This window comes from Pezoporus occidentalis, unplaced genomic scaffold (assembly GCF_034315485.1).
Source record: "Pezoporus occidentalis ecotype Australia unplaced genomic scaffold, CSIRO_AGI_Poc_V1 ctg373, whole genome shotgun sequence".
NCBI classification, from domain to species: domain Eukaryota; kingdom Metazoa; phylum Chordata; class Aves; order Psittaciformes; family Psittacidae; genus Pezoporus; species Pezoporus occidentalis.
The window spans coordinates 209,554-277,405 of NW_026915695.1; the positions used below are offsets into that span (position 1 = coordinate 209,554).

The window sequence follows — 67,852 nt, forward strand, 5'->3', positions numbered from 1 at the left end:
CAACCTCCAGAACCAATGAACTTCCATTCGTGTAAGCAAGTGGTGCTCCATAGATCCCAGACTCACATAAAGCTTTTTGCCAACAGATTATCATGTTGCTGGTTACTCAACCCATTATTTATAGAGTCCTTCATCCGATGGCTGTTCCATCTCCATCTCTATACTAACAAAACACATCACTGAGTAGCATGGGATGATCCTGAACCTTCTTGTCCTTCAAGCCACCACCCATCAGATGCACTTTACCAAAGCATTTATGTATTGCAAGCATGAAAGTAAGCGAAGATCCATTCCTTTTGGCAGAAATAGACTTACCCTTCTTGGTCTGGCAATGTGCACAGGGCAAAGCTGAGCGAATGAAGCACTGAGAGATCCATCAACTTTTATACCCTTTCTAGTTTTCCCAGGCGGGAAGTGAGGCATGTAAAGGAATGGTGATAGCTTTATTTACCAAACAAAGTGTCCTCCTTCAGCCCACTTGTCCTGACTCATGGAATCAGATCAATGCTTCTCTAGTGCATCACTTCCTAGGCTACCTGCAGTTTTGCTGCAGGTATCATGTGAGCTCCGCTCCCGTGGTTGACGCTCTTGGTAGGATCGTGGGACTCCAGCTAAGAGATGCTGCTGGGGTAGTGGTGAACAGCATAAGGGGCTGTGGTTATTGTGTGTAGAGACTATGGAGATGCCACAGGGTACGAAGAAGGCTGCACTGGGTAGGAGTGCTGATGCTGGGGCAGCAAAGGGATCTCACATGCCTGGACTTTCCCACTACACCAATGAAGTGTTGACCTGAGTTTTGTTTGAGTGCACCACTATGGACAATACAGAGGTCAAGCAGTCTTTATAGTGCCTCTGGGACCTCAGGTGATGCCTGCTTTAGAAAGGAGTTGAAATGCTGCAGGTAGAGGGTAAAGATACATTGTTCACCCTCTATATCAGTATCTTGATGGGTATTAACCAAAAGGATGAATTCATCCCAGTTTGGGAGATAGCTTGGTGTTTCTGAGGAAGCAGCAAGATCTAAGGATGCTCTGTGCTTCTGCTGTCATCCTGAGAGCCTCTGAAATGTGGCCGATGGCTTCAATGGTCCTGGGTGAACTCTGGGTGCAGGGATGTTCAACAGCATTGCTCCCGCCTCCTTGAAGTGGGACCCCAAGCTTTCTGTTAGCACTGTGCAGGCAGCGGTGGTGTTTGTACAGTTCCCAGTTACTGGTATTTTAGCACCCTATGACTTTCCATAAGGAAATCCCGGGAATTCACCTGTTCCAGTGACAGCACTGGCTGAAGGAGCTCATCTGGACACCTGCATCCCTGGAGTACCCAAGGATGAGAGGAGAGAGGGTAAAGGAACATATTAAATGTTAAGCTTTTTTACCTGCTATAGGTGTGGGTCACTTCTGTTTCTTCTGGGACACTTCCAGGCATCTGTCATCTGCCTCACGTAGAACAGTTCAGGCAGAGAAGGTTTATTTTCCTTTCCCTGATAATTGCCAGAATAAACCACATCAAAGAAATCACTTCCCATAGGGAAACACCCTCTGAAGACTCATACCTGGAGCTGCGTTTTATTCCTGTGGGAATGAGGACATCCCTAGTTACTCCAGGCTTAGCATCTTAGCCCTTGGAAGGGGCTTTCTGAAGCCCTGTCCCTGCTGCTGGCTCAACCACAGGTTCAGAGCTGGAATAAGGGTTGGAGACACCCCTCATTTCTCCTCCACTGCTACTTGGTGCAGCTGTGAGCACCAAGAGCTCCTGCACCATGCACATGCAAGGGCTTCAGCTTCACACACATGATAGTACCTTGCAATCCTTTGTACTGGAGTTTTTGCATTTTTTTCTCTCCTAACTCATTTAAAACTCCTTCGGCATTGCATGATGAGAGGCCCCTTGGAGCACTGTGTTCAGTTCTGGTGTCCTCAGCATAAGAAGGACATGGAGCTGTTGGAGCAAGACCGGAGGAAACCGTGGGGATAATCAGGGGCTGTCTCCTGTATGGATCCAGGTGGAGAACACTGGGGCTGTTCAGTCTGGAGAAGAGAAGCTGAGACCTCAAAGCAGCTTCCAGTGTCTAAAGGGGGCCCTAGGGAGAGGTACTCTCTTCATCAGACACTGTACTGACAGGACAGGGGGTGATGGGTTCAAACTGAAACAGAGGGAATTCAGGATAGATTTGAAGAAGAAGTTCTTTACTGTGAGAGTGGTGAGGTGCTGGCACAGGTTGTCCAAAGGAGTGGTAAATGCTCCACCTCTGGCATTGTTCAAGGCCAGGTGGACAGAGCTTTGGATGACATGGTTTAGTGTGAGATGTCCCTGCCCATGGCAGGCGGTTGGAACTGGTTGATCTCAAGGTCTTTTCCAACCCAGGCCATTTTATGATTCTATGACATTTTGATGAGGTAGGGAGACTATTTAACTTTGTGGTACCTTATCGCATGGGCACAAGTCATGATGACCTGAGAATATTTAGTGAATCCAGCATCTCTTCTACAGGTGGGTTTCAATGCACTTGTGCTCTGTAGCTTTATTACAACAGCATCGACTCAGAATAAAGGCATAATAATGTCAATAACAAAAGTGTAAAGCAAAATCCAACCAGTCAGACACCAAAGCTCTCTAGAACTGCAAGTTTTATTGTTTTGTGCAAGCACTAGAAGATTGAGGCAGAGAACAGCCATCTGAAACCACCCTGGTTGGAGGTTATTGAGACATGACACCAAAAGTTCTGGTCAGATGGAAACTGCACAGGAAAATCCCAAAAAAGAGGAGAAAGGAATAATGCAAATCTTCTTTAATTTAATAGAGAAAGAAATGTCAGGCACATTTGTATCTTGGGTTTTCTGGGTCCAAGAGTCCCTTCTGCAGACACTACTTGTGTTTAGTCTGCGGTGGCCAGGAGATCGGCTGGGTCTGTTGTTGGATGGACATACCTCCAGAACTGGATGAACCACCTCCACCGCTACCTCCTCCTGAGCTACCTCCCCCAATGATGCAGATGGATCCTTGACCCTGGTGGCCTGAACCACCACCACCACCACCACCTCCTCCTCCGATGCTGCCACCTCCAATGCATATTGGGCCTTGGCCCTGGTGGCTGGAACCACCACCTCCTCCTCCTCCACCTCCACCAATACAGATGGGACCCTGACTTTGGTGACCTGAACCACCACCACCACCACCTCCTCCTCCTATACTGCCACCTCCAATGCAGATGGGACCTTGGCTTTGGTGTCCTGAGCCGCCACCTCCTCCTCCACCACCCCCAATGCAGATGGGACCTTGGCTTTGTTGGCTGGAACCACCACCTCCTCCTCCTCCACCTCCAATGCAGATGGGACCTTGGCTTTGGTGGCCAGAACCACCACCTCCACCACCACCACCTCCACCAATACAGATGGGACCTTCACTTTGGTGGCTGGAGCCACCTCCTCCTCCACTACCTCCACCAATGATGCAGATGGAACCTTGGCCCTGATGGCCAGAACCACCTCCTCCACCACCACCACCACCACCACTGCTTCCTCCACTAATACAGATAGGACCCTGACTTTGGTGACCTGAACCACCACCTCCACCACCACCACCTCCACCAATACAGATGGGGCCTTGGCTTTGGTGGCTGGAACCACCTCCTCCTCCACCGCCACCTCCGCCAATGATGCAGATGGGACCTTGGCCCTGATGGCTAGACCCACCTCCTCCACCACCACCACCACCACTGCTTCCTCCACCAATACAAATGGGGCCTTGGCTTTGGTGACCTGAACCACCACCTCCACCGCCACCACCTCCACCAATGCAGATGGGGCCTTGGCTTTGGTGGCTGGAACCACCTCCTCCTCCAGTACCACCTCCTCCAGTGATGCAGATGGGACCTTGGCCCTGGTGGCTGGAACCACCTCCGCCACCACCACTGCTTCCTCCACCAATACAGATGGGACCTTGGCTTTGATGACCTGAACTGCCACCTCCTCCTCCTCCCCCTCCTATGCTGCCACCTCCAATGCAGATGGGCACATGACTCTGGTGGCTGGAACCACCACCTCCTCCTCCTCCTCCTCCACCTCCACTAATACAGATGGGACCTTGACTCTGGTGGCCTGACCCACCACCGCCTCCTCCACCACCACCTCCTCCTCCTCCAATAATGCAGATGTGTCCTTGTTCCTGGTGGCCTGAACTACCACCACCTCCTCCACCTCCGCTGCCACCACCGATGGATCCTTGGCTCTGGTGGCCTGAACCTCCTCCTCCTCCGAAGGGGGATGACGATATGTGGGTCTGGTAAATAGCACCACCACCTCCACCGTAGCCACTGCTGCCTCCTCCATGGCAAGATGATCCTTGGCTCTGGTATCCTTGAGATCCTCCTCCACCACCGCTGTGGCATGAACCTCCTCCTCCACCACTGCCATGGCATGAACCTCCTCCACCACCACCGCCATGGCATCCACCAGACTCAGAGATCCCTTGTCCGTCACCCTTCTGTTGATGGGAACCCATTGTCACCAGTGTCTGGGAGTCCTGCCAAAGAAAGAAAAACCAAGGCTTAGCAAATGCAGGGAGAGAAAAACTTGTGTTACTGAGCTTCCCCATTCTCTTCCAATGGCAGGTCAATATATGAAGATGTCTTCTGCTTCCTTTTTGCTCCCCACCCTTTGCTTCCATATCCCTTGATCAGGTCTTCTACCAGACCTCCTCTATCCATATCTAAATGGCCTTTTCTTTCTAGAGCAGATGCAACCACAATCATTCCTTAATAATCCCTTCTTGCAGCAAGTTGTGGCAATGCCACTACGAGCGGTACATAAGGCTGTGGTACACCAGAATTACCCTTATCCAAATGTGGTTTGGGAAGTTTGAAAGGGCAATAATGCTCATGGAATTAATATTCCGTGGCATACAAGAAACAAAGAACATGGCTCATCATTTGCATAACAGTAACTTCATTGCACTTTGAAATTCTTTAATCTTGGTTTCAAGAGAGCACTTGGTTTCATTTCTTCTTAAAAATGACAAGAGGAACATCCAGTGAAAAAGATACCAGCGATATAAACCCCAGAAGTAGCTGCAGAAAGCTGCAGAATGCCCTAGGTCACCACTTGCAAGGGCTTGATTGGTGCCTGTACCCCAGGTTGAGACCTACAAGGATGCTGTGAAGTCTGAGCACTTCTTTGGCACTTAACCCCCACCATGTCCTTGTCTGCTCTATTCAGCAAGTCAGGTGCCCAAACATGCCAGAGGAAAAAATGGTTCCTCCAAGAATAAAGGTGGTCAAAAGAGAGCCTTTTCCAGTTTAGATAAAGGGCTGGAAAATGAGGACAGACTCCTACTTGGTATTTCAGTTCCTTTGTTTGTCACTCTTTGCTGAGTACTTGCAAAAATTCCTTTTTCTTGGGATTTATATTCCAAGAGTATTTAGGAGCTGCCTGTATACAGTGGTACCACATGGCATTGGGCCCAGAGAAATAAAGGGGCTCCAAAGACCATGTTTTCTATGTCTCAGCTTCCCTTTCCTATGTCATCGCATAATTGCACAGACTGAATCATTAGGAAATAAAAGGACCATAAATAAGGAGGAATTTTGGGGTTAGGAGACCCCAAAGCCTATTTACTCCCACCTTTTCCAGGTTAGCATTCCAAAGCTAGTCAGCCAAGACAGTTTTCATCAGCAGCATCAAACAACTTACCGTGTCCCACGGCACGAACGGGTGGAAAGAAGTCAAATGGAGTGAGGAAACCTGGTGTGCAGGAACTTTTATATAGTATCTAGTCCTCCTCTTGGAAAGAAACAATGATTGATTTATTTACTAGCCAAACCCAACCACAACTACCCACTTCCTTGGCACAATCTTGGGCTTGTCATTTCTGATGGATATCTCCCTTCCACCACCTCTTTTGTTTTCAGCTGTATTAAAGTCACTGGATGGCCCCACCTACTCCTAGTAAAGAGAAGAAACGGGGAAAAGCAACATGCTCAAGGAGTTTCAGAAGAAACAAGTGATTTAATTTCACATCCCCCTTACAGAGGGGTCCAACATTCCAGAAAGGAAACATGGGGTTGGGGGGGGAGGAACTTTTGTCTTTATAATTAGATAATTTATCTCTCATTCTAGAAAATGTTTCTGAACACCCAGACGTGGCTGTGGCATATTATTATCTTGTGTTGTAACTGGCAGGTTAGTAGGAGTGTATTATATGTTTCTAATGACACCCACATTATTGCCAGGGGCTGTAGGGACACACATTGGACTCTGCTCCGATGAGTTTAAGCTCCCTGAAAGACAACACATACCTATACAGACAGAAGCTGAAGTGATGCAAATCTGGGAGGCTCCAGGTCATTTAGAGCCTTGTAGGATCTGACCTACAGAGAAATGTAGGAAATAAACCTTAAAGGCCAGAGTGGTCTTCATGGAGATGTGCCGTGGTGTAAGAGCAGCTGGGATGGGACTTTGAGCTTTCCATTTTTGACCACAGTGGCCTGCAGAGACCTCAGCACAAGAGCAGAGGGACCGTTTGTCCTCCCTGACAGTTAGGGCAGTGAGCAAGGGCATGGCCACCACATTCCCACTTCATGGGTATCATCCATCCACACTGTGCAGGCTGGGAGAGCTGTCTTTGCCCTTGGGGGTGTGAACTGGCCTAACTTCAGCAGCATTTCCCAGTGGTTTTGCTTAGATTGTGCCTACTATGGCCAGTGTACTTGGCCCGTTTACATACTTTTGGCACTAAAGAAAGGCCAAAAGCTATTTTCTTGCTATGTTCACTGGTAGTTACACACGTAACAGCTATGAGAGATGCTTGGATGCTCTGGGCATTGACCGCATTGCCATAAGCAGAGTGAACATGACATGATGGAAAAGGAGAAGTTTGAGGAAAAATCAGGACAATACTGGGAGTTTTATATCCAGTGGACAGATAAATATACAACAGACTCTCTTTAAACCTCTCAGGAGCATGTAAGAATAGGCCCCTCTTGCTGAAAGAGTATAACAGATACGCAGGCTGCACGCAGTGTTTTGATAGATTCACTCAATGGGTTAAGAGATAAAAAGGGTTATCTTTGCCATTCTCCTCTTGAAGCACCTCATCCCTTAACTGTAAGGGTAGTAGTGGAATTGAGAGATAGCATGGTTTGTGTTGGAAGGGGCCTGAAGATCATCCAGTTCCAATCCCCTGCCATGGGCAGGGACACCTTCCACTAGACCAGGTTGCTCCAAGCCTCATCCAACCTGGCCTTGAACATTGCCAGGGATGGGGCAGCCACTGAAGTGGCAGTACTGGAAGGATATTCCACTCAAATATAGCTGATTGTGGCAACAGTAGCTGGTGTTATTATTGCTTCGTGGCAGAGTAGGCTGTGCCACTGGTAGTCTGCTAAGTGCCACCTTCCCTGCTTTGCCAGTGTGCATTTCCTGCCCTGGAGCATGAAACCTGCTCAGCCTTATTTCACCTTTGAGCTTCTGCCTCTCAGATGAAGCTCTGTCGGAAGTGTCACCATGGGAAGAAGGAGGCATCACCAGTAGTGGTGTAGGACAAGAGACCCTCCCCCAGGTGCTCTGTTGAAGGTTCTCAACTGAAAGGGATTTCATGGGACAGCTTCAGGGCCTTTAAGAGCCCCCAAAAAATATTTCTGTTAGAAAAACCTTTGGAAGTCTATCAGCCAGCCTGAGGTTCCACAGACTTGTAAGAACATGTGATTTCCAAAGCCACATTCTGGGTAGAAGAATACCCATATCACTAGCATGTTTTCTTTTATGCTTTATCCCAGCAAGCAGACAGTAGCTCTATGATGTATAAAGCAATGAAATTGGTCAGCAGGCTGCAACCTTGCCCAGGAACCAAGTGACTGACACAAATTATCCCCCTATAATTACTGATTTTTATGAAAGTCTTGCCCAAACACTGTTCAGCCAAAAGAAGCCCGGGAGATGCCATGCCTTAGTATTTGGTATCCCTGTGTCACTCCCAAGTGATCCTGCACAAGGTACTCATACACATCTGGCTGCTTGAGTATATATGGATGAGTAGCCAAGTGGGTAGAGCCAAATAAAGTTAAATATAATAAGCATAGGAAGGTCTGGTGCAGTATTTCCTACAATAGGGCTGCTATTTTACATCTAGAAACACTCAGATGGGACCATGAAACTTAATGTGATGGAGACACAATCACAGCTAATGTCAAAACCCCTCTGTGATATGCCTGGACCAGGAACGTAAGTAGGGCAGGGAAGGCAGATGTCAAGGGATTCACTGTTTGTCTGAAAACCAAATGAAGGGCTGTGATTGCAGCATATACTTAGCATATCTAGAACAGCTTGTTTATCTCTGCTATTAAGATCAAGGGCACTCAGGATGCAGTAGTAAGAGGTTTAACATGTTCTGGCACATAAAAGATGAGTCCTGGGATTTTAGGTACGTGTGCTCAGGAGTGGGGCATAACAAAACCTGATTTGGTTGTTCTAGATGAGGTTTGTTAGCTTGGCTGGGTCAGATTTACACAGAGGTGCTGGCACAGGATGCTCCTTTGTAAAGGCCTCATTGCAAACAGCAAAACAATAGTGTTTGCAATCTGTGAAGAAGCAGCAAGAAAATCAGATTTTGAAACCATATTCCTGCATTTCAACAGCAAAGTGAAATGCTCACATTAATTGGAATTAGCTTTACATCCAGTCTCAGTCCTGGCTGAGCTAACTAAGGTCTTTCATCTGTTAAGTATAAGGAGTGTTTTACTTCCAACCAACTGCTCCTGAAGATCCCTTTCCCTAGGAATGTAAATGGGAGTTTCTGTACTGAAGAGTGGAAATCAGAGCAAGCACAATTATGTCCTGATTTTATGCACAGGGAGGAGAGATTTGGGAAAGGCTCAAACCCCAGAATTTAAACCAGAGCTTTCGAATCTCAGCCTAATGCCCCATCCCCAGATAAATCCCTCCTTAATGAAGGGAAATCACATTGCAGAGGCAAAGCTCCCCAGCATTTGGGGGGCAGAGCTGTTTTTAAGCAATTTAGTGCAGGTGTCCCCAAAGAACACTGTGTGCAGTGAGTATTTTGATTCACTCTGAACACAGGCTGTAGCTACCAAAGCTCTATCAGTAGGGTGGAGTATAATTGCCACAGAGGCATACGTGTTCTCGTGATGCCTTTGCTTGACACCTCCTGATTATATCGTCTGTGTGGGTTATGAGAGAGGCGTGATCCTCACATCCGTCCTGAATGCAAGAAGGCCATGCTCCTGCTGGATGACAGGTAGCAGATGGGCTGGATGTTGCTGTGACCAAGGCATGCTGGAGACCTACCCAGTTTCTGAAGCCTTCAGATTACTTTCTGTTTAATTCTCTGTGCTTTTTGCACATTGCAGGCTGGTGGGTAAGGGTAAGGAGGGAAATGTATGTAGCTGGTGGGATGGAGGATTGTCTTCTGTTCCTTCCTGTAATTTGTCTCTCCCTACAACTTCAATTTCTCTCTCAGTAGATTAGCAGGGCAAAGCATTCAATAAAATGGCCTAATGCACAAAATGTGATGTCCAGCGTCCACACATGACATACATTGAGGCACTGAGGGACACTTGTGTCACTGAGGTGCACTCAGGGCTGGACACACCCTGGGCAACTCTCAGGGCTATGCGAGCATGATGTCTCCCTCATGCTCCCATCTGCTCTGAGCCTTTAGGGACTGGGCTCAGTGGTCCTCGAGAGGGGCAGTGGTTCATGAAGATTATTCAAGACAGCTTTACCTCTTCAGCAGCTCATTGCCACCAAAGCAAGATCTACCCACTCTCCCTCAACAGGAAGCCAGATGACTTGGTGATGCAAGACTTGCTGCTGAGTACGAGACACCCAGATAGCAGATACAGCGAGTATCGTTGATGGCTCACGGCCTTTGGTGGTGGCCATGGCTGATGCCATGCTCTGCTAATGGTGGTGACCCCTGCTCTCGGGTGGTGCAGTCAGCAGCCTCGTCCTGAGGACATGGATCCACCCTCAATGACCAGAAGTTGCTCTTCTCCTTCCACAGTATCACTTCCTTTTCAGACCTGTTTCCTCACTCCCCATCCCTTCAGACAAGGAACAGCCTGGCTCTCTACCCATTTAATCCCTGGTGTCAGATGGGTGCAGGAAGTGGAAAGAAAGGATCATTTTTAATCTGGAAGAGTTTCTGCCTCCACCCCTTGGGTTCTGCTTCTATTTTGGGGATCAAAGCTTTTAATCCTTTCCTCCTCCCAGTGCCAGCTCTTCCCAGAGTCTGTCCTCTGAGAAGTTGCCCTTTTGCCCTTATTACCACACGTAACCACCTATGAACTTGACTAGAGCTCTTTCTATGAGTATTCCTCCAAATTTCAACACCTGGCATGACTTGCGTCTCTCTGCCAAGGAATGTGGGCACAGTGATGATGTTTGTGTACCCCAAGAAGAACAACTTTCCCCAACAATTAACATATGATGGCTTTGGCAGTTGACCAGCCAGTTGTCCGGCTGTGGCTGCCTTTCCTGGTTTCACTTTCATCTGGTTGCTGCATACATGAAAGCCACAGGCACACCCTGATTTCAGTGTTCTTCTTTCCCCCATCTTGGTTCTTCATTCTTCCAAACCTCATTGGGAAATTATCTGTGCTACAATGGGAATTTGGGAGATGCAAAATAGGATGACTTAGGCCTGGTCTCCCAGTAGCTGCAACACTTCTTTGTGATGACTAAAAGCAAAGCTCATGCTAACACAAGTCTGGCTTTAAATCACAGGGTATCACAGGGGCTACATCAAAGCACAGCTCTTGAGATCAAAATGCTTCCAACTGCTCTGTTTTATACCTGACTATATTATATACACCTGACACTGCACCTGGAGGCTGCTGGGTACCAAAAAGCTCATCATCTGAGATGTTTTTTAGCTCTCTAGGTTATGTGTACGTATGTAGAAAAGTAGTATACTTTGCTTCATATCTCTGTAAAACTTCAACTACAGGACAAATGCTTTACCAAGTAAAAAAGGGAAGATCGTTTTTTGGTAATTTCACTTTTGCCAACCAGTGTTTGCTTAATATTGTAAGAAACAGCAGAATGGGCAAAGAGAAATGATTCCTTTTCTATAACTGAAACATCTAACATCTCTGAAAAAGTGGAAGAACATTCTGAAAGAAATTTATTCCTGGTTCTTTACTGCTTTCTCTACCATACCTCAACCTAGACAAAAGTCTTCCCAAGTATGATAGCAACAGGCAGATAAAGCAAAAAGGAGGTTAAGTCAAAATTGAGCAACAGCCCTGCTAAATTAGATATACAGATCTCTTATCACACCCAAAGCCTCATCACTGAGAGGTTTTGTAATGACAAAAGCAAAGATTGGAGCAGGAAGGGGGACGTGACGAAAGGCATTCCACTGCTGTGGGACCTCCAACACCATGGTTGCCCTTTCCCCTCCATGGCTCTGGTACCGACAGCCATAGGGTGAGATAGACCCAGGCAAGAGCTTTGTCGTGGGGAGTGGGAAGGAAAGCAATGGTGCATCCTGCGTCATGGGAAGCACCTGGGTTCTGAAACCTCATTCTTGGTTTTCTTGCACCCAGCAGAACCTGGGCATAAAACAACCACGGTGAAAAGCCACTACCTTCCTTCAAACGTCAATCTTTGGCCCATACTCTCTATACAATTACAGCTAGAAATGAGCCCATTTCCTCTGGTATTGGACTTCCCACATGTTAGGTGGTGACCAGAGAGAGAGCCTGAAGACCATCGCCACCTCATTAGATGGGAGAAGACCATTTCCTTCCGTTGGGGAATGAGGTAAGAAGAGACCACCAGCCCAAACCCATCCCAGAGTCCTGCAGGGTGGCTGAACTGGGAGACCTCACCTCCCAAGCCAGGCTTCCTGTCATGATAAGGGAAAATGTGTCTTGCCCAGCAATTATGAGCCATTCAGGCTGGAGATGACCAATTCATTCAGCTCAGGCTGTAGCTCAGACACACGCATGTTTTGTGAAATAGGACATGTGACAGGATGTTCATGGGAAGCATCCTGCATCTCCCTGCTGTCCAACCCATTGGCATTGGGTGCAAGCAGTATTTTAAAGTCCTTTGGCATTAATGAATCTATTCTTGGGTTGTGGAATGTGAGAAGAGCTAGACCTTTCATTCATTCACAGCTTGTTCACACAGGAGGCTCTCCTCATAGAAGGCAGTTCTGCTGTCTCCCAGTAAGCCCAAGCAGGCAGATCATGCCCTAATAAAGTCAACATCTGAAGATATTCCAAAAGGAGACAGCATTCACTGCAAAAGGGAGCAATAAACCCATGTGGCATTGTGTTGTTTCACTGTATGCAGAACTAATTATTGGAGCAAGTCTTTATTTTATCCTGCTGTACAACAAGCCTTTTATTTTCACTTGCAGGAGCTTCGCACAGCGTGTGTACAGCACCCCATGGGTTACAGAGGAGACCAGGGTGGTGACGAGGTGATGGGCACTGTCTTATCAGCTTGCTCCCTAGCAGAACCTCTCCAGCATCAGGCATTTTTCTCATTCTCCCCTCTCCATCAGGGAATAGGAGCATTTCTGAGATGCCAGGAGAACTTGCTTGAAGAACATGTCATTTGTCACCTAGGCATCAGCAGCACTCAAAATGCGTCATGGCCAACCTCATTTTAGTCTCCTGTATGGACCCGTGGTGACAATGGCTGTGTGCAGGACAAACTCCTTGGGAAGATGAGCTGCTCATCACCTGGCAAGTTCAGCTGCATAGCTTCCTATTTTTTATGATCCACCCAGCTCTTTAGTGGGTCATCTGCCTGGTTTCTACCTATGACACTGCTGCAGCTTCCTTCCCATATTATTCAGCTGGTTTGCATCAGCCCATTAAAATTACAGTCATCAAATGGAAAGTCTTAATTGCTCCATTCATTATCATCAGTGGTCATATCTGACACTTAATTTATTTGCTTGGGAACTCCCCACAGGCTTTTAGACTATATCAAAATTAGCTGGTTTGACACTAAGGTGAGGATGGTTGGAGTAAGGAATGACATCAACACAGGGGATCCCTTCCAATGACCCCAGCTCATGGAAACATTTGGGCATTTACTGACCATGCAGCTACCCTGAATTAGGACACAGGGTCCACCAGAGCCAATGCTGGTTTTAAGTTGACAACTACACAGGGATCATCAGAATCTATGTTGGTTTTGAGATGACAGCTTTGGAGCAGGGGGAAGCTTATGGCTCCAGGGCATCGTGATTTTTAAGGATTAGGGAGAACTTCCCCTTCACTTACAGTTGCTTCTTAGCTACTTAAATGAGGATGTCAGTAGGAGACAGCAAAACCATGGCCTGTTTTGTAGGACACATCAGAAACATGATGCTCTGTGTGGGGCAGGGTCACCTGAAGAAGGTCTCATTATGATTCACATTTCAATGGGAGAGTGCCCCTAGATATTCCTCCTAGGATTACCACATGCAGCACAGCCCACTCAGCCTCATCCTATCAGCACCACCCAGAGAAAAAGGGAGAACTGAAGTCTCTTTGGACTGAAGTAAACCTGTAAACCTTTCTTCCTGCAGTGCAAAGACTTGATACACACAACCAAGTGCACCAATGAAATGGGATTTTCTCCTTTCAAAGCCTCCAGCTGATGAAAACATCCCCAAGGATATGAACAGGGCAATGATAAGACAGGCACATGCATGAACTGGTGGTATGGACAGCCATGTATGAACTCCTAGAAACTCAAGTCAAATAGCAAGTCCCTCAGGAGTGGATAGGAGTTGGCATTTGGATCTTGCAAGGTCTGTGGCTACCAAAGAATTGGAGTTCGGCCTTTTCAGTTGAAACCCTTTGTTCCTCACAGTAATCCTGTATTAACATTTACCAGATTTACCACTTCTTTCCCTTTAAACCTGCCCATGACTTCACTTAGTCATGGGCAAGCCAATGCAACGACACAGGAGTCCCTAGAATCATATACCTGCTTTTCCACGTCTCCATCGCTGGCCTATGTTGCATCACTTTATCACTGACTCCTTTACAGCCCGAAGTTTGTCATCAGTGCAGCAACTTGCCATTTCAACAGCAAGCACACCGTTCCTGGCCTTCCCACACCCACGTTCATTCTTCAACTGTCAAAATCACCTTATGCAACACCTCAGATTCTCCCTTCAAAGTGAAGAAGTAAAACTGACAAAGCTGTAGGTGAAACGCTGCCTCTTACTGATACAAGTCAGGGGCTCAGCCCTACAAAGGACCCTGGAGAACATCAGACCTTCTTGCAAGGGCTGTGTAAAGAGCTCATCTGCCTTACTCCTCACCACAGTATCTGGGCTGGGGATCAGCTGAGCTTTGGTTATGCATCAGCTAATTACAAGGACCTGCAGCTCTACCAGGAATGAGGGGTGGTGAGTCAGGAGGGAAACACATTCCTTCAGCTCAGCACCTGCACTGCCACAGGATGGTGCTCTAGGACCATTTAACTCATCCTCTTTGTTTTGAAGAAGACTTCCTATTACTCTTCGCGAAAAGCAGGACCTCTCCAACCCCACAGGGTTAACCTCCTACTGTGATTAGGAATTTAAAAGAATTGCATGAACACATAAAGAGATTTGCCCTTAAAGCTCTTTTCAAGCCCTTTTACGATTTCTCCCAAGCCTGGCAAACCCAATAGATGCCTTTCATAGAGGCTCTGCTCAACCCCCCTGCCTTTTTTAGTATATGCATCACAACAGGAAAAAACCCAAAGCCTTTTGGTAACTCAGCTTCTAGGATGTCCTGATTTTCTAACAGATTTGAGCAGAAAAGAGCCCCCATGTTAAGATTTGGGTTTATATTTGCAAACTGCTTCTGAAGTAGTGGAAGTTGTGAGCAGGTTTCTATGTGAGCGATAAGCGAGTGACAGAACTCTCCCCAAACCCAGTTCATGAAAGATTTGACAGGACCTATTTTGATACTACCCAATGTACTAAATAAGCTGCTAAAGCCAGACCACAACTCCCACATCAACAACCAAAAGGAAGGCTGATGCAGAGTTATCTGCCCATGAAAGAAAGGCTCCTTAATCCAACAATCACAAATGATGTTACTCCATCCATGCTGCATCCAGCCGCTGCCTCAGCCCATAGCAATACCCCTTGGCTAATTGCGAGAGCAGCTGATGGCTTCAATTGCTGTTGGAGATCCTGTAAAAACCAGGAGCTGTGTGAGCTGGTAACGGCCAGAGGAGGGCACAGCTATACTATGATTGCAGGTTGGTTGGGATAGGCGGGGTGCCCTGGGCTATTGGAAGTCATAGAATGGTTTGGGTTGGAAAGGACCTAAAGCTCATCCAGTTACAACCCCCTGCCACGGGACGGGACGCCTTCCACTAGAGCAGGTTGCTCCAAGCTCTGTCCAACCTGGCCTTGGACATTGCCAGGGATGGGGCAGCCGCAGCTTGTTTGGGCACCCTGTGCCAGCGCCTCAGCACCCTCACAGGGCAGAACTTCTCTCTTATATCCAACCTAAAAACTCCCCTGTTTATGTTTGAGCTCATCACCCCTTGTCTCTAGTGCAAGTGGCTGAGGCACAGATACGCATCCATCAAATGGGGGCATGTCTCTAAACATTTAGTCAAGAGAAGAGAAAAGACTGAGAAGGGATCTCATTAGTGCATATAAATATCCCAAAGGTGGGTGACTGGAGGATGGTGCCAGACTCTTTTCAGTGGTGCCCAGCGACAGGACAAGGAGCAATGGCCATGAACTAGAACACAACAAGTTTCACCTCAACATGAGGAAGAACTTCTGCATGCTAAGGGTGGGAGAGCCCCTGAACAGGCTGCCCAGGGGGCTTGTGGAGTCTCCATCTCTGGAGACATTCAAAACCTACCATGGACATATTCCTGTGTAACCTGCTCTGGGCAGCCCTGCCTTGGCAGGGGTTGGACTGGATGATCTCCAGAGGTCCCTTCCGACCCTAATGATTCTGTGAGATGCTCCAGTGTAGATTACTGTCTGCAGCAAGCTGGGCTTTTAAAACAATGAACAGCCTGAAATAAACTGAAATAAAGTATGCTTTGTAAGGTTAACTAAGGTCAGTTAAAACTGCCGGTTATCAGTGACTGCTGAAAGCACTCATTTTGAGAGGTTATTTAAATTCTATAATCTTTAGTAATACAGGACCTAATATAACGTTGTCAAGGGCAAATTTTGTGTTAGGTGACCGAGTTGCTGTTTGCTTTCAGCCAAGGGCAGGGCTGGTGCAGACCAGGTTGAGCTCCATGGGGCAGCTTGGCCTTGCTCCTGGATCCATGGGCTGTAGCACTTGTAGTGTAGCTCTGACCTTGTTCCCTGTCTTCTGGGCTGGGCTAACTTGACTGCGTGGCATTTAACCACATCTGTCTGCTCCTGTAGACAGTTCTGAGGGCTCGATAGAGGTTTCTGAATAGCAGACACAATTTAAATGCCTTCTTAATTTCTCACCCTTTTTGGTTTTAATTAAATACGTGGCAGTTGAAAAAGCAGAGACCTGTGTTGCATAAATGCATTTAAATCCATATCACATGTGTTTCTGTTGTAATGTATTGCCCAGAAGTGGTGGAGCTCAGCAGTGTTTGGCAAATGGGAAGTGTTTGCAGTCAAGTGATGTAGGCAGCATGATGAACTGAGGCAATGAGCTCTCAAACAGACCCCTCTGACTACCTAGGACCGCTTAAAACCTGGCTGTAGCATGAAGGCATGGGTGAAAAACTATGAAGAACGAGGCAGAAAGGCTCCTTTGTTCCCTGCTGCTGTTGTAACCTGATGTGCTGCCTTCACAGCCTGCCGTCTGACAGCCAGGGGAGGGAATGGGAGAGTGCTCAGCCCTTTACTGGGTATCACCAAACAGCTTCACCCTCCTTTGAATGTGACCACATTAGAGGGGTGCCCTTTGGCTACTTGGTGGAGAGCACAACTTTATTACTCGTCTCCTAGTAGGCAGATCTGCAGCAGGCATAAGTCATCCTCATGTCTGCTGACGCCAGGGAAGTTGTGCCACTTCAGAGCTGCTGTCTCCAATTCTATTATTACTTTTCTCCCAAGCTGGCTCCAAGACAGTCTACTTGCTTCATTTTTGCCTTCAGACCTTTTGTGTTTCTTAAATGATGCTTCCTTGCTGTGCAAAACAAACTGAATTTGGCGTCTTGTGGTCTAAGCTTGTCACAAGTGACAGACTTGGGGGCATCCATTTCAATGCATGTCATAGCTGATATTAAAACCAGAAAATCACTGCAAATCAAATAATTTCTGCTATGTTCTGATAGTGATACATCACTCTGAATGGCTGAGTGCTCATGGTAGTGGCACTATGGGTCCCTGGTATCCTGTGAGTTTTGTGCTGTGAAGGAGTGTGTGCCTGCCTGGGGCTTGCCTTGCTGCAGCTCCCTCCTGCTCCCTGAACCCATTGGCCACAGGATGGAGCACCAGGAATTGCTGAGCTACAGTTTACAAATGCACAAAGAATGATTTAGGGTAAATTTAATAGGGATTTATTGGTGGATGAGATCATAAACACCTCAGTTTGTGAGTAGTTGAATGTCCTGCTGCATACAGCAGTATGGTCTAGGGGTGCCCTGACAATCCCAGTGTTTGCTGGTAGCTTATTGATTCACTGTTAGTCATCTTATAGCTGTCTCAGTTGTTTTGAGATCCACTGTGGGGAGCTGAGTGCGTGTTAACCAGAGAAGGTTAAAGCAGAGCTTGTCTTCCCATGCCTGTTGTACAGCTGGGGACTTTCACCTCCAAGTCAAGTGTGAAAAGGCACGAAGGAAAAAGAAAACCCAAAGCAAAAGCAGGTAGTTGGAGGCAGTAGAGGCTTTATTATGTGATACATTGGTTATAGACCATAGAGAATAAAGTAATGCAGACTGTAGGGCAAGTACTTTCTGACTTGCAGCTGGTACATCAGAAGTGGATGGTTAAATAGAAAGTGCTTCACACAGTAGACTGCCTTGACTTTGAAAGTCAGGTCCTACATTTACTTCTCTAATTTCTGTTGGTTGCATATAGAACAAAGTACAGAATTAAAAACCCCTTTCTTTACAAAGTCTCCTCTGGAACAAAGTTAAAAGCAGAAAGAAAACTGTATTCTCAGAAATATTACCATGGAAGGATCTATTTTTGTTGGTGCTCTGCTAGCTGAGGCCACTTTGACGACTCAATGCCATCCATGTGAGTGATTATGCCCATGGTAAACTCACATATCCTTTACACTGGCAGTCATGGAAAAACTGTCTTCATGTGGTCAAGACCTGAGCCCACTGTAGATGATAGGAGACTGTAGATACGAAGCTATGAGTCCTTTAAATTGAGTACAGAGTATAACGTGGAGAGGATTAAATAAGGGCTGGTTTGTGAAGATGCTGTCTGCAAGCCCCAGAGATTGCAGCAGGAGAAGAGTCGTGCTTCAGAAAGCTGTGTCTCTGAACTCAGCTATGGTGTCCATCTTGCTCTTCGTCGCCTGGTCGTTCTGTGGGCACCTCCATGGAGCTTAGTGCTGCCCACAGTTGTACTGGTAACTGTTGGACCACTGGTATGAATAAGGACACGAGCTGTGCTGGTACAAGCGGGTCGGAGTGCATACCTGAGGGCATCTTGTAATGCCTGAGTGGCCACACTGTGACACGCAGAGGTTCTCCCCACCCTGCACGACGGACTGAGGAAATGCCATGGTGCATGGATCAGGAGACCTGGTGCGACAGGAGGAAGAGTGGCCTTCCACAACGTGTGTCTCCACACACCGTGATGAGCATGGTACGGAGCACCTGGGGATGCTCTGCACTGTCTTCCTCAGCCTGCACCCCTTGGGGACCTTGGAAACACATGGTGCACATGGCACGTACTTCACAGGGCAGGGGTTGTGGCACCGCGTGAACACCGGTGTGGTACACCTTGTTGCACCTGGAATATAGTACTGCTGCTTGTATTGGTACCCGTAATAAGACATTGTTCTGGGGTGGAGATGAACCTACAAAATGAAGTAGGGAAAAAAGGTAAATGAATTCCCTGGTATCTGACAAGCTGCCTTTCTGCTGTGGAGCTTGCTTCTGACTCTCAGCCCTCATCTCTAGCAGAAACTGCACAGCATCGCATTTAACTAATGATCTCTCATAGCTTCAGATGTTATGTGGAGCTATTATCCTTAGAAGAAGGGGAGTTCCAGCCATAGCTGCAAAGTGACCTGTGTGCTCCAGCTAGTGACGCAATGGAGTATCTGGGATTAGTGCTGAGGTTCTCACCTTTTTGTGGCAAGGGCTATCATTTATTTTCTTTGCAGACGCTTCAGTTTAAACTGGAATTGCTTTCTGCTGGCACAAGGTAAAGCAAAGGAAAATATTGCCCTTCTTTATGCTAATTTAAATTGCAGAACAGAGGATTGTTATCTCTGTAATTGGCAGGCAGAGCTCTGTTTTTGAAAGCCTAATGTTCTTTAAGGATGGAATGACTTTTGAAAGTCTGGCTCAAGCTGCCAGTACTCCATATGAGGAGAAAAGGTAACTCTTTGCATCTCAGGATGTAGTTGAGGCTACCCTGTACTCTGCTGCCTCTTGCTCTTTCTCCCTTAGTCTGCTTCACTAGAAGCTGGGGACCAAAGGGCTGCAAGAATCACAGGAGGAATCTGCTCAGGTCTGCACCTGAATTAGCCTGTGGAGCATCCTGTACTGCCAGGGCTGAAGTGCTCCTGGCATGGAGATGATCTTCCTTGAAGGCAGGAGGGTATAGGCTCTGTTCCATCTTTTAGGGTGAGGCATTGCCTGGTTATGGGACATCAGAGCTGCCCCTGCCATACCTGGAATGGATGAGGTGTCCATTCCAAAGATGTGATTGAGCATGGAGAAGTGCTGAGACCTTGGGTTGCCTAATTAAAATCTGCCTGTAAATCAGCTTTCCTCAGCAGTAGCAAATGGCACTTTGGTGTCTGCACTTTGCAATTTGGTGGCAGCTGCTTCTGCAGGTATATAGGACTATAACAACAAGCTCACAAGGATTGGGTCCAAGCTACTGTAGATTTGTTTAGAAAGCTGATAGTTAACTGCAGATACAACAAAAATACCAGGCAGGTTTGGATCTTGCTATGTTTTGAAAAGGAGAGGAGGTAATATCAGCTCTTTTAAAGAAGAATTCCTCCCCAAAAAGTGTGTCTAAAAGGAGTCTCAAATATGCAGAAGCCAAAACTTCCTTCAGTTATTCAAGATAAAAAAGTCTCTGTGGTATTAAAGTAATCTACATCAGTCTCTGATTAGGATGGTAAAGGTCAGAATATTTACTGCCAACAGAAATAGTTCCTTGAACTACTAAAAGAAGTCATCTCTAATATAAGAGAAATCTAGAATTCGAGGTTTTCTTCAAAGAAAATGAAAGCTATGGGTACCTAAATAGCCAGATCAAAGTGGAAACATCACATCCCAAATTGGGTGAGGTTCTGTAAATCTCAGGCTCAACTTTAAAGTCCTGTATCTGTCTCTGCCTGTAAAGAAAAGGAATCAAAAAACCCAACAAACAGCCTTTAAAAGAACCAACTCTCTTCATTCGCGGTGTCAAATCATTTCTGTAAGATCTAGATTCAAGTTCAAAGTAGCAACAAAAGGATATTTTGCTAGTTAGAAAGAGAAATAGGGAAAAAACTTACCGAGCTCCCAGCGGAGAGTAAGAACTGGATTGAAAGCTTGGCAGTGTGTGTTTTTATATGGTCTTTTACAGTGCAAGGAAAACCTGAGCCACTGTGTATCAAATCCTAATTAAATACAGGAGAGAATTAATATGTTGTTATCCCTGAATGCCATGAAATGCATCTCACACCCTCCAGGTTTTTTCCATTTTAAATCTCCCATAGGGAGAATAAAACCTGCCTTTTATTCCATTGACGTCAACAATTATGTGAAGAAATCTATCCCTCTTCTCTTAAAGCTTCTTTGAACAGACTGGCAAACTGGAAGCAGGAGGTTGGAGTGGGCAATGGTCATCCTTATTCAGTTTTCCCCTTTGCTCATTTAAATGCAGGTAGGCAGCATGGGGGCATTGAGGAATGTGGCTTTGTCAAGGGAGAGATGTACCCAAAGCTTGGTGCTCATTGTATGGCTGATCAAATGCTCTTCAAACTTAATAAGAGTCATTCCCTGATTTTATTAGGCTTTGCATTTGGTAGGGTTTTATGGCTGGAAATTAGGGCAGTGGAAGGTATTCAGGCAAGCCCATCTTGCATCTTGGTGGGGTGAAAAACTCTCAGGGCTGTGTCCAAGACTTGTCCTGTGGCAAATTAAAATCTCCTTGGAAGCTGGCATAGCTCACTTGCAAGGAATCATGAATTCTGAAGGGTTTAAAGGATGGTTTGGTGCTTTCTACAGGCAGTTGTGGTCCTACAGACACTCTGATTTGATCAACAATTGTGTTGGTGATATGCTTGAGTTTCTTTGGGGAGAAACAAAGAATTACAGTGTTGGACTAGAATATCTGAAGGGAGCCTACAAAGACGGCGGAGAGGGACTCTTCACTAGGGACTGCAGCAACAAGACAAGGACTAATGGGTTCAAACTTAACCAGGGGAACTTCAGGTTGGATGTAAGGAAGAAGCTCTTCCCTGTGAGGGTGGTGGGGCACTGAAAATGTTGTCCAGGGAAGCTGTGGCTGCCCCATCCCTGGCAGTGTTCAAGGCCAAGATGACAAGACTTGGAGCAACCTGGTCTAGTGGAAGGCGTCCCTGCCCGTGGCAGGGTGTTGGAACTAGAAGATCTTAAGGCCCTTTCCAACCCAAACCATTCTATGACTCTATGGCATCCCAGTGATAGTAAAGGGGCGAGTTTTTGTTTCTAATGACCCCATTATCTTATCCTGTGACCATCCCAACAGCTGCTGGTTTGCACCCAGACCTCAGCTGTGCCTGTGCAGATGTTGCCTGTACATGTGCCTTGTGCTTGTCAATCAGAAGGCAAACTGCTCCCTACACGTGATGTAATTAGTAGCCTTTGACGTCTTGAGACGCATCCTTTAAATTGGGTGTGTGCAGGTGTTCATCATAATGGAGTTCAGTTTGAAGAGCGTGGCTCATGTAAAACATTAATGAGCATTTGTAAGGAGTTTTAAAAGGTCCTGTTATGAAGATACTATTTAATGTCTCTGTCAGTACTATTGTGTTATATATGGGTAAACATAGGTCTGCACAAACATGGCACCTGTGAGGACCATCTTAATTTATCAGTAGGGCAAAGCTGAGGTGTGGGGTGAGAATAGGCTATGATTCAGGTCACGTCATGAGGGATGACTATGGTTTAACAAAGTTAGAATCACAGAATCATAGAATGGTTAGGGTTGGAAAGGACCTTAAGTTCTAGTTCCAACCCCCAAGTTTAATGTTCTTGCCCTTTTTCCAGGTCAGAGTATCTCTTTAGAAAAAGGCTCACTGAAAATAGTGGTTTAGGTCCTGGATATTACAAAACTAGTAAATATAATACAAGTGTGTTTATTATAAATGGGAATATAGCTATAACCGTGAATACTGACTCTTGTTGCAACCCTTTTTTTTTTACGACCAAATGATGGATACAGGCAGAAAGCTCAATGCTTCATCTTAATATCATGTGTTAAGCAATAGACGCAGCCATCTACTTTAAGGGAGAATATTGTTCCCAGTAGAATGCACTGTCCAATTAGTTAAGTTTAATTCAGAGGTAATGCTCAGACGCAGGAGCTTTTCCATCCCTGCATTTACTTTGGTGTATTTGCCTGAGTGTGGCAGGTCATTGCTCTTCACCTTTCCAGTACACAGCTCATAATAAAACATGAGTCCCTCAACTGCTGGGTAATAATTCTTTGCAATGGAAAAATGGGTATTTATTCTCTGGTTTTCAACATTCCTGGTGAATTTGTGGCTCATGGCTTAATGTTGATGTATGAGCTATCGCATAAAACAATGAGAAGTATCAGGACCACCTGATAAGATTGAGAGCCCCCTGTTTCTGTAGCTGTTCACATCTATAAAATTCAAAGCACCTGATGGAAGGCTAAGTTACGGGGAAGTGTGTAATTCTCTGCAGAATAATGTACTGATGCTGATGGTTTGAGGCTGGGCATGTGGGAAATTACAGGTTTGGTTAAATGTATAAGGCAACAGTTTTGGAGCTCTTCTATGGAGAACAGGCATCAAGGCTAACCTTTGGATGTTTGCAGCATGCCTCCAAGCCTGTCCTGATATTTGGTAAGGTGGGCATCAAGCTGTATAGCTGGTCATTCAGAAGTAGAGTAGCTCTGGAAATTACCCATGGGATATCTGAAGCCTTGTTCATAAGAAAAAAACCCATGCATCACAATAGTATAAAGCAATCTTTTAATGCAAAAATCTGTTCCACACTCATGGTCACAAGTTCAGCTCTCCTGCAGCTGCTGTCTCTTCACAGGCTTTGCTGTGTTTAAGATGACTTTAGGATTAAGTTGGAAAAACCTCAGTGTCTTCTCATGTCTGTATTCTTTGTTAGGAAATGAAACGTGCTGAGCCTCTCAAGGTTACAGTCTGTTTAGCTGTAATATGGTAGTTATAAAGCTGATCACACATACCTGGTTTGGCGGGAGAATCCAAGAGAAATGGATGAAGCTCTGAGCCTCAAACTACTTTCATACGCTTTCCTAGTCAGCCTGATGAAGAGAACACCTTTTTGGGCACAAACCCCTTATTAGCCAAAGACCATGTAATTGATGTAATTATTTCTAAGTCTCACTTTCTGTGGTGTGCACACTAAACCACACACATTTTCAATTTTAAACTTCATTATTTGTTGTCGTGTTTCAGTGAGCTCAGGGATGGATTGATGTCTTGATACCTGCTGTTTTGGCCAGTATAATCAAATGGATGTCTTCAGAGAGCTCCCTGCTTTTGTGGAGAGCTCTAGCTTGGTCCTTTAAGGTTTTACACAGCTTTCCAGCATATCCTTACAGATAGAGGACTATGAAAGTCTTGAAGAATCTGAATGTATCGGTTAAATAGAGAATAAATGTGTCCTGTCAGCACTTCTGAGTGATTGAAGGTGTTGATGGCTCTATTCTTTCTGTCTCTCGATGAATACAAAGATGGTGGGGTTTGTGTTTAGTATCTTGAGTTTTTAAGGTGCAGGGGTTTGATTCTTGAGCTTGTTTTAATGAGTAAATAGAGTTGACATGTGCACTGTTTAGTTTCCTTATGGACTCACTCTTTAGGTGCTGAGTTTTGGTTCACTGGTTTACTCATCACTTTTATTTCCTTGTCCTCTCTGGTAGTGAGCTGGCAGTTGTAATACCCTTGTTAAAAAAAATACATATGTCAACATCAGTTGTTCAGAACATTAATGAGCGTTTATGATGTGCTTTGAAATGCTTTCAGAAAGCTTTGACATGCCTGATGTCAGTGTTGTTAACCTTTGTGTTCAGATAAATGGATCTTGCAGTGACATTAACCCCAAGCAGTCTGCAGCAGAGAAGGCAACAAACCCCAGCAGTGTGGATTCTTCTCACATTGGGTTGAAGATCGTGACTTTTCAAGACAGAATTATTAATGTGTTTCCAAGACTTAATACTTACTATTATCTTCTGCTGGCTAACTTCAAAGTAGTAATTAGGTATTGAATTCCAATGTTTTTGAGCAATTACTGTAGGGGTAAGTTGCTACCCTGTCTAAGCTGAGATAAAGACGTATGTTGCAATTCACATGGTTATCTTCAATTATAGAAATGGCAGAGCCAATTTTCCAAAGGAATTACAGATATCTTGTGTCATCCTCAAACATGGTGACACTATGAAGATAAATATCAGTATGCAATTAAAGTAAAAAAGAATCCCAGTCATTTCCCACTGTTGAGATCTCGAGGTTTCTACTCAACAGCAGCATGTAATGCTGTTCTTCAAATCATGTTTTTGCTGCCAATCTGATAGTATAGAAGATGTTTCCCTTGAGATTCCTTGGAAGGAGGCAACTTAAGTTCTGCAATGTTACCATGTACACTTTTAACTCTACAAAAGGAAGGCTTTTCCTTGCAAGAACGTGCTGCTGGGAAGAAGGGAGAACAATTTGTGAGATTTAGTCTAATAGAAGAGCCCAAGTCCTCTCTATTACTACAGAAATAGAAAAATGTCTTTGTTTTGAAGCAAAATGAAGTGTAAATCAGAATGAACAAGTTTCTACCTCTTATGGTGGGGAGGGAGTGTCTGTATGCCACACGCCATTGCCATTCTTGGCATCTGTTGACGCTACAGTTGAGTGTCAGAAGTCTTCCTCTTCATTCTGGTGAGATAACACGGGTGATAACCCCACATTGGCAGTTGCAATTCATCAGCCATTGGGATTCCAAACTGCATCTTCCACTCATTGTTCTGTATGTGTAAAGTGCATTATTAGAATGGCTTTAGGTGCTTCTTTACTGAAGAAGCAACTCGCTGGAAAAATTGCCTGACAAGGTCTTGCTTAAGTCACACCCTATTTGTTGTCATTTTGCCATTCCTCTAATCAGGTCATGATTTATAGATTCATATTATGAGACATTTAACTTCATATAAATATGGCCTTAGCTTTTTTTCCCTTTTTTTTTTTTTTGTGGCCAAAGCTTGCATGTTGAAGGAAACTCATGCTTGGCGTCTAATTGGAAGAGCTTCACTGACTTACCTGGATATAGAACTCTAGAAAATTCAGGATTTCTGCAGGGTGTCAGAACTTTGATCGGACTTTGCATTAGCCTCATTTCATCACATGAACCTGTCTACCCCTAGGCTGAGGACATGGGTTATCCCTTACTTTTGCAACTCTTTCTGGGCTGGACCAAGTATGTTTTCTTCCAAGAAAATGGGTATTTGCCACCTGCCCAGAAACAAGTTCATTCATCAAGCATAAACCATATAAACATTTTATCTTTCTGCAAGGTGCAGGGCACAGTATCCCCTCTATATAAAGTTTTGAAAGAGCAGAGACTGGATGGCAGTAAAGTACAGGTCATATGGGGTAGGACAGACTAATAATTATAAAGAGCGATTTATTTAGCATTCATTACCAAAGTTGAGTCTGAAAGAAATGTGTTTAGTAATCGATTAGAATGTTATGCACGTAGGTGATTCATGCTTTGGGCAGTTTAAGGGCAAGTATAAAAGTGCACAGCAGCAGATCTTGTATAATCATTTCTCTTGTTTCTCTTGTGAAGTAGGTAAGTTGCATCTAAATTCCTCTTTCTAACAAAGTCTTTCTTTGCAGTTATAAATTAAGATGAATCCTGTGCAAATGTTTTGGTACCAGCCTCAACTTTTCTTGATGTGAATCAATACATTTCTGACGGTTCAGCTATTGGCTTTGGTAAATGCATATCTGGATGATGAGCTCTGATTGGTTTTTCGTGAGAACTCATTTCCAGGTCTTATGGGGTTCAAGTACAAGATTTAAAAGAATCTTTTAGGAATTGAGCTATGAAAATTCTGCCTTTCCCTCTAGCTTGTTTTTAGTCTTTTATTGTAATGTTTCATTGTGAAACTTAAAAGAACTTGTGCCTTCTTTTTATACTATTTGCTTGCTCTTCAGATTAGCCACCCCTGAGCAATGGTGCACTCTCTAAGCCCATGCACTGATGGCAGTGCTTCTCCATGTGGGGTGGCTGTGCCACAGCCCGTTGCTGATAGCTGCAATGAGCCCTGTGTCCGTCAGTGTCCTGACTCCAGGGTCGTGATCTACCCTCCGCCGGTGGTTGTAACCTTCCCTGGACCCATCCTCAGCACCTTCCCTCAGCAGAGTGTCGTGGGATCTGCAGGAACCCCTGAAGTTGGAAGTGGATTTAGTGCTGCCCGTACTCCTGGGACCTCCCTTGTTTATGGTGGTGCCAGATGGGGACGGGGATACCCAATTGGAAACTGTAGACCATGCTAAACCTGCTGTTGCTGAAACAAGAATACCCAGGACATGTCAAACAGGATGTAGATAACATGGCTGAGCTCCAGGGCACAGCTTTTAGGAAGGGTTGAGCCATTTGGATCTGCCATTAAATACATCTGTAGATGCTCAGATCTTCTGAAATATCCATTTACGTCCTTCTTGGATTACTTCTGCTGTTCTTCTAATGCTTTCCTGTTTTTCTAAGTAAGTGCTCTGTTCTTGATGCTATGGGACTATATTGCTAATTCCTTGGGGGCTAATTCCTTGTGGCAACATAAAGGGAACTGGTATGACATTCATTTTAGGTCCCTTTTTTTCTGTGGCAACTGATGCATAAAAGAGAGTCATGGAGTCAACTAGCCTCTGTTTCTGTGATGTATGTGTCTTGCTCTGATCATGGCTGAGTATCAACCCAGAGCTGCAATAGGGAAGCGCCACCAGTTATTACATGAATCATCTTGCATCAAACCACAGGTTGCAGGCAATTTGTAATCTGTACTATATAATCCTACCTCTGTATGATCTGCTTCTTTCATTAAACATGACATTGCAACATGTTACTGGCCTTGACGTGTGTGTGTGTGTCTATGTGTGTTACCCTCTGCTCCTCCTGATTCAGGTGTCTTTGTCCTGCTGCACCAAACTGATGCCATCAGTCTGCTTCAGGACAGTGATACTGTTGAGAGATTTGGCTGTGGGTTGTGTGTACAGCTCCTTCCCACAACAAGCTCCATGCTGTAGCTGTCCCTTCATGAAATTGCTGCCCACATCTTTGCTTTCATTGCTCCAGGTCCTCCTCAGTATTGGCTTTTCTGGAATAGTAAATGTTTCCTGGTGTATTCAGGCTCAACCTCCCCATCTAGGTGGTGACACTATGCATGAGAGCAGAGGTGTGTGGTATTAACAAGAATAATGTGAAACCACATGTTAGGTGAAAGTAGCTGGTTTTGAGTGTATAAGTTGAATTTCTGGCTTTATTGCTCTGCTCAATGTTCTACAACAATGTAAGCTATGCATGTGAAAATGGAATGTGATGTTTACTCGTGTAATTTCCAGTTTCTTCAGGAATACATCAATAATAAACATTCCACAAGCTTCCCATGTGGCTGTGTTTGAAATGTTATGTAGCCTGTTAACAGTTTGTTACAGAAACACTATAATTCAGAATCGCAAGGTACCAGAGAATGTGGGATTATTTCATAGTAGTCACACTTTGGAGAATTATTACCCCTATGTGTAAGGAAAACAAAGTTGACCAGGCATTGTAATAATGGGTAATTGAGTGTTGGTGAGCTTTAGAAGAGGTGATTAAACCAGATTCTCACCAGCCACATAAATCCTTCCCTGCAAAAGCAAAATCCCCCAAACCTCAAAAACCAGACAAAGGAATCTTCATTGTTATGTTAATGGCATATTTGGAAATGAATTCAAGGTTATTATTGAGGCCTCTCCAATTGCACTTTCCGTGTAGTAAGTTGAGACTTGCAGTTACCATGAAACAGCAAGTGCCAGGAAAATCAGGAAATTTTGCTGGTGGATTTCTATGGAGCTATTTATAATACACCTTTTATTCAGTTTGATATAGTAGCTGCTCATGTGAAATGCTTTGAGGCTTTCAGAAAACTGAAGATACCAATTATCTTATTAAGAAGCTACTAATGTCTTTTTAAGGTAAAGGCATTTGTTAATGGCTTTTAGGTTCATTATGGCATTATGGGAGAAGGATATTAATCTAAATATGGTGAATTTTGAAATGTTTTTTATTTCTCTCATTGTAAGGCCAATTTTCCTATACCAAGGTGCACTTCCCCTTCTCTTAAAAGGTTTGGCGTAATATTGCACTCTTAAAAGCTTCCAGCCCAGTTTGTGCAATAATCAGGAGCCAAATTTCTCATTTTGGGCTAAGTTTAATTTTTAAAAAGGATTCTCCCTCTTGCAGTGAATCTTTGTGCTGGAGGCCTGTTCTGCAGCATGCCTCATGTGTGGGTTGCTTACAAGGTGCATTTAACTCAATAATTTCCCACATGCATGCAGTAAATACACCCTGTTCCAGACCAGCATTCAGAAGTTGAAACAAAATTACAGGAGTTAGTTTTCTGTTAGCTAAATTAGCCATCCATCATCTCGTATGATAATATCAGGTACAGAGTTCCTCTAATCATTCACCTTTTCCTGAGCCTTAGGGCGTAAAACCCTATGAAACAGGGAAGATGCTCTTCACACATCACTGAATAGGAATATGAGAAAAACTCAGAGTTTCCGAAGATGTTAGGTTGGATCCATAGAAAATGGGCATCAGTGCTGTTGATTGGTGGATGGGAGGGGCAGGGAATGGTGTGGACCCCAATTCTGCAACAAACTGTGACTCTTTGACTCCTTCTGTTGTTTGAATGAATAGGTAATAAAATGATCCTGTTTGGTAGCTAAAGGCCCCTGTGGCAGGGGCACATGGGGTGAGAAGCTGGTTTCCCTCCCTGGTTGGTGGTTGGGCTCCAGTCTTTGCATAAGGCTGACCTGCAGCATGGCAGGAGATCCTGCCTGTGCCCTGGATCCTTGGAGTGAGGGGAGGGCTGAGGTTGCTTAGGCAGGAGGCAGCAGCAAGATGCATTGGGACCCTCTCAGTGCTGTGCAGGGAGATGGAGCCACAACTAGAGCAGTGGCATCTTCAAAACAGAAAGGGAAACGAGGAGGTGGCAGAAGGCTCTGAGGCAGTGTGGCAGAGACTGGTGACAGGTCTGGGTAGGCTGGGCTTGAGAGTCAGTTGCAGCCTGTGGGCAATGTTCCCCAGGCACTGGGTGGTGATTGCACCCGCTGTCGGAAGTGGCAGTGCCTCTGGTAATGAAACAAGTGGGATGTGGTGAAAGGAAGAGACATCATAAATACAGCTATGTTGGCAAACATGGACGGGGATGTTAAGCTGTGGCCAAAGGATCCTGGGCAGACTGAGAATTTCACCAAAATCCATGTTTTATTATCTTCTGTGCAAGTCTGTGTCAGCCCTTCTGCACAGTATGTACCGATAGGAAAACCCTTGTGTGCTGGAGGGCATCCAAGGGAGATAAGCTGCATTTATTGTGCTGGGAGACTCTACCATTTCTTAATGTTTTCCCTGGGGAACCCAGCCCTTTTTGCTGCTGACAGCAGCTAGCAGAAGGATTACAGAAGATGTTTTAATAGCTTTGCCAGTTTCAAAGGGTTGTACTGATTTACTGCCAATGTGCCCTGCTTAGGAGGCTAGGGTGGAGGTTGCTGCCCTCACCTTCTTCCTGGGGCATCCTGATTTGGCTCTGTCTCGCTCAGACTAGGGCTCAAAGAGGTGAGCTCCAAGCAACAAGGCAGCAGACCAAGCCCATCTCTTGGCTGTGGCTGCTTCTTTCCCAGACAAGGAAATGGATCTTTGGGGTTCATCTGTTATAGTCCAGTTCAAGGTCAAAAGGTTTAAGTGAAAACAATGGCATGGATATAAAGAAAGGAACTTTGGACTGGAGGAATAGCATTTACAGCTTGCAGACTATCCTGCCTCCAGTTTTCTGCCTATGAAAGGGATTCTCTGATTTGCTCTCATAGCTTCTTGACCTCCACTTTGCTCTGTCAGCTGAGGAATGCAGAAATGCTTGTGTAGGTGGCCACCATGGGAAGCAAAGGGGTAGTCACACAGTGTCTCTCTTGAAAATCAGCCTAAAGGTAGCCCCCTCACCACCACTTCTGCAACAGAAGTTTTGACTCCTGCTGATATCTTTGATGTGTAATTGGGCTTGCGTGGGATCCATGCAGTTTTGTCTAGGCTATGCTTGTTGAACCACCTTGTTCCATCCCAGATTGTAATCTTTCATATTATAAATCTAAATCAAGACTACTCTAAGGTGACATGGTAGAGGTTGACAGGAACTCCCTGAATAACCTGGCTGTTCAGTTTGCAAAGGAGATGATCCCTCCAGCAGATGGTCATGGCTTTGTTGCCTTTGGTCTTTCCTCTTAGGCGTCTTTAACCTTGAGTGTCCTTGCTATCTTTTCTTAGGAGACCATGAGGCTTCCACTCAATCTCTTGCTTTAGAAAGGTAGTTTTCAAACACAAAGCCCAGCTTGCTCCAGGAGTGTATGTGTTTCGTAATACAGAGTCAGGTGATGCCCTTTTCTGGAGAAGTATTTGTGTAAACCCAGGGTCACAGGTTAGCTAAAATGAGGTTGGTTAGAGTGGCAGTGCTGTTGGTCTTTGTAGTGTGGCATATGAGCACAGACAAAAGGAGAAGACTGGACGTCTGATACTATTAAGAAGAGTAATTTTAATGAAAATGAAAAACACTGAGGAACTGAAAGAGTAAGTTTGCAGTTTTACAGAAGTGTCTTCAGCAAGCAGAGTGTGTCTGATGTTGAATGATGCTTTCTCCTTGTGGAAACAGTGGAGTTTAGACAGTCAAGACATGTTTCTTGCTTTCAGGGTTGCTTATAAATCATGCCAGATGAGGAACAGTGTGAATATGTAACATAGCTTCTCTGCTAGGTGTCATCTTTGGTGAAGTTTACAGCTGAACAAAGTGGACTTGTCCGTGATGGTTGCAGAAACTCCTGTTACTATCGCAATACAAAGTGGCTGTGAATTAACTTAAAAAGCACTTTACTCACGCCTGAAAGTCTTGCTTTACTCCATCAACATGCTGTAAAGATGGCTCAGTGCTTGCTGTAATTTAAGTTGCCCTTTACAGTAATAGTTGAAGAAATGGAAAATATTAGAAAGGGTTATATATAGAGTAGTCTTACGCAGCTTGGCACCCGCATCTCCCATTGGACTCAGCCAGAGGTGTGGGTGCTCAGCATTTCTCAGCATCATAACCTTAGCCATGAATCCGTGTCCTGCATTTCATTTCTTGATTGCTATTTCTGTTGGTTCATCATAGACAGCAGTTTCAATAGAAGCATCTGCTTCCAAAACGAGAAGAGAACGGGTAACCGTACCCAAATCTGTACAGGTCTCCAAAGCCCCCATCAAAACCCCCATAACCGATCAAGCCTCTGTTCCCATACAGGCTCCCAAAGCTTCTGTAGCCATATGGGCTGCTGTAGCGGTAGTAGCCATATGGGCTCCCATACAGGTAACCATTCAGGCCCCCAAAGCCATAGAGGTCTTCATAGCCAAATCGTGAGTAGCACCCATCGTCATAGAGGTCCCTGAAGAAAGTCATTGTTCGTTGATGCAGGTAAACCTGAAACACACACCCAGAAGCAAGGTGACCTTGTGGGCTGCTGACAGCAGGAGGAAGGGCTCAAAGCTTGGGCAGAGCTGATGAAATTCAACTCGCTCCCTCTTGTAGGTCTTTCACCCTCTTAACCATCTGCCTTTTTTTTTCTTCTCATCTGAATCCCAAAGAACACTTGAACAGCTGACTATCCATAGAAAATAGACTTTTTACCAACTGAATATTGAACTTTTCCACCCCAGAAGTTAGGGAAATTTGAATAAATTTAAGAAAAATATGCCAGTTGCTTATTCAGATGAGAACAACAGCTTCTCACAAGCTCCCCTCATCACCAGTAAAGCTGCGTGCCACTGGACATGGGATAAACTTAAACAGTGCAATGGAGGAATTTCCTTCCTGGGTGTCTACTTAAAGTAGTAAATGTTTCATAAAGTTTTTATCTAGGGATTTGAATTCCCAACACCTGATAAAAAGAAGCTGGAACCGGAAATTATTTCTGACTTCAAAAATGTAGCAGTAAACTTCAAGTTTTCAGTGTTCTAAAGCCTACTGCTAAATAAGCACAGGAAGAGCAAAAAAGTTTCAGTGAAGGAATTCTTCGATGTCACAGAGAATTCTGTGTTTGGGATTAGCTCCAAAATGACAAGAAATTGCTTAGGGTATCATACATATATATATGTTACATATATGTCACATATATATGTACACACCAGTATCTTATTTATATATATACGTATGCATGTGCACACACAATTATTTCTACTAACATATAGACATATATACATACAACTCTACATGCATCAGAAAGAGTATTGACCTACCTGGTTCACCAAGGGGAGTAGCTCAAGAGAAGTGAATAGCATTATGGAGTTGTAGGTCCCTATATATACCCTCTTCAACTTAGGTGTTAGTTCTGCAGCATATCTTCTTGCATGCATTATTCTTTCAATTGATGTAATTGGAGTCTGTGATTTTCATATTTTCAGAGTTTGATGTTATGACACATGTGTAATACCTATAGAATTTCTTTCATCTTAAAACAAGAAGAAATTGAGCTCAGCATATTTCTAGTAAAATTGCATGAAATTCTTTGTAGTTGGAGGGATAGAAATAATTTGGGGAGATGTTTAGACCATATCCATTTGCGCAATCTGCTTGTAGGTTCTCCAGTCACTTGGCTTTTACATCTATGGTGCAACATGTGGGGGAGAGAAGGATTAGGCTTTGGTGTGCCAAAGCATTGTAGTAGAGCTTCTATTCAACAGCCTCGTGACCTCTAGTACTACTCAGTGATACTGGTGGGGAACTTTTGCCAACAGCTTTGTTTGGGTTTTGTCCCAGTTTCTACAATAGTGATTTGGAAGATATCTTTCAATTCCCTTGTGAATTTTCCAAAATTTTTATTCCTACTTTAGATTTTTCTAATAGTTTCTGAGTTTCGTGAAACATAAATGCATCACCTTATTAGGACTTTGACATAAGAGACCTTAATGTGTCTTGTGAGTGACCATATTATTAAATCTGGGGTGTCTTTCGGTGACAAACTATTAATATTTAAATACTGCAACACTTTGCAAATTGAGAACATCAATGAGTGTTTATGAAGTGCTTTGGTATTCAAAATTCTGAGGAAGTCTCAACATCCTGCTTGCTCATTATTGCCCTTATTTTATATTTAAATTAATGCCAGAAATTAGGTGAAGGTCATACAAGGATTTATGCAGTTAACTTCAGCGTTCCTCACTGTTGTAGTGGATTTGATACACGTGGTTGATTCTTCGAGAAGAAAATATTCATATGGCTCTTTGGAAAACAGAATTTAGTGCACCTCACAAAATCCTTATCATTTATTATTCCCTAGCCCAAGTTCCTACTTGTATTCTCTACCTTGTTGGGTTGAACTTGCGGTCAAGCCCTCCAGTGAACTACTGCAAACAATGCTGTAGTTGTCTTTTTGTCAAAACCATGTTTTCTGCTTATGCAGCAGCATGACTTTTCTTCACCAGGAACTCTGGAGGAATGCAATTAAGATTTATTTGCAGGTCGTGCTGGTCCAGCTTCCTGAAGTTGCCTATGTAGTTTAATATAAAATACCTACATTTATGTTTTCATTTCCTTTAAACATGCACCCTGGGCCATGGTGCATTAGAGTTTCCAGTGAACAACAGAGATTTTCAAACATGTGGGAAGGTTTTATTTCTTCACTGAAAATTTCTTTCTCTTTGAGAACTTAGAAATGCTTTTAAATGATATACAAATAAACTTCAGTTTTGACAGTGAAGACTATAAAATGGTATCAGGAATGTAGTTGGCCCAGAAAATTTTAAGATGAAAGAAACCTGTAATACATGTGACATATGGGAGGCTGGGAACACACTAATAATCCCAAACAATGGAGAAAATTATATTAATTGAAGATATGACGTGTGCAGACAAATTTGTTTTCCAGCCAATAAGACTACAAACCTTTTGAATACACAGGGCGTCTAAGATAAGCCAGGCGGGCAAAGAGACAGTATAAAAAGGGCTCAGAGCTCTAGGCTCCTCATCAGCTCTCTTGCCTTCCTCCCCCTGGTGAACTCGGTAAGCCTTCTTTCCATTCATATTCTTCATAAGAATTAGAAATTTTGGGTTAATAATTTATGTTAGGATTGTGGTTTCTCTGGAAATTAAGATTTCTCAGTACCTTGTGTCTGTGCTTATGCATTGGTGGGTTCAAGTTTTAAAGATGGGGCTGAATCTTTTCTGGTCCTGTTGGTAACTGGGTATCTGGCTCCATGATGAGGATTGCTGGTTACTAGGTCTGCAGATGCAGAGAATGGTTTCTTCACCATAGCCCTCAGAGAGGTCTTTCACAAATCTTCTGTTCTGTTTTAAGGAAGGTCTTCAGGTCTGTTTGGCAGGACAGCACATGTTCACGTGTGTTAACGCTCCATGGTTTCTTGCATGTGCTGTCAGCATTTCCAGATTCCAATCAAAATTGGTGTAAATTACTGAAATGGGACCTTCTACTTTCAACCCTGCTGCAATCATAGAATCACAGAATCAGCTGGGGTGGAAAAGAACACCAAGACCAACCTTTACCTCAGGATTAAACCAAAAGCTGAAGTGTGTTATCATGGCAAGCATTAGACACTTCGAGCTTTCTTGAAGAGTTTCTTGAAGGATTTGGGAATGTAGAGCTCTATCCAAAGCTGATATCCTGAAAGAAATTTAGGTTTGTTAACTCCTAACAGTATTCTCTAAGTAAAATCCTAAAACAGCAGCAAAGAACTTTTGGACTGTAACAGGTGTATGCTGTAGTCAGTGTTTCACAAATCTCAGTGACAAAAGACACAAACCCCATTGTTCCAAAACAGTGGGAAAATGACAGAATGATAGAAATGGGATGCAATAAGGTGAATAAGGATCTGAGGAATTTGGTGATAATTTTGCTTCTGTCCTTGGTCTCACATGGCCAGTCTTTTGCCTCTGAGACTGTTCCTGCCACTGTAGTAATCCTTATTTTTTCTTTTCTCCCTGTTGCTGTATTTCAGGTTTGCCTCCATCACAGAAAGATGACTTTCTTCCAAAACCAGTGTGAGGATGACTGCTATTCTCCCTGCAATTATGGGAGCCTGTACAGCTACCGCAGCTACGACTGCGGGAGTCCCTGCGGATACCGGGGCTATGGTGGCCTCTACGGCTACCGAGGCCTCTATGGCTTTGGGGACCGGTACGGCTGTGGTGGTCTCTACGGTTACCGGGGCATTTATGGCTCTGGGGACTACTATGGCTCTGGAGGTCTGTATGGTGGCTATAGGGGATACTATGGCTTTGGAGACTGCTATGGCTACCCAGGCTTCTATTCCGGCCGCTACGGCTACCCCTTTGGTTCACGCTATGGCCTGAGGTACGGCTATGGGAGCTGCTAAACCCAGCTGGAACATCCCTGAAGTGAAGATCAACTCAGGCCCAGCAAGCACGGACTGATGGTGAACCTTGGCAGCAGTGGTCACTGGTGTGCAGAGCCCTGGTGACAGCAGCCACCCACCCTTCATGGAGGCTTTGAGTGTTCTGCACTGCTGTTGAAGTGCTTGCAATAATTTATCTTATGCTCTGTGTCTGCTTGCTCTCTTGCCACCCGAACCGTCCTCTTGATCAAAAGCTTGTTTCTGCAGTTCTTTGTGAGCTGCTTTTCGTGTTTGTTGCCGTGATGTACGCAAAACCTTAATGCTGATTGAATGGAATCAGCAGGGTGTAATGTGCCTTCGGGAATGCGGTCTTTCAGTTCTGTATGCCTTTGAAAATCTATCTGCCTTTCACTCACATTAAAAATTATGCTGCATCAATACTGCATCTCTGGTTTTATTTTTCACCTGCATGCCTCAAATATCTTGAAATCAATAGCATCAAACAGATTGTGTGACAAAGTTAACTTTGTATACTCAGGGATTTGCTTGTAGAGACTTGCCCTCCTCAAGCCTGGAAACATGGACTTCTGTAGCTGCAAGAACCTTCAGCTGTACCTCTGGTTATACATGTTTCTACAACTCCAGGCTTTGGCTTGGTGTATTCCAAATAAGTGGTTCATTTAAACTACTTCATTGTTGCTGCTGGGATAATGTCATGTGGTTCGGACATGATCCATCACTGGATGCGATCTGCAAATGTGTGGACTCATCAGGTTTTACAGTTTGAAATAAGTTTGTATTTTGTATATTATCATAGAATCATTAAAGAGCCCGGGTTGGAAGGCACTTGGAAAGATCAGGGTTGAAAGATTAGGGACTCCCTCATGGAAAAGGGGGAGGAATTTTCCCTTTGCAGCGTATAGAGTTTGATAGGATTAATGGAAATCCTTTGGCCAGTACCTCTGATGCATATTTTTTGTCTGTCAGTTCAGGGAAGTACACTCGGAGCCCACAGTTTGGAAGCAAGCAAAGTTACCACTGATTTTTACTGACTTTTTTCCTTTTTCCCACTGAATATTGTAGGCGGATGCTATAGAACCTCTGGGCTCAGAACTGAGAGTCTGTGGCTGCATTAGGAGGAAGATGACGTGATGGCACTTTCTCATTGCTTCCGTGGCTGGAGGCAGCTACCAAAACACCCTGGAGACATTGAATACTGTTTCACTTGATTTTATTTTTTTAAGAACTAGTTGCCTCTTTTTTTTCCACTTTTCTTTCTGTCTTTTAGCTTTTAGTCTCCAGATTCAGTGAATTCTCATAACTGTAGAACTGGATTTTGTTGTACCCAGTGTCTGTGTGAAATATGATAGGAAATTGTGGCTCTGGAGCAAGAACACTTAAATTGCCGGGAATAGGACAACATTCTGCTCACTTGAACATCTTTGTATGCTCCCTATAAAGGCTTGTGAGTAATTCTCCATTTTAAAACACTATTATAAAGACTATTGCAGTCCTATTTTGCTGAAGTATGTTAACCTTAAATCTGTTAATATTTTCAATTAAGTAAAGGGAGAAATTGTGGCATTTCTTTAATTTCTGAGGGGTAAAAGGGAAGCAAAGGGTATATTTACTGGGACCAACTGCTCTGGAGGTGGAAGGACATGAAATGCTTTGCCAGCATTAGGAATACAAAGTCCCTTCAGGATGCTACCACACTCAGTATATCCATGTAAACTAGAGACAGGAAAGAAGACAGCTGGAATTTCAATTTTTTTTATGCAGAAAGTTTAATGCAATAAGAAAGGAGTTGGCACAGATACAGAAAGATTATAGTTTTGGGATACTGGAAAGAGCTATGGAAGATGAGTCATTGCACTATGCTACCCAGAACATTCTTTTTGTTGAAGCTGTGTTGTTCATCCCTTAGGTACTTGTAAATCCAGATCAAAGAAGAGACAGCTGTAATACGTCTCCATTACACAGTCCTGCAGCACCTTACTGGAAGTAGTTATTGAAAATGCAGATGACACAAAAGCTAATTTTGCAAAGTCCTTTAACACCACTGCAGCAACTGTAAGAAGCTTCAAATGAGCTGCAGATTGTCGTTGCTGAAGAGTTTAAATAGGGTATCTGTCAAAAAGGGTTTAAATGCAGAATATCAAGAGAGATCTCCTAGTTGTGAAAGACAGGAAGAAGCAGACAAAAAGAACAAAAATACGAATGCCAAAAAGTGTTAGAGAGCAGCGAAGCTCCTCGTTCTCAGTAACTTCAGTTGCTGCCACAGGGGCTCAGTGCTTCCGTAAGCATTGCCTCTGACATTAGCCATTCTTCGTTGCTTGCTGGGTTGGGGTTGATTCTTGTTTCAGAGGTATTGCCACTGGGTTTAACAGCAGGGGTAGCAGCACCTGTAGCTGTAGTTGCAGCAGGAAGGGTAATAGTATCTGGTGGTACATGAGCCGTAGCTGCAGGAGTTTCCACAGCTGTATCTGCGCCGGTAGCTGCACAGGGTCCGGTAGCTGCAGGGGTTGCAGCAGCTGTAGGTCCGGGAGCAGCGCACGGTCCTGTAGCAGGGGGAGTAGCAGATGCTGTAGCACGGGTACACGTAGCAGCAAGACATCTTGGTGTGGTGGAGGGGAGCAGGCAACCTGAAAGAGATAGGGAGGTAAGGGGTAGGATCAGCTTGCAGGGAGCTGCAGAAGTAGTGGCTTGGTGGCAAGAGTACCCAACCCCCTTTCTATGCTCCCTCCTTGTTAGATCTGACTGTGAGACACAGTTTCTTTAGTTTCTCCTCTTAAAAGTAAATATAATACCCTTTTTTTGGACTTTGGATGCAGGAAATTCAGCTTGCAGATGTACATCCAAATCTATGTGCTTTGGTGTTCAGGCTCCCAGCACAGGCTGCTGAGGTCAATCATGACAAGTTCATTAAAGACAGCCTCCTTGTCTGGTTTTAATCTTGTTATGTAAAATATTCATTTTCCTGTGCAACCTTGGCTTTGTTAGTGCCAGCTCCAGCAAGGATACTGAAAATACTCTGCTGGGCAGTAAAGATTTAATGTTTAAGTCCTCTATTGCCACAGGTTACAGCTGCTCCAGTGACTTCAGAGAGACTAAAGCAATTCTTGTGACTTACTCATATTCATTATTGCAACATCTTTTCATCCAAAAGCCATTTCCGCTTTGCATAATACACAATTCTGCCCATGAACCAAATTTCAGTTTAAAAAGCTAAAGCAATAGAGCTGCTGCTTTCTCTTATGTGAAGACACAACTTCTTACCAGGTTTCACATCTTACCAATGATATCTGAAAATTCATTCGTCAATGTCCCCAGTTTTTTTTTACTGTACAGCTTAAAACCATACAGGATAAAATACTTCCACCACTGTTACATATGAGAGAATGTTAGTAAAGGAGTCATTCCCAAGTTAAAGGAATCTCTGTGAGAATAGGATCTGAACTTACCAAGTTCACTGAGGAGAGTAAACCAGGAGGAGCGCTGGGAAGAGCGTGGGGATGTGAGCACTTTTATATAGTTTCTCGGACCTGTGGAAGTCAGTGCAATTCCTTGTGTGCTTCCACTACCTGTTAGTCACAAAACACATTTCGGAAGTACATCACCAGTGCAATTACTATAATTGTTTTCCTCCACATTTAGGTCAATTTTCAAATTCCTCTGGTAGCACATTGTGATTACGCCTTGGGAAGTTCTTTCATCTTAAAACTTTCCAGGAGAAATGGATTTCTAGGAATTCACCCAAAGGACAATTGGGCATGAAGCTGGAATACATGGAACTGGAATACATGGAACACTTCCAGCCACACTGCCTGTCTGGCTGGGGAGTCAGTAGACTGTTTCTTTGTTATGCCCCTACGAAAGATGTGGATACTGCACATTGTGAGGTTGTGTAAAATACCTGGCCAGGAAAGAGGCATTACACTATGTGCTTAGGGCTTTTCCCAACCATTTTGATTCATTTCCGTCACAATTAATAACAGGCGTTCCATTGATTCCTTTAGGTTCTGCTATTGTCTATAATTTGTCATGCACACTATGAGAAGTCTAGGCCAAGGCACAGGATCAATTACGTGAACATCTGAGCAATGTGCCTGAGACTTGCTGTCCGGTTTATTTTGTCTTTTGTCTTTCTCTTTTCTGGATGAAATCATTGGAAGATATTTTTTGAGTCAGTATCTTGTAATATCACGCACACATGATGTTTGTTATATATTATTTTATATATATTATGCATTTATGTATATAAATAACATATATTTATTATAGACCTCAGAGTAGACTTCCAATATCTGAAGGAGACTTACAAGGGTACTGGAGGTGGACTCTTCATCAGGGGCTGTAGCAATAGGATAAGGGTTAATGGATTAAAGCTTAAATAGGGGGAATTCGGGTTAGATATAAGGAATAAGTTCTTCCCTGTGAGGGTGCTGAGACGCTGACACAGGGTGCCCAGAGAAGGTGTGGCTGCCCCATCCCTGGCAGTGCTCAAGGCCAGGTTCGATGGGGCAACCTGATCTAGTCGGAGGTGTCCCTGCCCATGGCAGGGAGTTGGGAATGAATGAACTTTAAGGTCCTTTCCAACTCAAACCATTCTATGATTCTATGATTTATATGGTATATATATATATGAGATGCATAAATGCATATATTATACTGGGGCAGTATCACTGCAGGTTCTGGTGGTGCAGAAAAATCTGGGTTTTCTTTTGGTCTACCACAGGGGCTGCAGTAAAGAAAAGGAGAACAGCCTTTTAAGACTTTTAGGAAAGCTGTGGAAGGTTTCCAGTAGGGTGGAGACCATGGGTTCCTGACTGATGGGAACCATTTGCTGGGGAGGGTGGATGGACACCCTCTAGCAGTGAAGGGTCCTATGAATTCTCATGCTTTGCATTGGGCTTTAGTATAATAAAAAGGTTTATGAAGTGCTATAAGTGGCCCACTACAGAATGGATTTTTCTAAGCCAGGAATGGAGAAATCACTCTTGATTTTTTGTGGTGGTGTTATCCAGTCAATTACTGTGCGGGTGTTGAGGCCCTGGCACAGGATGCCCAGGGAAGCTGTGGCTGCTCCATCCCTGGCAGTGCTCAAGGCCAGGTTGGACAGGGCTTGAAGCAATTTTGTCTAGTCTGAGGTGTCCCTGCCTGTGGCAGGGGGGTGGAACTGGATGAGCTCTAAGGCCCCTTTGATGCAAAGCAGTCTGTGATGTGATGAGATATGGCTGTATCTCTGCCAACACCGAGTGAGGACGATGTCTGTAGTGCCTTAGTTTTAATAAAAAGAAACAGTGCTTAACCTAGGGGTTCCCTTGCTGTTTATTGTCCAACATCAAGGCACTTTTCAGCAACAATCCATTAATATTTAAATAATACAAACATTTCTAAAGTAAGTTTTAATGACTGTTTTGGAAAAACATTGATACCATAAATTCTGATGAGGCTCAGCACTTCTTGAATGCCTGTTATTATCCTCATTAAATATGCAAATGGGGAATGGCTCACTGCAGTGAAGGTCATGCAAGGAGGTATTTGTTGAGTTAAAATAAAAGGCTCTTGACTTTACATTTTGTGCTCTGCTTCCTTTGGGAAGCTGGTGTTTGATGAGGTTGAAAGCCAGCATCAATAAGATTTGTTGTAAAAGAATATGTGTAATTTTAACTTCTCAATATTCTGATAACATCAGTGTCACAGAATTTAATTTACATTTGCTTTGGTGATATCCTGAAAGAGTTTTATTATGGTATGAGCAGATGCAATGACAAAGTATAGACTCTGTGATTAATTCTTCCTCCTTCCTATTAATATATGTTTGAAATTGTTACCCAAATGAATGCTGAACTTCTATAAAGTCCCTGTGTTTTGATAGTGAACCAAGCTGAAAGGAAATACTAAAAGTATAAAACAAAAATTATTTTAGAGGAAGAGGAGGAAATACCTATTTTTTTTCTCAGATACAAACCTCAGTTTGAGAGGTACAAGTAAGAGGCAAAGTGGCATAAAATGCTTTTACATCCTCTATTAATCTAGGATTGGGATTTTTCATTCTGTGAGGAAGAAGGGGTGCACTAGGGTTTATTTTTAAATGTATATTAGATAGATGTAAATGTATGGAACTTTTCCTTCTAGGAAATGCTGACATAATTCAGGTTACATACATTTTTAATATGTTAAAAAGACCCCAAACAGATGAATTTTGATTCTCAGCCATCTCTAGCCTGAGGATCTGTCATTCTCTTGCCTATTTTGGTATCTTGATTTTATAATTAGGAGTGAGAATTACCCAAAAAGTTTTTAAGATGAAGGAGGCTCATAACTTTGCATCGTCAAGATGAGAAATAATGATCCCTGACGTTGAAGAAACCAATTATATTAACTCAAGTTGTGACGTGAACAGAAAAATTTAGTGTTGCTATTTGCACAGGTCAGAAGATCATAATTTTGGAGTGACCAAGAAACCTGTTGCGTTGTGGCTGAGGTCAGGTCCCTCACAAACACCTGAGGAGCACTGGAATGGCTATTAATTGTCCTGGAATACATAAACACATATATGAGGTTTTCCAAAGTTATCCAAGTGCTCAAAATTCATGGAATATTTTGATGTCCCTAATATTGAAAATCAGAAATTGAGCTTAGGAAGTGTCAGTTCAATAGTGCCTGAACTTCTGTACCTACAAATCTAAGTAATATAGAGAAGTACCCTAAACAGACTTCAAGACATGCAGCAGTGTTCAATCAGTAACTGGAAATACAACTCATAAAAAATCTTGGTAATTATAGAAAGATGGAGTCAAATTCACAGAGGGAAACATATTAAGACATTCAGTGAAGAGCCGTGATTCACAAGAACATTACAGGTTTAAGTGTCTTAATTGCTACAAGTTTTCAATTGCTTTTTGCTTTTTTCATTTGTCAAATGATTTCTCCTATGTTACGCCTTTGTTTGATGTATTTTTCCATCTGGACTGCGGTAGATTTTACACCAGAATTACCATAAATATTTTAAAAATGGTATTAAAAAGAACTTCTGAAAAACTTAATGAACAATGTTAGCATTTTCTTTCAAGATCTATGTTTCTATTTTTCTTTAACTCTTATTGTATCAAATGCATAGTTATTTCATCTCCTATCATGTCAGTAATAAGCTTATCTAGAAATAATATATGTAATTATATAGCAATGATGCGTAATTCTAAATACATGCAAATAGGCTATACATGTGTGTTTTGAAAACCTCCATAATTTCCTGAGTTGTAATCCACTTTTCCCCATTTCTTCTGACAACATGTTGTGACTTACAATATTTATTTAAATAAATCTAGCAATTTAATTTTTTTTTAAAATAATGAATGGCATTTCACAGAAATTTGCAGTTTTTTTTGCATTATGAACAAAACTTAAACCTGAATATTTTGAGTAAGTTAAAAAGGAATTGAAAAACAATTACCAATTGCTTTGTTATTCTGAAATAGAAAAGTCTATGATATAATGCATCGACTGGTAACTTTTCTTTAACTTTTAAAACAAATCTATGCATAAGCCACAGTTACTTTTAAAAAATAATAAAAAAAAAAACCAACAAAAACCTTCAGATGCTGAATTTGCACTTCATGACCAGTTGAGGGAAACCTTGATTTGCATTTTTAGATTGTTAGATGAAAATGTTTCCAGTAAAAGGAAATTAATGTAACAGTTGAGCACAGTGAATATAGGTAATTGGTCCAAAATAAGTTTCCAGAAGTACCAGTTACTGTAGAACAGAATGGTGAATTTTCAAAGCACGGTTTGATGCGTGCTTCTGGCAGCTCCCCCAGGACTTGTGGGTTTGTTTTCTTCAGGTTTCTCTTACACAGACTCCTCTCCAACCTCTTGAATAACCTGTTGAATAAGTGTTTAGGTTCTGCTTCATTTCTATGCTCTGCTTTTACGTGGATGCAAATTCACATGAGCCTCACTTCTGCTGGGAGTTGGTGGCAACCGGCACTTACGGGATGAGGAAGGAAACCCTACAGCAATCCCTTTCTTTGCAGTCTACCCACCAGAGAAAGTCAGCATCATAGTCCGTAATTGTGCCTCTTACATGCAGATCAGTGTTAGCTGGAGAACTGAAGCTCCTGCAGACCAGGAGAAGGAGCATTTCCTGTTGGAAATCACTTGCAAAACTCAGTATTCTTGTGGCTCCAGATGGCTCCTGCCTGGGAACAGTCCTGGTAGATTCACCCCTTTGTCATCAAGCTGGTAGCCACTTTTGCTTTAAGCAACTCTTCCTCCTACCTATCACATGTCCTCTTGGTAATTACGGGGAAGAAGAGGCTTCCCCTCCAAGCCTCTCCTTATCTGGAATCTGCATGCTTCTGCGCTTCCTTTGTAGAACAGTTTTTGCTGATGGTGAAGGCTGGCAGATGATTACAGAATGCATGCCAGAAAGCCAGCCCAGCCAGGGCAGTGACAGGAAGGACTAAGCTCACAGCTCATTCACAAGACATCATACAGTCATATAATCCTAGAATGGTTTGCATTAGAAGGGACCTTAAACCTCCATGTCCTTCTTATTAGGTTGTGAATGCTCCATCCCTGACGGTGTTCAAGACCAGGTTGGACAAAGCCTTGGGTGAGATGGTTTAGTGTGAGGTGTCCCTGCCCATGGCAGGAGGGCTGGAACTAGATGATCTTAAGGTCCTTTCCGACCCAAACTATTCTATGATTCTACGCTGATGCCCCAGAGCTGGACATAGAACTGCAGGTGTATGTATGTGTCTGTGTCACCAGAGTGGAGTAGAGGAGAGGAATCCACTTCCTCAACCTGCTGGGGATGCAGCCTGACTGTGCAAAGTAACCTCTGGTGGAGAAATAGCAATATTGAAATCTTGAAACACATTGGGAGGAGATGAATGTGAGCTCATGTGTGTTCTCATATTGGTTACCTACTTCAGAGCTGCAGAAAGCTGACATAGTCCAGCAATTTGGGTCTCAGTGAATTTTGGATCCTCAAATGTAACATAACTTGGGCTGGAATGTAGTCAGTAAACACTGATTTAGTTTTCTTAAATCTTTTTATTTCTAAGCTAGTATTTTGGAAATGAACAGTGTTTTGGTGTGTTTGGTGGAAGAGGGGCAGAATTAGGACATGGCAGACGTGAGATTTTAGGACTGTCCTGTAGGAAACAGAAATGAAAGTGCTCAGTACATCCTCTGTCACCTCAGATTCTAGGGGATGCTTAAAACTGCAGATGTGAGAAGCTTGTGCCTCCTTTTTTGCCATGTTTCAGGTAAATAATTAGTAAAGTCAAATATAAAAGAAAAATATATAACAAAAAGCAGTATTGTGATGCAAGATCTTTTAATGAGAGTAAGAAGCAGTTACAGCTTGTAGTAGTAGAGAAGAGAAGCATTCAGGGATTCACACATCCTTTAAACAGAGTCACAAGATTGCACAGTAGATGCTTTTGGAGCAGAGCTGTCAGCACATTATATGGCAAGACGAGATGTCTTCTCCTCTCTGCATCTTCTGTTGTAAAGCTACACATCAAACTACACAGTACATCCAAAGGTTATGAAGGAAGAGTTCACCCTAATAGCAAGTTACTCAAAGTAGCTGCAGACATTGAAGAGAGGTGCTAAGCACTGAGGACCATTCCTGACTGCAGTCGCTGTCACAGAAGCTTAGCAAAGGTAAAATTCATACGTTACTATTTTGCCTTTCATTTCCTATCTGGTTGTTCTACGGCTGGGTTTAGCAGGGGTAGCAGCTCCCATAGTTGTATCTACGGATGTAGCGAGAAGAGTAGGGGTAGCAGTAGCGAGAGCTGTAGGAGGGGTAGCAGTCACGGTAACCGCACAGACTCCCATAGCTCTGGTAGCCACAGGGGCTCCCACAGTCGTAGGTCCGGTAGCTGCAGGGGCTTCCACAGCCATAGGTCCTGTAGGTGTACACAGTCCCGTAGTTGCAGGGTGAGTAGCAGGAATCGTCACACTGGGTCTGGTAGCAGAAAGTCATCTTGGTGTGACGGATGGGGAGGCAAGTCTGAAACACAGCAGAAGAGAAGAAGATAAGGTCTGACCCAGAGATCAAGAGGATGCTAGCTGCTTCTAGAAAAACCTATGTAAGTATAAGAAAGAGGGAGGAAAGAAGTGCAAACATGGGAACCAGTCCAACACCTCCATTCAAAGCTATACCCTGACTCCTTGCCCAGCTCACTCCTTTCTGGTTTTCCCCCTTGTTTGCGCCATAAAAATATTTTATGCTGCTTGTTACCATTGCTTAGATTTGGCAGTCTGTTTTCAAGTGGCATATGAGATAGGATCTTGTTAGGATTAGATTGTATCAGTGTCTGATGCTTCTCTAAAAACCATCAGTGAACAGACACTAGATCAGGAATGAATTCTGTCAGTTCTTGCCATTGAGACAAGACACCACAGAAGAACTCTTCTTGTGCAAAGCTCTGCTGAAAAAAGCAGCTTGTTTGTTTGAACCCGTGTCCATGCTTTAATTGCCAGTTGAATATACTTACGTTTTGTTCAAAATAATGAAAAAATATGTAATATGTCTTCTGCTTCATAATAAAGAAGCCTCAAAGGCTTCACTATATCATAAATAAAGACAATTTCTCACAGTGCATCGCTAGATGACACAATCTTCTAAGCTTATGTAGGCATATATCCCATTTTAAACAAAATGAATTGTGCTTGCTGTGAAATCACAGCCTTTTCTGGAAAAAGCCTTTGCTTTTAAAGTATAACTGCTGTCTGTATAACCATATAGTAAAAACACAGCATCTACACAGAAATAAAGACATTGTAGTAAGCCCGACTTACCAAGTTCAGTGAGAACGTAAATCCGAAGATGCGAGTAGAGAGTGTTGAATTTCTCTCCCTTTTATATATTTATCTGACCAAGCCTACTGTGCTTTAAACTCCTATTCATCACAAAACAAATTTACTTATGCACGTCATTCCTTCAGTTGATGTAATTGTTTTCTTGGTTTGTGATCATTAGTCAGTTCTTGGCTTCCAAAAGTATGACATTGCATTGCAGTTTTCTTTCATGTTCGGACTTCCTGGGTGAATTATATTTGTAGAATTAGTGTGGTGAAATCTGAGTTATAACAGGAAAGGGAAGGAAGGATATTGAGAGCAGAATTGATTGATGTTCATAATCCCAATTTTAGAGGAATGGATGAATTTCAGTGTATGATGCCTGCAATGACTCTGGATTGGTTTGAGGAAAGAGGAATTTCAGAGTTATTTTTTTCCTCAGAAATAATAATCCCTAGAAAGCATTTCTTGTTTGGTTGTTCTTTTTTTTTTAATTTCAAAATTGCATTTTTAGGTCAGAATATTAGCAGTATTTGTATTTATAATATCATTTGTGTTATATCCAACCCAATAACAGAAGTACAAGAAAGGTGGTTGGATTAGAGGACGCATCTGGTCTGTACCTTGCTGCAATCAAATATGCATGGATATGTTAACTGTTTATTGTGACCTTCACAGGAAATTCATGTAGATTTGCCTGCTAGAAATGCTCTATCAATTACTTTTACCAGACTTCAACAGCCAGCTCCTTTGTCTGCATAGAAGGAAACTGGGGTCCTTTTTGGTGTAAGAATGGTGGAAATAGATCTGAGTAAATTAGAGTCACTGACAAGACTTTAGGAGAACCCTGAAGCAGGTAGCAATAAATAATCAATCTAAAGGATATTTGAAATTTTAAATTGCATAATATATAAAATAAACTGACAAATTCAGGCTCCTGGAGAGTCAACGCAATCTAGGCAAATTTTATGGATCCAAAAATATCTCCTTAGAGATTGTTTATGCTTAGATCAGAAATGATTCACTCAGGGATTCATTACAAAAGAACAAGATAAGCCAAACAGGAACATATATGTGTAATAACAGAAGTTTTCCTAAGGAGTCCCCCAACTGCTAAATATAGTTTAACATGACATTTTCTTGATGTTGTTGAGGTGTTTAACTTAATGCTGCTAATGACGGTGAATAATGCTGAGCCCTGTGGATGTGACCTGGTAAAGCAGCAACATCCCGGTCTTCCCTGGTGACCTTCACCTCAAAACACTGCTGTTTACTTGCATCTTAAGGGAAGGATAATAACAGACATGTCAGACGTTCAGGGCCTTTCTCAAAATTTTGAATATCAAAGCCTTCATTAATACTTATTAAAGATTCACATGTACAAAGAGATTTATTATTTAAATATTAATACTACGTTAGGGGAAAACGCCCCAGCATTATGTAACACAGTTTCTAAAAACGTGTATCACGTTATTCTGTTTCTAGGCTTTATTAAGGATGTAATTCATAGCTGGAGAATTGAGTCTTGGAAAGGTGTTTTCTCGGAAAATACGTCATGTACATGCCTTTTTAATGCTTCTACACCAATTTTCTAGCTGAATCAGTGAGCACAGCAATATCATATTCCATGACAGCATCAATGCAAAGGTCTTACCCACTTTGCTAGTCACAGGAAATGTTGGAAGGGATTGGTAGGAACGTGCTGTTTCATGCATCATTAAAGTTATGAAATACATGAAAATGAGAGGCTCCCCCTTCCACAAGCATTTCAGGAAAAATACCTGTACCAAAAAGCACATGGACCAACATGCACAGTGAGGCCAGCCTGCCGAAAATGATGTTTGGCAATTTATACATCTTTGCATATGTTGCTGGACTGAAGAAGTGAATTCAGCATGATGATACCAAGGCTTAATTGCCCTCGTAGTTTTGAGATGAAAGGAACCTGGAGGGTGTAACCTGTATGTCACAGTGCTGGACCAATAATCAGAAACCCTGGGGAGAACCGGTATATCAATGAGGAGTCATGGCGGAAGCAAAATGTGTTTGGTAATTGGACCCTTTCATGCATGAGGCGGGACTAGGAGCTCTATAAAAACCCCAAACCACCGAGGATAATGCATTCACTTCTCCTGCCTTATTCTCACTGCAGAGTGGGTAAGTTGGCATAGATTTAGGAATCCTAGCGAGTAACGATACAATTTTCCCTCTCTTCCCCCCCTTCCAGTTACTAATCTATGAGTGTTGTAGATGAATTCACTGGGAATTAGGGTCGTGATTTGATGAGAATTATTTATATGTAAGATATTCTTTCCTGCCTGGATTTTCTTTGGTATTTCAGAGTTTGAAACTGTGACAGTTCTGCACATATCCCTCTTTTCCCTTTAAGTCTTCATCTCACTACAGCTATGAGGGATTTTCCAGCTTATTTCCTGACAGCTTCTTTTTGACACAGGCATCGCGGTTCACAATCACATCTCCCATCGTTTTTGCTGGCTCTTTCTTCCCTGCATGCTTGCGCCATTTATTTGGGTTTTGCTTGCTGTTGGAAACATTGTCTTACAGGCTTTTCCTTCCCTGTGGTGTTTTAGGCTTGCCTCCCTCCATCCCATCAAGATGACTTTCTGCTACCAGACCCAGTGTGAGGATTCCTGCTACTCACCCTGCAACTATGGGACCGTGTACACCTACAGGACCTACGACTGCGGAAGCCCCTGCAGCTACCGGACCTACGACTGTGGAAGCCCCTGCAGCTACCGGACCTACGACTGTGGGAGCCCCTGTGGCTACCGGAGCTATGGGAGTCTGTGCGGTTACCGTGACTGCTACCCTTCCTATAGCTCTCGCTACTGCTACCCCTACTCTTCTCGCTACATCCGTAGATACAGCTATGGGAGCTGCTACCCCTGCTAAATCAAGAAGGATATAATGGATTCACAGCTGCTCTTAAAGGGGAGGGTTTGCAGAAGCTCTGTGTCCAGGACTATAACTGAAAGCTGTAGTATTTTGGAGAGATCAGTGTTTCTGTAAAACTTCTTCAGTGTGCTTCTAAAATGTCTTCCTTCTTTCCTACAGACTTCTTAACCCTCCATGAGTTTGGTGGTGTAAAGGAAGCCGGGCTTAACATGAACAGCTTCTTAACTGACTTTTGTCGCTTTGCCAGCTAACATTAATGAAATCTAGAGTGTACTTGCACTAGCCTTCCTATGGATATGTTGTTGACTTAACTGCTTTTGAAGCTGTACAAAGAAACAGTAAATCATCTGATCTGATTTGTTTCACTAGACTGAAAGCAAGTGCAAAAGGTTGAAAATGGAAATTGATAGTCCAATGCTACAGCTATAGCAGCAAAAACAGTACCAATGAAACCAGATTTTCTGCAGATAAAAACTCTGTATGCATTCTTTCTGCTTCTGCTTCTTGTATTATTTTAGATTGTGACTGTTACCTTTATTCTTATTAAAAGTTATAGCATCATCACATGTCCCAGCTTTTGTTATTCTCATTTGGATGTGCACAGATTTTTGTCCCCTGCTTGATACATTTTACGGTGACGTACTGCACACTGTAGCTCTTATGGATGTCAGCTGAACCTGAGCACAGATTTTGAAAACTAAAAACTCAGTAAAATCTCAGAAAATGAAGCCACCCATTCTGGAAATTCCTAGGAAGGATTTGGAAATATTAACTTCAGGATGACAGTGTGTGTACACACATTGGACATAACAGCACCACATCTTAGTGATTTGCAGATGCACTTTTGAATGGCTGCAGGAAAACCCAATTTAACTGAGGAATAAGCCAAGAAGTTGGGAGAGAATCACTATTTTTCAAGAGCTTTTGTGCTGGCAGTGTCTGGAATGGCTTCTGGGCTTAGAGACCTGGTTCTGTTATAGAGCAGAAAACTGCACTCTTTCCATTCACCTGCTTAAGTGTTTGTAAGTGTTACTGCAAGGCTCCATTTGAATGACAATGAAATGGCATGAAGTTCCCAGGCTGCACAATCACACAGTTGTTATTAGGGTGAGATCCATTGCCCAAGTCTGCAGTGACTCTATTATTCATGACTGAAGGACCTAACTGGCAGCAGGAGTAACCTCTTATTAGTACGATGCTGTAATGCAGTCTAGGCATGAAACAGCCGGTGAAGTGCTTTGGAATCTCTATTAAACCCTAGAACCCTTATTGTGAATGTAATTACTGTCCTTTGAACACACACAGCTGCCCTTTGAGGTCAGTCTCACGCGAGGAACAGAGCTCAATTGTGCTATAATACAAAATTCATTGAAAACCTTTGCAAGTAAAGCACTGGGTTACACCACCAGCGCTTTTTGGGATGGAGCTTTCTCATTCCTTCCGAGGAGCTGTGTTCGTAGGGAAGTGCTCACCCACTTTGATGCCTGACACCTTCCCTGCAGAAGCACAGTGCAAGTTGCTGGTCAGCCTGTATCTTGGCATTAAGGTGGAATTCAGCTGGAAGTGGTCATAATTTCAATTTTTTATGAGCTAAGCCTAAAATAAGAAATATGGAAAGCTATGAATAGGTAAAAATTGGAAAGTATTATATCTCTCAGAATGCACAAGTAAGAGACAATATCAGCTTAAAATAATCCCTAATATCTCATTAGTACTACAGATTACCTATGGACTCGGCTGCTTTAACAAGGGACCTAGTTAGAAGAAAGAGTTAGAAATCCATGGAATGCCACACAGATACACGCTTCTTTCACTCCAGGATATCATCTTCAGATAAGACCAGAAAGAAATCCAAATTTCTGGGATTAGAAGGCAGAGTAACTAATTGGAGGATCTACTAGAGTTGTTTGTACAGGGCTACATTTTAATGAAACATCTGAAGGCTATAAAATCTCTGAGTAAAGCATATATTGAAATGTCTCAACTTGTACGTTTGGAGTGACTATTATCCCATAAAGAAACACCTGACAAATGTTTAAATAGATTAATAACAAACTACAAATATAGCTATGAGCATCTGAGTTCATTGAAATCCCCAGACTATCTAGGGTGGTAAAAAGTGATGAGATTGTATGTTTCTCTTTGAAAGAGGAACCACAAAGCAATAAATAAATTCACTCATGTTTTTTTCCTTCAAAAGCTATCCTTTACAATGGGCCTGTTTGTTGTGTGCTGCAACAAGGGAGTCTATCAGAGGTCCCTCCCTTCCCCAGGTAACTCCTCATCGTGTCATCCCAGCACTTGCACACTGGTCTTGCACACAGACAGTTCCAGTCAAAGGCATCAGCAAGGGCAACGTGGCAGCATGCTGGTCATTGCTGGAGAGACCAGGATAAAAGGGGTCATCTGTCCCATATCTACCCAGGTTTCCCTGCAGTTTTTCATAGCCACCTTCCATGTGGTACAGGAGAACTTAGTGCAGGGATGGAGGAACATGGAGGCAGTGGAGGGAAGGCATATGAGGAGGTGCTTGGGGTTGGCAAGGCAGGTCCCGCAGACGACCCTGGCAAGGCCCAGGTGGGACTTTGCAAGGTGGTCCAGAGAGCAAAGGAAACTACTTGGGGTAACGTCTGTGGGGAAAAGAAGCAATGAAACCAAGGGCGGACACTGCGATGCAACACAGCTTTTATTGCAGTTTAAAGGGAGAAGGAGCGGGGAGCAGAGCAGGGCCCTGGCAAAGGGCTTCCTCTGTCTCCTGGCTGTGGGCACACCGAGAATGAACATCAGCTGTGCGACAGGAGCAGGCGTGCAGCATGGGGCTGCGTTGTCAAGGGACAGCGAGTCCTGAAGTGAAGCTCAAGCAGGGCAGGAGAAAGGCAGAGCTGGGCTTCAAGCAGGCCAGAGACTTCCGAGCTCTGGATCCCAGCAGTACCGAAGGAACGTTCCTCCACAGAGCGTCATGTCGGGATGTGCCAGGGTATCTTCTGGAGCTCTCCCATGTCTGTGGCCGTACCCAGTGTGTGGTTAGCAGGGCCCACAGCTGCCACTGAGGTATGAGCGGCCCCGGCGCCAGCCGCCATATCCGCAGCCTCCAAAGCCTCCATAGCCACCAAGGCCTCCATAGCCACCAAGGCCTCCGTAGCCTCCAAATCCACCATAGCCTCCAAAACTGCCACCGTAACCCCCAGCAATGGCAGGGACTCCCGCTGAGCCCACAGCGCTGTGCTGAGGGAAGGAGCTGAGGATGGGTCCGGGGAAGGTGACCACCGTGGCTGGGGGCTGGATCACCACTGTGGAGCTCTGGCACTGACGCACGCAGGGCTCGTTGGTGGTGTCAGCCACTGGGCATGGGGCGGCCACCCCACAGGAAGGGGCACACAGGCTGGAGCAGGACATCTTTCAGGCAGGTACGGAGTCCTGGAAAATGCATCAGGGATTAGGCAAGGGTGAGGGCAAGAAACTCTGTCAATGGAGGCAGGGAGAGATCTGCAAAAGGCTCTAAGAGCTGCACTTACCCGTTTGATCAGGAGAGTCAAGAGCAGGAATCTGGATAGAGGCTGTGAGGCTTTCAGCTCTTTTATACATGTCCCAGACTGCCTGGGGCATCGGTCAGGCGTGGGGGCAGGAACCCCTCAGTCTCATAAAACTCAGTGGAAAAGCTTCATGACACAGAAAATGATGTGAGACAATTATATCCTTCTTCGCTGGGGACATTGGTGTGCAAATGTCCCCTGAGTGTACAAGGCTGATGGGAGGGCGAGACCTTGACACACCTTGACATGAAACAAAGGTGCTGCTGTAGCTGAGTTAGAAGCCCTAATAAACCTTGCTCTGTCCCTAATCCCTCACTTTGCCTCGGCAGGAGAGTCCTGAGCATCTTGCAGAAGTGCTTTGCAATCCTGGGCACAGCCATGATGCCTCTCATTACCTCCCTTTTACAGGCTGGTAAACAGAGGCATCAGGAGGTTGGGTAAATACAGAAGCTATTCAACACATTTGTGGTGACTTTGACATCCCTTCCATCCCCCAAAGCAGCAAGACCTGTGCGTGTCACGGTCTGTGGGTCCATAGACATGTCTATGAATTGCCCAGCTCTTATGGGTCTGGAGGACAGTGGGATATTTAGGTCATGGTTTTACTTGGTGGCCGTGCAAAGGGTAGAGGAGATGTGTCCATGCATGGCAGAACTGGAAACACACAGGGGGCTGGAAGAGATGCGATGTGCAGGCAGTGGGATAGAGCGCAGGAGACCTCTGATGGGAAAACACACACACACACATATATGGAGGAGCAGAAGTGCAGCAGCGGGGCCAGGTCACTGTCATTTGGTTCAGCCTCGTGTCTGTGAGCACGGTCTTCTCCAGGGTTTGATATGGCCACATTGGCTGGAGTCGGAGGCATGGTGGGCACTGCTGGTTCTGGGAGTCTGGTTGGATGGCTGCTGAGCTTGGTGTGGCTGGGCACAGGAATGTTCTGCAAGTTGCCAAAGATAGTTTCTGGCATGTGAAGTGAGGGATTAAGGGCAGATGAGGGTTTATTGGAACAGGGAATTAAGTTACAGAAGCGCCATGTCTTTGATGTTGTGATGTGTCATATTCAACCCTGCCATCATCTCTTTCGTCTCCCGAGCAAATTTGCATGCCTGTTTCCACATCTGGGAGGCACACAATTGTATCACATCACTATCTGTGTCATGAAGCTTGTCCACTGTACTACATGATGATCTGGGATTTCTGTCACCACACTTTGGCTGATGCCCCAGGCAGTGTGGGACATGTATAAAAGAGCTGACGGCTTCACAGCTCTGTATCCAGATTCCTCCGCTTGACTTTCCTCATCAAACAGGTAAGTTAAAATCCTATACCCTTCTTTCCTTCCTCAGCTGTTTCTTTCCCAATGTTTCTTTTGATGTCTTTTCCACCACACTTTCATAGCTAAAAGTTAGATGTGATGGTGCCCTTTAAGAGATAGGGAAAGGGTGAATATGGAACTTATAGGTATGATGCTCTGTGTACACCAATGCAATCTAGTGTCTTGCAAGCTTGGCAGTTTCCTACATGCTTTGGTCAGGAAAAGTTTTCCTCTCTCCTATGGGCAAGTCAGGCCCAGGGAGCATAGAGGAAAGCAAGGTTTTTACAGCAGCATGTCAACTGCAGCTCACGTTTCTTCTCTGACTGCCTGGGATGATCCAGGGATTTCCTGGAGCAGAAGTTTCAAGTGGAAGAGAGTGAGGAGAGATTTGGCATCAGGCCATGTACTGCACCATAATTCTGTCTTTTCCTGCAGCTTGACCTCCTGAAGAGAAGAATGTCCTGCTCCAGCCTGTGTGTCCCTTCCTGTGGGGTGGCCGCCCCATGCCCCCTGGCTGACACCACCAATGAGCCCTGCGTGCGTCAGTGCCAGAGCTCCACAGTGGTGATCCAGCCCCCGGCCTCAGTGGTCACCTTCCCCGGACCCATCCTCAGCTCCTTCCCACAGCACAGCGTTGTGGGCTCAGCGGGAGTCCCTGCCATTGCTGGGGGCTACGGGGGCAGTTATGGAGGATATGGTGGATTTGGAGGCTATGGTGGCTATGGTGGCTATGGAGGCCTTGGTGGCTATGGTGGCTATGGAGGCTTTGGGGGCTGCGGATATGGTGGCTGGGGCCGAGGCCTCAGGTCCTTCGGTGGTTGGTGTGGCAGCTGCTAAGCCTCACCCTGGTGCATCCTCAGACAACAGAGAGCTCCAGGAAAGCCTCTGGCACATCCCAACATGATGATGCCCAAAGGAAGAGCATCCCTTCAGCACTGCTGGGATCCAGAGACTGGATACCTCTTGCCCATTGGAGCCAAATTTTGCTCTCCTCCTGCCCTACTTGATCATCCCTTCAAGACTTGTTGCCTCCTGATGACAGAGACCCTCACAGGGTGCCTGCTCCTGCAGCAGGACTGATGCTCTTTGTAGCTCTGCCCACTGCCAGGAGACATTGGATGCCCTTGGTCTGGGCCCTGCTTTTCTCCCAACTCCTTCCCCACCTCAATCTGCAATAAAAGCTTTGTTGCATTGCAATGTTGACCCTTGTTTTTCCCTGATCCTTTCTTCTTCTTTCCCACTTGCCACAAAATTCTGGGTTTGTTGGTCTGTGCTCCTTGAAAGTCCAATGGTAGTTCTCTGGGAGTTTGTTACTATTGATGGTGCTTTGTTGTGTGGAGCTCTCAAGGCAGCCTTCCAGTATCAGAAGGGAGCCTGCAAGGGTACTGGAGAGGGACTCTTCATAAAGGGCTGTAGCAATAGGGTAAGGGTTAATGGGTTAAAACTTAAACAGTGGGAATTCAGATTAGATACAAGAAAAATGTTCTCCCCTGTGAGGGTGCTGAGGTGCTGGCACAGGGTGCCCAGAGAAGCTGTGGATGCCCCATCCCTGGCAGTGTTCAAGGCCAGGTTACACAGGGCCCTGGGCGATATGGTCTAGTGGAAAGTGTCCCTGCCTGTGGCAATGGTTGGAACTTGATAATCTTAAGGTCCTTCCCAACTTAAACCATTCTATGATTATCATCCAAGATGGGCTGTACAGAGCATTTCCCAGGGAGCTTCCTCTTGTCTCCCTCCAGCAGTAAACACAATACATACCCAAAGCCCATCTGAAAGATGTGAAAGTGCCTCAAGGGTCCTGTGGCAGCTCTTCCAAATCCTCTGCAAACCTGGCATGCTGCCCTTGCATCCTTTTGTTGGTTTCATATTGGTCATATTGGGGGGTCCAGGGAAACGGAGGGAAAAACCAGGCATGTACAGGGCTGCTGTCACATGCTGATCATGTCCCTGCGCCCAGCCAGAGGTAGGTACTACTTAGAGAGTGTGTGATAGGCACAGCCAAGTCTTCCCAAGTGTCCTCTCTGAGCCAGGATTTGTCCCCGGGTACCCAAGTCACATGAAGCATAAAGCTCTTTGAGAGGGAGGTTGAAATGCCAGCACTGCTGAGATCCCTCCCTTCCCCAGGTAACTTCTCATTGTGTGATCCCTGCTCTTCACTTCGGTCTTGCACACAGACGGTTCCAGCCAAGGCCATCAGGAAGGGCAATGTGGCAGCATGTTGGGCACTGCTGAAGAGGCCTGGAAAAGAGGGGTCAACTGTCCCATATCTACCCAAGTTCTCTTCACTTTCTCTCAGCTGCCTTCTTTGTGTTAGCTCCTGTGGTGTCCCCTGTGTGTCTGCTGAGGGCACCGTGGTGGAAGGGGGTTTGGGTGATCTCATCTCTGCTGCTGCACCTGGGTGCTTTTGGAGGCATTTGGCAGCAGGGGCTACATTGTGAGCTGGTGTGTGAGGAAAGGCAGGAAAAAGCCAGCAAATCTGTTCCAAAGGAGAGGGCTGTAGGAAGCTCTCCTGCTCTTCCTGGGCAGAGCAGGGTCTGCAGAATGAAGGTGGGTGACACAGGGACTGGCTGGGAAGGGCTTCTGCTGCAGGAGCTGGGGCAGATGGGACTAAAAGTGATCCAGGGAGTATTTGGAGATGGAGAAAAAAATGGTGCAGGAATGTGGAGGCCGTGGAGGCAAGGCATATGGGCAGGTGCTGGCACTTGAGACCCTCTCCCCAGTGTTCTCCCAAGTGGCTCTGAGCTGTGCTTTTGCCATTGAGATGGCTCCATTTGGATACCAGTCCCAGGAGAGCTGGAGCCACAGGCAGCCCATTGGAATGGCCACACTGGGCAGCAAACTCCTGATCGCTGCAGTTCTTCCTGGGCTGCACAGTGCAGGAGCCCAAGGCATAGAGAAGACAGAGAAGGAGAGACGGAGAAGCTGTTGAAGAATACAAACATGTCCACCCACTGCTGACAGTGGTGTGCTGGATGCACATGCTGCCCCGGACAGGCTGAAGGATGCTGTCCTGGGTTCAGCAGCAGCAGTCATTTTTCTCCTTCTTGGTAGCTGGTGCAGTGCTGTGTTTTGACTTTTGGCCTGGGAACAGAGCTGATAACAAGGATGTTTTGGTTTGGCCAAGGACTTTGTGAGCCTCATGCTCTGCCAGGGAGGAGGGGAAGCCGGGAGGAAGCAGAGACAGGACACCTGACCCACACTGACCAAAGAGGTATTCCATACTACAGCACATCATGCCTGGGGGCGTAACTGGGATTTACCAGGAAGGGCTGGGGGACTGCAGGGTTGGAGGAGGTATCGGTCTGTGCTTGGTCGGGCTGGGGGGGCGAGTTATCGGTCGGCTGGTGATGAGGTGGTGATGTATTCTCTTCCCTTGTTATTTCCTTTATCATTATTAATATTGGTGGTAGCAGTAGTGATTTGTGTTATACCTTAGTTACTGGGCTGTTCTTATCTCAACCTGTGGGAGTTGCATTCTTTTTGATTCTCCTCTCCATACCTTCGGGAGTAGGGGGAGGGCAAGAAGGGGGGGAGTGAGTGAATGAGCCCTCTGAATGGTTTTAAACCATGACAGATGTGACAAAGGTCGTGCATTGCCCCCGGCAAGGCCCTTGGAACGAACTGGCCAGGATGGCTTAGAACCAAGGATATAAACTGGTGTATTATCTATTGAGGAAGGAAAAAGTAAAGCCAAGGGTTGACATTGAGATGCAATACAGCTTTTATCGCATTTTGGAAGGAGGAGGGAGTTGGGAGAACAACAAAGCCCTGATGAAGAGCAACCCATGTCCCCTGGCTGTGGGCACACGGAGTAATCTCCAGCTGAGCCACAGAAGCAGGCGTGCAGCATGTGACAGCTTTGTCAGGGGACAGTACGTCCTGAAGTGAAGCTCAAGCAGGGCAGGAGAAAGGCAGACTTGGGCTTCAAGCAGGCCAGAGACTTCCGAGCTCTGGATCCCAGCAGTACCGAAGGAATGTTCCTCCACAGAGCGTCATGTTGGGATGTGCCAGGGTATCTTCTGGAGCTCACCCATGTCTGTGGCCGTACCCAGTGTGTGGTTAGCAGGGCCCACAGCTGCCACTGAGGTATGAGCGGCCCCGGCGCCAGCCGCCATATCCGCAGCCTCCAAAGCCTCCATAGCCACCAAAGCCTCCATAGCCTCCACAGCTACCATAGCCTCCATAGCCCCCATAGCCACCAAGGCCTCCATAGCCCCCATAGCCTCCATAACCACCATAGCCTCCAAAACTGCCACCGTAACCCCCAGCAATGGCAGGGACTCCCGCTGAGCCCACAGCACTGTGCTGAGGGAAGGAGCTGAGGATGGGTCCGGGGAAGGTGACCACCGTGGCTGGGGGCTGGATCACCACCGAGGAGCTCTGGCACTGACGCACGCAGGGCTCGTTGGTGGTGTCAGCCACTGGGCACGGGGCGGCCACCCCACAGGAAGGGGCACACAGGCTGGAGCAGGACATCTTTCAGGCAGGCAAGGAGTCCTGGAAAATGCATCAGGGATTAGGCAAGGGTGAGGGCAAGAAACTCTGTCAAGGGAGGCAGGGAGAGATCTGCAAGAGGCTCCAAGAGCTGCACTTACCCGTTTGATCAGGAGAGTCAAGAGCAGGAATCTGGATAGAGGCTGTGAGGCTTTCAGCTCTTTTATACATGTCCCAAACTGCCTGAGGCATCGGTCAGGCGTGGGGGCAGGAACCCCTCAGTCTCATAAAACTCAGTGGAAAAGCTTCATGACACAGAAAATGATGTGAGACAATTATATCCTTCTTCGCTGGGGACATTGGTGTGCAAATGTCCCCTGAGTGTACAAGGTTGATGGGAGGGCGAGACCTTGACACACCTTGACATGAAACAAAGGTGCTGCTGTAGCTGAGTTAGAAGCCCTAATAAACCTTGCTCTGTCCCTAATCCCTCACTTTGCCTTGGTAGGAGAGTCCTGAGCATCTTGCAGAAGTGCTTTGCAATCCTGGGCACAGCCATGATGCCTCTCATTACCTCCCTTTTACAGGCTGGTAAACAGAGGCATCAGGAGGTTGGGTAAATACAGAAGCTATTCAACACATTTGTGGTGACTTTGACATCCCTTCCATCCCCCAAAGCAGCAAGACCTGTGCGTGTCACGGTCTGTGGGTCCATAGACATGTCTATGAATTGCCCAGCTCTTACGGGTCTGGAGGACAGTGGGATATTTAGGTCATGGTTTTACTTGGTGGCCGTGCAAAGGGTAGAGGAGATGTGTCCATGCATGGCAGAACTGGAAACACACGGGGGGCTGGAAGAGATGCGATGTGCAGGCAGTGGGATAGAGCGCAGGAGACCTCTGATGGGAAAACACACACACACACATATATGGAGGAGCAGAAGTGCAGCAGCGGGGCCAGGTCACTGTCATTTGGTTCAGCCTCGTGTCTGTGAGCACGGTCTTCTCCAGGGTTTGATATGGCCACATTGGCTGGAGTCGGAGGCATGGTGGGCACTGCTGGTTCTGGGAGTCTGGCTGGATGGCTGCTGAGCTTGGTGTGGCTGGGCACAGGAATGTTCTGCAAGATGCTGTTGATGGTTCTTGGCAGGCAAAATGGGACACAATCACACACACTATAAAAAAGACAAAGCACAGCTGCTGCTGTGGTATCTTTCATTTAATCATAGAATCATAGAATAATTAGGGTTGGAATGCAGCTTAAGATCATTTATTTCCAACCTCCTTGTCATGGGCAGGGACACCTCACACTAGACGATGTCACCCAAGATCTGTCCAACCTGGCCTTGAATACTGCCAGGGATGGAGCATGACATGGTTAGTCCCTCCCATCACCCCCATTCTGTCAAGGGCACATTGCATGCCAATGTCCCCAAAGAAAAGGAATATCACTGTATCTCATCACTATCTGTCATGACTCTTGTCAGGTTGATTTTCAAGAAGACATTTGGGATCTGCCTAGCTTCTACCTGCTTTCCTTCAGGAATCACATCTTGCTATGTGAGGTTTATCCAGAGTAGGGTCTATGCCCATCCCCATTGACTAAAGCTTTTCCCTCTTTGCCTTCCATGTCTTCTCCCCTCCTTATGCTCTGTCACTGTGTAGCTCAAGAAGTGTTAGGACCAGCAGCGAGTTTACCGCCCAATCAAGCCATTCCCTTGGGCTGCCTGCATCCCCAGGCCTCCCGGGATTGGGACTCTAATGGAACCACCCACACAGGAAAGTCCCAGCTCAGAGTCACTTGGGAGGCCATGGGACAAAGAGGGAGAGTGTCACCAATGCCCAGCATCTTGCCAAATGCCTTGCCTCAAAACCCTATTTCAGTGCAATACCCTCAGGGCACACCATGTGAGCCAGAACCTGTTCTATGTCCAAGAGCCACTGCAGGGGAGTCTGGCCAGATGTGAGGATAGGCAGAGATGGAAACAGCTTGTGTCAGGAACGGATGAGAGACATGCTCGGCAAGGGGACATGGCAAGCATATGGCAGAAGCATGGATTTAAACTCCATTTCCCTTGACCTCCAAAGGTGACCAATAAGCCAACAAAGGGAAGCAATGACAGCATGCTGGTTTTAGAGAGGATTTGGGAAAGCTTCTACAAAAAGATATGGTGCATCCATGTGGGCTTTGAAATACATTGTGTTTACTGCGGGAGGGAGACCCAAGGAAGCTCACTGGGATGCACTCTACAAGACTTATACGGGACAGTCATCTTTAGTTAGAATACAGTGAACAAGCTGCCTAAATGATCAAAGGGCACAACCATGGGGCATTCAGGCAGCCAAGACCAAGGAGCCCAGAGGTTAAGGGCATGTGGGAAAGAAGAAGAAAGGAACAGGAAAAAGAAAGGGACAACACTGTGATGCAACACAGCTTTTATTGAAGTCTGAGGTGGGGAAGTAACTGGGGAAAAAGCAGGTCCCCAACCAAGGCCGTCCAACATCTCCAGGCCATGGGCAGAACTACACAGAGCATCAGCTCTGCCACTGGAGTAGGCACCTGATGTGAGTCTCTGTCATCAGAGGGAAATGAGTCTTAAGGGGATGCTCAAGCAGGAAATGAAAAAAAAAAATGGGACAAAAGCTGTCAGGAGGCTTCCAAGATTTGAAAACTGGAAGTGCTGAAGGGATGCTCTTCCTTTGGGCATCATCATGTTGGGATGTGTCAGAGGCTTTCCTGGAGCTCTCTGTTGTCTGAGGATGGACCACGGTGGGGCTTAGCAGCTCCCACAGCTGGCACCGAAGGACAGGAGGCCTCGGCCCCAGCCTCCATATCCACAGCCCCCAAAGCCTCCATAGCCTCCACAGCTACCATAGCCTCCATAGCCCCCAAAGCCACCAAGGCCTCCATAGCCACCATAGCCTCCGTAGCCTCCAAATCCACCATAGCCTCCAAAACTGCCACCGTAACCCCCAGCAATGGCAGGGACTCCCGCTGAGCCCACAACGCTGTGCTGAGGGAAGGAGCTGAGGATGGGTCCGGGGAAGGTGACCACTGAGGCCGGGGGCTGGATCACCACCGAGGAGCTCTGGCACTGACGCACGCAGGGCTCATTGGTGGTGTCAGCCAGCGGGCATGGAGTGGCCACCCCACAGGAAGGGACACACAGGCTGGAGCAGGACATCTTTCAGGCAGGTATGGAGTCCTGGAAAATGCACCAGGGATTAGGCAAGGGTGAGGACAAGAAACTCTGTCAAGGGAGGCAGGGAGAGATCTGCAAGAGGCTCCCAAGAGCTGCACTTACCTGATTGATCAGGAGAGTCAAGAGCAGGAATCTGGATAGAGGCTGTGAAGCCTTCAGCTCTTTTATACATGTCCCAGACTGCTTGGGGCATCAGCCATGGGGTGTGGGCAGAATCCGCAAATACTCATGGAAGCCAGTGGATAAACATCATGACACACATAATTAGATAAGTAGCTCTTGTCCCTCTTTATTGGGGTCAGTGGTATGCGAATGTGCCCTGGAGTGCATACGGGTGATGGGGTATAGCATGACACATTCCATGATAGACAAGTTGCTGCTGTAGCTGACCTTGCAGCACCAATAAACACGGATCTGACATTAATCCCCCTCTTTGCCTATCCACTGCTGAGTGAGCCAGCAGTGCCCAGAATGCCTGTGCCTGTAGGAGCGTGGCCATGTGCACACCTTGGCTCACTGTGGGTGCTCATCAGCCTCTCCTGTATCAGCCCTTAATGTCCAGTTGAGGAATTGAGTCCCTCCAGAGAGGACTCGAGGAGGTCCACACTCACAGACACGTGGCCAAGGAAGCTGGGGGAGTCATGGTTCCCTTCTTGCCCTCCTACGCCTCTGTGCATGTATCCTTCCCATCCATGAGCCTGGTGCTGGATGTCATTGCTCACCTAAGACGTAAATGTTGAGCTCCCACTGTATGAGTCTCCCCCCACAAATCAAATGCAGCTCCTACTCATTTCATGCCTCTTGGTCGGTAAGGTCCAGTCACACCCTGATAAGCAAGGTCATAGAGATGGCCCAGTTTTAGGAATGGTTCTGAACTGTTGCCCCAAAAGGGTACTGGAATGCCTTGCCTCTTCAGAAGTCATTCCAAGCATGTGGAAAGGCTTCTGTCTTTGCCCAAGCTCCCATGCCTCTGTTTATCACCTTGTAAAAGAGAGGTAATGACAGGTGTGATGGCTGTGCCCAGGATGGCAAAGCACTTCTGCAAGGTGCCAAGACTCCAACACATGAGCAAAGTGGGAGGATTAGGGACCGATCGGGGTTTATTGGTGCCATGAGGTCAGCTACAGCATCACCTTGTCTTTCATGTCATGGCGTGTCGTGATCTGTTCCTCCCATTCCCTGTTTGGTCTCCAGGGCGCGTTTGCTTGCTTCTCTCCCCAGTGAGGATGCGTACTTTGTTTCATGAGGCTTCACAGCTTGATTTCCTCTTTAGCTTGGGCTTCTGTCGCTGACGCTGGCCACTGCCCCAGGCAGTGTGGGACACGTATAAAAGAGCTGAGGGCTTTGCAGTTCCCTATCCAGCTTCTTCCTCTTGACTCTCCTGATCCTTCAGGTAAGTCCCAGGCTTACGTCCTTTTTTCCTTCTTCAGCTGTGTATCTTTGTCAACATCTCTTTGCTGTCTTCTCCATCACCTTTCATGATAATAGATAGGATGCGACGGTGCTCTCTTAGAGACAGGGAAAGGTTTGAACTTCAACCTGTAGGTCAGATCTATAAGTCTACCAATGCAATCAAGTCCCTTGTGAGGTCACTGTTTTCTTATCTCTGATTGATGTGGGGTCTTTTTTCCTATGTCAGTCTCAGGGGCATTCAGGCTCATAGAGCATGGAGGAGTGCAAGGGGTTTACAGCAGCATGTCATCTGCAGCTCAGGTTTCTGCGCTGTCTCTGACTGCCTGACATGATACAGGGAATGTCCTGGAGCAGAGGTTGAAAGCGGAAGAGAGTGAGGAGGGATTTGTCATCAGGCCATGTACTGCACCATAACTCTGTCTTCTCCTGCAGCTTGACCTCCTGAAGAGAAGAATGTCCTGCTCCAGCCTGTGCGTCCCTTCCTGTGGGGTGGCCGCCCCATGCCCGCTGGCTGACACCACCAACGAGCCCTGCGTGCGTCAGTGCCAGAGCTCCACAGTGGTGATCCAGCCCCCAGCCACGGTGGTCACCTTCCCTGGACCCATCCTCAGCTCCTTCCCTCAGCACAGCGCTGTGGGCTCAGCGGGAGTCCCTGCCATTGCTGGGGGCTATGGTGGCAGTTATGGTGGCTATGGTGGATTTGGAGGCTATGGTGGCTATGGTGGCTATGGAGGCCTTGGTGGCTATGGAGGCCTTGGTGGCTATTGGGGCTATGGAGGCTATGGTAGCTGTGGAGGCTACGGAGGCTTTGGTGGCTATGGAGGCTTTGGGGGCTGTGGATATGGAGGCTGGGGCCGCGGTCTCAGGTCCTTTGGTGGTTGGTGTGGCAGCTGCTAAACCCCACTGGCGTCTGGCCTCAGATAATAGAGAGCTCCAGAAAAGCCTTTGGCATATGCCAACATGATGATCCCCAAAGGAAGAACATTCCTTTCATCACTGCTGGGATCTAGAGGTTGGATGCCTCTTGCTTGTTGGAGCCCAGCTCTGCCTTCCTCCTGCTCTGCTTGAGCATTCTTTCAAGACTCGTTGCCCCATGATGACAGAGACCCACACTAGGTTCCTGCTCCTGCAGCATGGTTGATGCCATTTGGAGCACTGCCCACTGCCAGCAGTGCTGGACTGACCTTGCTTGGGGCTCTGCTCTTGTCCCAACTCCTTTCCCCCTTAAACTGCAATAAAAGCTGTGTTGCATCACATTGTTGACCTTTGGTTTTATTTGATTCTTCCTCCATGCACAATATCCCATGTGGCATTATGGTTTCCCATGAGTGTCCTAGACAGTTCCCACCCATGACCATTTGAAGGAGACCTTTGGGTGGTGTCTGGCTTCCTCCTGCTTTCCCTCAGAAATCATCTGTTGCTATGGGAGGGCTGCCCAGAGCAGGGACCCTGCTCATGCTCATTGACCACAGCTAATCTTTCTTTCCCTCCGTGGCTTCTGCTCTCCTTAAGCTCCTGCACTGCAGCTCAAAAAGAACTGTTGGGACCAGCAGTGAATTTTCTGCCCACTCTGGCCATTCCCATGAGCTGCCTGCAGCTCCAGCTCTCATGGGACTGGCATAGCAATGAAGTCATCTCAAAGGTAAAGGTCCAGCTCAGAGTCACTTGTTAGAATACAGGTCTAAAGAAGAGTGTCACCAATTGCCAGATCCTCCCCAAATGCCTTGCCTCCATTGCCTCCACATTCCTGCAACCTGGCACCATGTTCACCTGCAGTGTTTCCTCCATCTTCTAATGCTCCTCAGAGCACTATTGTTCCCATCTGCCCCTCACTGCTACTGCTGAAGCTCTTCCCAGCCATGTTACCCACCTCACACTGCAGACCCAGAAGTTCCCAGGAACAACAGGACAACTTCCTACACCCAGTGTCCTGAAACAGATTTGCTGGCCTTTTCCTGCCTTTCCTCATACACCAGCTCACAATGTAGCATGTACAGCCAAATGGTTCCAAAAGCACCCAGATATGGCAGCAGAGATGGGATCACCCAAACCCCCTTCCACCACAGTGCCTTCAGCGGACACACAGGAGACACCACGTGAGCCACCACATAAAAGGTGTCTGAGAGAAAGTGCAGGTAAATCCGGGCAGATATGGCACAGAGGACATGTATTTACCTGGGCTCCCCAGCAATAACCAACGTGCTCTCAATTTGCCCCTCCTGATGCCTTTGTCTGGAACTGTCTTTGTACAAGACCAAAGTGCAGTGCTGGGATCACACGTGGTGAAGGTACTTGGGGAAAGAGGGATCTTGACGGGGTTGGCACTGCAACCTCCCTCTCAAAAAGCTTTATGCTTCCTTTGACTTGGATATAGGGGGAAAATCCTGGCTCAGAGCAGACACTTGGGAAAACTTTTGCGTGCCTTTCTGAGTAGTACCCATACCTGAATGGGCATGGGATATTACCAGCATGTGCCAGCAGCACTCTGCTTGCATTTCTTTTTCTCCATTTAACTGGACCTTCCAATGTGACCATTATGGAAGCCAACAATGGGAGGCAATTGTACAATACTCACTTTGCAGAGCATTTTGAAAACATTCCACATGACACCTAAGGTGCTTTCACGTCTTCCAAGAGAGCTCTGGGAATGTATTGTGTTTATTGCTGGAGGAAGACCAGAGGAAGCTCGCTGTGACATCCTCCACAGAACCCAGATGAGACGGTCATCCTCATTCACATTAGACTGAGCAAGCTACCCAAGTGCTCCAAAACCACTACTGTGGATTACTGAAGAAGCCCAGCACAAGAAGGCCAGAGGTTTAGGGCAAGAGAGAAAGAAGAAGGGATCAGGAAAAACAAAGGCTCAACATTGCGATACAACACAGCTTTTATTGAAGTTTGAAGCAGGGAAAAAACTGGGAGAAGTGGATTATGCCAACCAAGGCAATGCAACCACTGCAGGCAGTGGGCAGAACTACAAAGAGCATCAGCCCTGCCACTGGAGCCGGCACGTGGTGGGGGTTTCTGATCTGAGAGGTCATTGCCTCTGGAAATGATGCTCAAGCAGAGGAGGAGGAAGGCAGAGTTGGGCTCCAACAGGCAAAAGGTGTCAAAGCTCTCAATGTCAGAAGTGCGGAAGAGACGTTCTTCTTTTGGGCATCATCATGTTGGGATGTGCCAGAGGCTTTCCTGGAGCTCTCTGTCATCTGAGGCAGGTCCCAGGTGTGGCTTACCAGCTGCCACACCAACCACCGAAGGACCTGAGACCGCGGCCCCAGCCTCCATATCCACAGCCCCCAAAGCCTCCATAGCCTCCAAGGCCTCCGTAGCCTCCACAGCTACCATAGCCACCATAGCCCCCGTAGAAACCAAGGCCTCCATAGCCACCATAGCCACCAAGGCCTCCATAGCCTCCAAAACTGCCGCCGTAGCCCCCAGCAATGGCAGGGACTCCCGCTGAGCCCACAACGCTGTGCTGAGGGAAGGAGCTGAGGATGGGTCCGGGGAAGGTGACCACTGAGGCCGGGGGCTGGATCACCACTGAGGAGCTCTGGCACTGACGCACACAGGGCTCATTGATGGTGTCAGCCAGTGGGCACGGGGCGGCCACCCCACAGGAAGGGACGCACAGGCTGGAGCAGGACATCTTCCTGGCAGGTACGGAGTCCTGGAATATGCACCAGGGATTAGGCAAGGGTGAGGACAAGAAACTCTGTCAAGAGAGGCAGGGAGAGATCTGCAAGAGGCTCCTAAGAGCTGCACTTACCTGTTTGATTAGGAGAGTCAAGAGCAGGAATCTGGATAGAGGCTGTGAAGTGTTCTGCCCTTTTATACATATCCCAGACTGCCCAGAGCATCAGCCATGGGGTGTGAGCAGAATCAGCAAGGACTCAAGGAAGCTAATGAACAATCTTCATGACACGCATAATTAGATAAGTAACTCTTGTCCCTCTTTATAGGGGTCAGTGGTATGTGAAGGTGCCCTGGTGCACATATGGGTGAAGGAATTTGGCACAGCACATTCCATGACAGACAAGATGCTGCTGTAGCTGACATGGCAGCATCAATAAACACAGATCTGTCACTAATCCCGATGTTTGCCTACATGGAAGAGTCCCAGGCATCTCCCAGAATATTACTGTCATATAGCTTGTCTACAGGTAATCAAGATGAGAAGCATGCAAACTTGACGCAAGCATTAATGTGAAACAATTATATGTTGTTTAATTATAAAAAAAAATTGTGTTAAGAAAGAGCT

The 67,852-nt window shown here is 45.5% G+C and overlaps 12 protein-coding genes across 13 annotated transcripts; 5 read left to right on the top strand and 7 right to left on the bottom strand.

Annotated features, from left to right (window-relative positions):
* Positions 1 to 17,805: 17,805 nt before the first annotated feature.
* Positions 17,806 to 20,684, bottom strand: LOC134170422 (proline-rich protein 9-like). The gene is made up of 2 exons (XM_062631783.1): positions 20,624 to 20,684; positions 17,806 to 18,961 (listed from the first exon to the last, which is right to left on the bottom strand). Exon 2 carries the CDS (start codon positions 18,938 to 18,940, stop codon positions 18,485 to 18,487), a length of 456 nt encoding a protein of 151 aa, XP_062487767.1. The 5' UTR covers positions 18,941 to 18,961; positions 20,624 to 20,684; the 3' UTR covers positions 17,806 to 18,484.
* Positions 20,685 to 26,052: 5,368 nt separating this feature from the next.
* LOC134170425 (feather beta keratin-like) lies at positions 26,053 to 27,961 on the top strand. Its single transcript, XM_062631785.1, has 2 exons — positions 26,053 to 26,147; positions 26,516 to 27,961. The coding sequence occupies exon 2, from the start codon at positions 26,534 to 26,536 to the stop codon at positions 26,855 to 26,857; it is 324 nt and encodes a 107-aa protein (XP_062487769.1). The 5' UTR covers positions 26,053 to 26,147; positions 26,516 to 26,533; the 3' UTR covers positions 26,858 to 27,961.
* A 3,806-nt stretch (positions 27,962 to 31,767) lies between these two features.
* On the bottom strand, positions 31,768 to 32,043 carry LOC134170426 (keratin-associated protein 19-2-like). Its single transcript, XM_062631786.1, has one exon. It carries the CDS (start codon positions 32,041 to 32,043, stop codon positions 31,768 to 31,770), a length of 276 nt encoding a protein of 91 aa, XP_062487770.1.
* Positions 32,044 to 35,615: 3,572 nt separating this feature from the next.
* LOC134170423 (keratin-associated protein 6-2-like) lies at positions 35,616 to 36,181 on the top strand. Its single transcript, XM_062631784.1, has one exon. It carries the CDS (start codon positions 35,616 to 35,618, stop codon positions 35,970 to 35,972), a length of 357 nt encoding a protein of 118 aa, XP_062487768.1. The 3' UTR covers positions 35,973 to 36,181.
* A 9,237-nt stretch (positions 36,182 to 45,418) lies between these two features.
* LOC134170427 (scale keratin-like) lies at positions 45,419 to 45,978 on the bottom strand. Its single transcript, XM_062631787.1, has one exon. The coding sequence runs from the start codon at positions 45,958 to 45,960 to the stop codon at positions 45,697 to 45,699; it is 264 nt and encodes an 87-aa protein (XP_062487771.1). The 5' UTR covers positions 45,961 to 45,978; the 3' UTR covers positions 45,419 to 45,696.
* Positions 45,979 to 49,373: 3,395 nt separating this feature from the next.
* On the top strand, positions 49,374 to 49,705 carry LOC134170428 (keratin-associated protein 6-3-like). Its single transcript, XM_062631788.1, has one exon. The coding sequence runs from the start codon at positions 49,395 to 49,397 to the stop codon at positions 49,689 to 49,691; it is 297 nt and encodes a 98-aa protein (XP_062487772.1). The 5' UTR covers positions 49,374 to 49,394; the 3' UTR covers positions 49,692 to 49,705.
* Positions 49,706 to 52,409: 2,704 nt separating this feature from the next.
* On the bottom strand, positions 52,410 to 53,090 carry LOC134170429 (claw keratin-like). The gene has a single exon (XM_062631789.1). It carries the CDS (start codon positions 53,088 to 53,090, stop codon positions 52,719 to 52,721), a length of 372 nt encoding a protein of 123 aa, XP_062487773.1. The 3' UTR covers positions 52,410 to 52,718.
* A 1,895-nt stretch (positions 53,091 to 54,985) lies between these two features.
* LOC134170430 (claw keratin-like) lies at positions 54,986 to 55,469 on the top strand. The gene has a single exon (XM_062631790.1). The coding sequence runs from the start codon at positions 55,002 to 55,004 to the stop codon at positions 55,380 to 55,382; it is 381 nt and encodes a 126-aa protein (XP_062487774.1). The 5' UTR covers positions 54,986 to 55,001; the 3' UTR covers positions 55,383 to 55,469.
* Positions 55,470 to 58,388: 2,919 nt separating this feature from the next.
* LOC134170431 (claw keratin-like) lies at positions 58,389 to 59,406 on the bottom strand. The gene has a single exon (XM_062631791.1). It carries the CDS (start codon positions 59,019 to 59,021, stop codon positions 58,605 to 58,607), a length of 417 nt encoding a protein of 138 aa, XP_062487775.1. The 5' UTR covers positions 59,022 to 59,406; the 3' UTR covers positions 58,389 to 58,604.
* Positions 59,407 to 61,648: 2,242 nt separating this feature from the next.
* Positions 61,649 to 62,630, bottom strand: LOC134170432 (claw keratin-like). Its single transcript, XM_062631792.1, has one exon. The coding sequence runs from the start codon at positions 62,161 to 62,163 to the stop codon at positions 61,756 to 61,758; it is 408 nt and encodes a 135-aa protein (XP_062487776.1). The 5' UTR covers positions 62,164 to 62,630; the 3' UTR covers positions 61,649 to 61,755.
* A 1,417-nt stretch (positions 62,631 to 64,047) lies between these two features.
* LOC134170433 (claw keratin-like) lies at positions 64,048 to 64,491 on the top strand. Of its 2 annotated transcripts, XM_062631794.1 has the most exons (2): positions 64,048 to 64,354; positions 64,400 to 64,491. In XM_062631794.1, exons 1-2 carry the CDS (start codon positions 64,048 to 64,050, stop codon positions 64,489 to 64,491), a joined length of 399 nt encoding a protein of 132 aa, XP_062487778.1. The 2 variants fall into 2 exon arrangements, with proteins under 2 accessions (XP_062487778.1, XP_062487777.1); XM_062631793.1 differs by having other exon boundaries at positions 64,048 to 64,491.
* Positions 64,492 to 66,647: 2,156 nt separating this feature from the next.
* On the bottom strand, positions 66,648 to 67,240 carry LOC134170435 (claw keratin-like). Its single transcript, XM_062631795.1, has one exon. The coding sequence runs from the start codon at positions 67,238 to 67,240 to the stop codon at positions 66,824 to 66,826; it is 417 nt and encodes a 138-aa protein (XP_062487779.1). The 3' UTR covers positions 66,648 to 66,823.
* Positions 67,241 to 67,852: the final 612 nt, after the last annotated feature.

Excerpts from the sequence above, each read along its gene's own strand:
- LOC134170423 (XM_062631784.1), top strand. The coding sequence starts at position 35,616 with ATGACTTTCTTCCAAAACCAGTGTGAGGATGACTGCTATTCTCCCTGC.
- LOC134170422 (XM_062631783.1), bottom strand. The coding sequence starts at position 18,940 with ATGTCTTATTACGGGTACCAATACAAGCAGCAGTACTATATTCCAGGT.
- LOC134170428 (XM_062631788.1), top strand. The coding sequence starts at position 49,395 with ATGACTTTCTGCTACCAGACCCAGTGTGAGGATTCCTGCTACTCACCC.
- LOC134170426 (XM_062631786.1), bottom strand. The coding sequence starts at position 32,043 with ATGACTTTCTTCAGGGACCTCTATGACGATGGGTGCTACTCACGATTT.
- LOC134170427 (XM_062631787.1), bottom strand. The coding sequence starts at position 45,960 with ATGACTTTCTGCTACCAGACCCAGTGTGACGATTCCTGCTACTCACCC.
- LOC134170431 (XM_062631791.1), bottom strand. The coding sequence starts at position 59,021 with ATGTCCTGCTCCAGCCTGTGTGCCCCTTCCTGTGGGGTGGCCGCCCCG.
- LOC134170425 (XM_062631785.1), top strand. The coding sequence starts at position 26,534 with ATGGTGCACTCTCTAAGCCCATGCACTGATGGCAGTGCTTCTCCATGT.
- LOC134170432 (XM_062631792.1), bottom strand. The coding sequence starts at position 62,163 with ATGTCCTGCTCCAGCCTGTGTGTCCCTTCCTGTGGGGTGGCCACTCCA.
- LOC134170433 (XM_062631793.1), top strand. The coding sequence starts at position 64,048 with ATGTCCTGCTCCAGCCTGTGCGTCCCTTCCTGTGGGGTGGCCGCCCCA.
- LOC134170435 (XM_062631795.1), bottom strand. The coding sequence starts at position 67,240 with ATGTCCTGCTCCAGCCTGTGCGTCCCTTCCTGTGGGGTGGCCGCCCCG.
- LOC134170430 (XM_062631790.1), top strand. The coding sequence starts at position 55,002 with ATGTCCTGCTCCAGCCTGTGTGTCCCTTCCTGTGGGGTGGCCGCCCCA.
- LOC134170429 (XM_062631789.1), bottom strand. The coding sequence starts at position 53,090 with ATGTCCTGCTCCAGCCTGTGTGCCCCTTCCTGTGGGGTGGCCGCCCCA.